The sequence below is a fragment of the Myripristis murdjan genome, chromosome 10 (assembly GCF_902150065.1).
Source record: "Myripristis murdjan chromosome 10, fMyrMur1.1, whole genome shotgun sequence".
In the NCBI taxonomy this organism is placed as follows: Eukaryota; Metazoa; Chordata; class Actinopteri; order Holocentriformes; family Holocentridae; genus Myripristis; species Myripristis murdjan.
The window spans coordinates 12,602,790-12,674,878 of record NC_043989.1 but is presented as its reverse complement, the minus strand read 5'-3'; the positions used below and the strand labels follow the sequence as shown (position 1 = coordinate 12,674,878).

The window sequence follows — 72,089 nt, the reverse complement described above, 5'->3', positions numbered from 1 at the left end:
CCACAACTGATTTGATAATAAAACTCCAGCCCATTTCACAGTTTAGCCAATTACGTCTTCAGTGAGTTCTATTATCGTGACAGTTATAGTTTTATGCCTGACAAGCGGCTCCCTGACACATGCACATCCATTGTGTTGTCCATAATATTGATATATTTTGAAAATACATGCATTTGAAGATACATACAGTTATTTGTATTTTACATGGATTAAACACAATTAAGCAAGGAAACAATCACACTTAAATAATTTCAATTATGACTTGTAAACATGTTCTCAGACCCTCTCCATTTTGTAAACTTTAATTTACAGTAAGCTCTTTGGACTAATTATGCAATGCAAAACCCATAAGAGGGCTCCAAGGTGACATGAAGTGGGAGTCAATTCTTCATCTGAGGGAAGTAATTAATCAGGATGTCAAATACAGAGAGCGTCCTTGCCTTCATTTTTCTCCTTAATTGGGGAATAATTTGGAATTTGGAGAGGCAGCAGATCACGAGTAATGAAGATTGACACCTGTTATTTCTCCCTGCCTCCACCACCCACCTCAGACTACTCTTTATTGATGGGTGTGCCCTTCTGTAAGGTTACATACACACACCTCTTCTGAGCTGGCTGCGCAGTCACAAAGGTCACGTCCCCATAGAGAGCAGGGATTGGTGGGCTGCTGGATGCCACCCTTCAGGGCAGACCCAGATGACAGAACAGGACTGCTCTCTCTGGCTTGACTGCTCACATCCAATGCAACAGCTGTCCTCCAGAATGATGACTTGATTTCCTCACAACCCCCCATCCTGCAAGACTCAACAACGGGATCGCCCTGCTGAAACTAATACCAGTGTACTACATATGTCAGAGGGTCAAGTATGTGTGTTTTCACCTTTGACCCAGCACACTGCGGCTGTGACTAGCCCACCCTGAAATTAAAGCTGTTCCCTGGACATGGAAGGAAGATTAATTGCCCTCCACAGTCTGGTTGCACTTAATCTCGCGTAGCCACACCTCGGCTATGTGAGATTAGGCTGCATTAAGCTACTAAGCGCTTGGTGTACACACAGACAGAGGCGTGTCTTTAGAGCAACTGTGCATGTACATAAACCAGAACCACACACAGCCACATGGGTGACTGTCCACACACAGGGATTGATCCATCTGAACTAATGCATTTACCCACACAACTAAACAAATTGCCTAATGTCAATCTACAATCCAGGGTAATGTAGTAGAGAAAGAAACCAGTGTTTCTTTGTGCTTCAACCTGATTGATCTCAGGTTGCCAGAGAGAATCAAAGGACAGTGGGGGGTTACTGGTCTGAAAGCATTACAAAGGAATCATTATTTGCATGTTGCAGATTGGGCAGCTTGAAAGGGTTAAGCATGAGTGGATTAAAACGGCAGTGCACATCCGTTTCTATACTTTAAGCCTCTTACTGCTCACTCTTAATACGTTTTTATATCTTTCCTATCTCTCACCGAGGTGAAATATCAGATTAGTTGCCAGGATTTGACTATATCTTATTACAGCCTTATCTAACTCTGAGGGGTTGGGAGTTCCCGGCCAGGCAGGGGGCTGCCAGAGTAATGGGCACTGGCCAAAGGCCCAGCACCCGGCAATGCCCTTTGTTTATAAAACATTGAAATGACCACCTGATTAAGGTTTTGTGGCATTGTGGTCACTGCGGTTAATCTCTAAAATAGATGATTTATTCATCATCCTCTGATTTGCTGGTGGATTACGCTTTCATGCTCCCTTGTTTACAAATGACAGGCAGAAATCATTCCTTTCCACTGGCAGTTTGGCATGAATTATTCTGGCTGTGTGTAGCAGAGGATGTGATTTGGATGCTGTGTGTGGTAGAGGCAGTTGAAGGTAAGTCCAAGCCTGCTTCCTTGTCTCTGGATGCCACTGTGGATAAAACACGGTGATCAGTTGACCCTGGCTCACTCCAGATACAATGTCTGTTGATTATACACTTTATTGTGACCACACATATAGAAAATGGCTGCATCAAAAAACAATACCTGTACGTTATCATAGACACACACACACACACACACACACACACACACACACACACACACACACAATGTATTATAATCCACAAATACTTTAACTGCTGTAAACATACATCAGCATGGGACCTAAATTCAATGTATACACTGTTCCTGGGCTAAGTCTCATATTGCAAGAATCAATTATTTTCTTGCAAAAGTTAATGAAACATAAGACATCACAGGAGTCAGATCAATACATGTGTCCTCATGGACGATTCTGTAAAGCCATGGAGCAGAGACTGTCCCTCTTTCACAGCTATCTCCTGCACTGTAGACAGGAGGTGAACCCATTTTAATTGTTACAGGGCATTGCTAATCGCTGTAATTATTTACACTGATTAACAAGAATTGCATAGCATACCTCTGCCACCTTAAAAGTCAGCTAACAAAATGCCATAACTCTGAGTCACCCATTCAAATTGATACAATGCCAAACAATGCACCTCTGGCTTATATACCTGCAATGCAGTGCACTCTCATATCAGCATAGAGAAGGCACCAGTAAATCCACAGGGTTATGATAGTGAAAGTCCTGCTTTATCCACCTAAAGATGATCCTGCTTTTGCAGGCCTGTGTAGTCCCGATATCAGTCAAGACCTGAGGAGAGAAAAGTAAATGAGTATGCCCCGTTTCTAAATCTTGAGGTCTGCAAGAGGTCATAATAGCTTACTCACAAATAGCGTAAGGTTGTTCCACCTTTACGATCACTTAGGGATCCAGCGCAGCAGGACCCAGGTTGCAGCGCTGACAGCAGCATCAACACATATTGATGGGCGAGTTTAACAGTGCAGCTGCAGAGAGGCTAGAAGAACAGTTGTTTCCATGCAGGTTAAATTGCCCATCAGCCAGACTTAACGAGGTGGGCCGTGGCAACAAAGACTGTGTGTGTGTTTGTGTGTGTCTCTGTGTGTGTTAGGGGTCAGGTAGGGGTTAAGGAGTCCATAACTTATGGGTGGTCAGAGGCTGCTTTGTTGCAGGATCTATGCATATAGAGCCCGGCAGCTACTGGAGTCATTAAAAGATTTTTTTTTTTTTTTTTTTTTTTTCAGACAGGCATTTCTTGCTCCCGTATCAAGGAGGAAATATTGTTGCTTCTTTTCATATCGAATAACAAATCTCTTCAAGTCAGTTTCACACTGCTGGTGCTGAGGTCTGAGTGAGTTTCACCCCCAGTGCTGCTATCCAGAGTTCAGTTCCACGGTGTGCTGATCCTGAACTACATCTTGGAAAATAGCCAATGCCCCAAAGAACAAGAAGAAAATTACTGAGAACAGATTCCAGAGATGTCTTCTGCTTACAGAACTGCTGAAATCATCCACATCTCTTGACTTAGTTCTCATAAATAGAAATGCATGGATAGCTTACACACATGAATGGGAGTGAAGGATACAGGTGCCAAATGAATGGTTTCCAGGGAAGCAGAGCATTTGAGTCTAGACCTGTTTTTTTTTCTCTCTCTCTCTCTCTCTCTCTCTCTCTCTCTCTCTCTCTCTCTCTCTCTCTCTCTCAATAAAATGCAGTTCAGTATCTATCTATCTATCTATCTATCTATCTATCCATCTATCTATCCATCTATCTTTTCCTGTATGTGACTGCAGCATGTGGCCAGCTATGAGGAAATTACCTATGAATGAAACAACTGTTGACACAAAAAGAATTATTTTTTTGCCCTTGCTCGACTGTATGGGCAGTGGATTATGAAATCCTGTGATCCATCCTCAGTCCTCGGGTCTCGGTAAACATTAGCTGACACATGGGGGAAAGGAATTCTCATAGCCTCAGGGTCAGATTGCCTCCTGCCCAAATAAGCGGTACCATCCCACTACTTACAGTAGTAAGACAGATAATGAAGCCAGGAGGTGCCGGGAAGAGGAATTACTTTAAATCCTAAGGTACTATGGATGTTAGCATGCCTTGGTTGCATGGCATAAAACAGCAAGGGATGAGGAAATGTGTGTGTGCTGAGAGGGAGGGAACTAATCTAGTCGAGTTTTTACACTCTATGACATTGTAACCTGGAAACCACATTGAGTGACTTATGCCAATAGGAGTCTAGCCGGTGAAAAGTGATCAGGCTAAGGGGAGGTGGTAGCTCAGTGGCCAGCAGTAGAAGACTGTGTTTGTACTGGACAGCTTCCAAGTACGAATGTGGGCAATTGCATAAATGTGAAAAAGGGTTTTGCTGAAAAAGAGCATAAAAGCTCAAACCTTTTCTGGAGAAGTAAAGGTTACAAAAATGAACCAAGCATCAGCTCACTGGATAGGCTAAAGGCTAAGACTGAACACACATGTATATTTTGGAAAGCTGAGGACCTCCAACTCTCGATGGAACAAAAACCAGTGTGTAATGCTAAAATACAATCTGCCTATCCCAGACCACTCTGTACCGGATGCGCAATTAGTGTATACTAAACAGCATGCTATGCCTTTCATATGCTATTTCCTTAATCCTCCACTGCACAGAGGGATATGAGTCTCCCAAGGAAAGCAATCTCCCTGTATCCCTGCTTTCTCTCTAACTCAGATATCTGCAAAGGAAACTGCCACCTTCCCGTAGCTCCGTACCCCACCTTTAATCGCCAAAGGCTTTGAAGACAGCTAATTTCCATACTAATTTCTTTCTTTTCTCCCTCCCCTCACCGTAATTCCAGGCCAGGCATGAGGCGAGAAGACATGTGTCGCTTGATCTAATGGTGGAGGACTAATTGCATTCTGGGATACATGCCTGGAATTCAGAATGTTCTGCAAAAAAGGGCATGTTGTGCAAGCAGACCACATACAACATGGGGACAATTAATAACCCTCCTTCAGGGAAGAGAATTTGGACTGTCCAGCCTCCCAGAAGACTGCGTTGCTTCCTTTATTGATATCTGTGTCCAGATAGAGACAGACCTGCCATCCCTAGGCAGTGTGAGTCCACTGGGGCTCCACTGTGACTGGATTGTTACGAGGCCAAGTTAGCCAGCCTGCTCCAATCATAGTAGCACAAACAAGCCCCTAACCACACTGAATGCTAAGCCAGATCAGTCTCGGGGGTGGTTTGTCAGGTTTTGCAGGGATAACATAGCAAGAGATTATTTTCTCTCTCTCTCTCTCTCCCTCTCTCTCTCTCTCTCTCTCTCTCTCTCTCTCTCTCTCTCTCTCTCTCTCTCTCTGCCCCCCTCCCTCCATTTTTTCTCAGTGTCTGTTATTGTGAACGCACATTTCTCTGAGGACACTGCCTTTTATACACATGCTGACACAAACAAACACACACAGACACATCAACACAAGGACGCCTGTGCAAACACTCATACTTGTGTGTGCGTGTACACACACGCAAACACACAAACACACAAGCACACACTCACACACAGGCACAAACCACCTATCTCCCATGGCCGCAGTCAGACACAGGAAGTCTCCATTCATATGGTTCAGTGGCAAAATGAAGATGAGGTGTTGATAAGCTAATGTTCAAATAACCAGAGCAACTAATTTGTGCCTGGCCTTATGGAGCCTGGCACAATGCAATTGAACATCGCTGGAGCCCAGTATTAAGGTGATGAAGTGTAACATTTAAAGCTGGCACAATCATAGGGCAAAGTCCCCATTACCATGAAGGCACTAGTGGCACATTATGAAAAGCAATAAACATGAGGCCCTCTGTGCTAGTGCATCTATCACACAGACAACATATGGGTGCCCGCAGGGGTGGCTGTGCTTTCCCCCCTGGGGTTTGCTAACTACACTGCCATGGTCATTGTAAAAGGAAATGTCATTTCTTCTCAAGACTCAATTTTTCACTAGCCTGAGGTTAAATCATTATATTTTAAAAATCTGAAATGGTGAGTTTTTCATAGTATCACTCAGGTTTTCTCAATGGTTGTTGATGAAAATGTGCATGACTGTTTTGGTAAGTGTATTTTGAGAGGAACAGAGAGAAACATGGTGAGAGACAGAGAGGATGGGTGGTTGTGCGTGTATGTGTATGTGTTTTTGTGTATGAGGGCCGGTTATCCTCTAACCTCTTTTCCTCCTGTTGCAGCACACAGCCCTGTCAGACTAGGAAGGATTTAGAGTATTACCGAAGCTAAATCAGCCGCTTAGAAAATATATATTTAGATATTAGATTAGATAGACAGATTAGAGAGGGAATATAAACCCCAACAATATGTTTTTCATTCTCAGTTCCCCAGTCATGAATACAATGATGTGCAAACACATTTACTTAAAACTGACATAATGTCAACAACTACCAACTGCTGCATATTATTGCAAAGCGTGCACCAACCCACAAGCACAATGAGAGTTAGTGACCAAGACATGCCTTTATTTGCTGCTTAACTCTGAGGGGGTGAAAGTGGCACACAGCCGTGCTAATTTGTCCTGACGAGAAAACAGCTGTAAATACCCCCGAGGGGGCAAGGAGATGAGCTTTGTGTTGGTGAGATGCTATCAGATGGCAACAAAGCCCCACCCAGGCCCTGTAGTACACTTTCAGGTGTTCTATCTACCATGTTGTGCCTATTAATCAGGGTTGACATTGAATAAACACAGCAACACAAAGCTAATTGACCATACACCAGGTAAACAGCGAGCTCCCTGTTCACAGATCTTGTCCACTGTCTATTCAGGACCCAGTGTTTGTGTGGCTTTCGTTATCTAATGGTCCTGGCAGGCTAACAAAGTCTACTGATTTTCTGATATGGTTTTGTGTCTGTGAATACACCTATTGTACTATATGCTAGGAAATTATGAAAAATGTTAAATATCCTGGTTTCAACAGTCAAGCATGCAAAGACATGGAGCTCCATTCAAAACTATAATCAATATACGAGACCTAGTCCAAATTGCTCTGAATCAAAGAATGTTTTTCAGTGGCTTGAGTTGCCTGGAGAATTTGTAGCTTCTATTCAATGTTCGATTTCCCAATTCAAGGATGTTTAAAAGAATGCTGCTTAGTGGTCAATCCTATTCAGGGGAAGAAATGAATTTTGTTAAAAGAAGCACTTTGTTGATTTAGCTGAGAAACTGCTGTGGGTGGCAAATACTATGAACTTTGTGTGGATACAAATACCCTTGGAAATGTACCCTCTCTCTCAAATGGGGGCCCTGCAGGCACAGATCTGAATAAGTCTCGTTTAAACCAAAAAATGTCTCAAATCAGGTTCATTCTTTAAAATGTTCTCTTGCAGACAAATACTTAAGCGGGAGGAAAATCACTGATAAAAATAGTAACCTAACCTTTTATCAGATGATTGGACTATAATGTAGGTAGGTATGCCCTGTAGAATTTTTTCCTGAATATAGTATTGCTAAATTAATTGCGATAATGGCTGTCAGAACTCTATTCTGTAGCCCTATCAAACAGATTAAGTCAGCTGTCTCTTTGTTTATTTATTTGCATTTGTTTAATTTCATTTTACATTTGCTGAGAATGAGAGAAAATGAGATGAGAAAATCATACAAGAAGCATTTAAATAATAGCATGTTATTGTCAGTTGTAATCCTCTAAAATTCTGTTATTCTCCTATGCCCTAAGAAGCTACTACTACGATTAGCCATTTACAGTTCAAATTGCTGTTTATCATACAGACATATTCACAGTTTCACAGTGAGAGCACTTTTGGCTGTAAACATGAGAGGACTGTATACAAAGTCTGTTAATTGCCATCTAACTGCATAAATAGCTTAATCAATTATGCACAAATGGAACACGCTTCTCTTAAACATGTTTCATTTCAGAAGCAAATGGGTCATTGGGTTACTAATTATTAATTGTTTAAACATCAACAAACTGCATATTAAATCATTGCAGCTTTTGATGATCAGGAAACCCACCAACCAGCATGCAACTTCAAACAGCCAGATTCAACAATTCCTCCATTCATTTGCATCTCCATCTAACAAGGGCCACATCCATTCTAATACAAAAACATCTACAACCACTTCCTGGTCATGTCAGGCAAAACACTTATTTCACTAAACCTGTGGGTGCAGATTCAAAGTACTCTTTGAGATTTGAAAAGAAAACATCTGAATCAAGCTGTGACTCTGTAAATGAAATTCAAAGGCTGCTCTTGTGCCAGCACAAGGAGATCAACATTGTAGCAACTCATGTGTCAGCGGCAGCCATGAGGAAAAGTCACATTTTTGTCCTATGCTAACACTCCACTGGATAATTGATGACAGCCTGTAGCACAGAACAAAAATAGTGTGACTCTAATAGTAACATGCAATCAAATACAAATACACCCTCTTAATTTCCACACACAGATTCACCAAGAGGAGAGGAGAGGCAGAGCAGATGGAATTAACTCTGAACAACACAAAGCCAAGGTGGACCCACTGTACTCTTTCTTCCTCTGTTCACCCATTAGAGTTCTCAGGCCACTGGTTTTGAGAAATCAGGATTAAAAAAAAAAAAAAAAAAAAAAAAAAAAAAACAGGGTTATATTACAACTAACAGAGCAGCACAACAACAAAATAGTTGGGATAGAGCAGGAAAAGAACATATTTTGGTGTAGAATTGTACTTGCAACTATGTTGGCGTGCCCACGGGACTCTCTAAGCCCTCAGATGGATGGTGAGGGTTGATACTAATTGATGTATCATGGACAGGCACAGTGTGGAATGGAGTGGAGGGCGTATCGTCATTGACGACAGGCCCATAGATTAAGCCTGTCAGTTCCCCTTCCTACTTGTGCCTCTGGCAAGGGGTGCTCAGGAGGAATCAATTTTTGGGGTGCTGTATGGATGAAGACCATAATAATAAGGTCATCTTCAGCTACAGCCAAAATAAGCGTGGCCATCTTGCCCATTCAGAATCAATGCACCGCTGTCTGTCTCTGCTGTCTTGTGCTTGCTCTTGTAAGTCTGTGTCTGTGCACGGGCCAAGTTCCAATGCCGGGCAGGACACAGGGGTGATAATGCCAGCATCTGTCAGAGGAGCTTAGATATTCCTTTCCAAGCAAGCAGCAGGGACAGACTACAGAAGTGTGCCATTCCTTGGCAGCAGAGGCAAAAAATGATATGAAATAAAATCAGTCATTCTCTGTGTACTTTCAACTGCACTGGTTCAAGCTTTCCACCACAAATGCTTCAGTATGCTCAAAACCCAAGCGAGGTTGTGAAACTCCTATGGCCTTAAATAGACTAGCTTTTCCCTCTGTCTTAAAGTGTAAGAATAAACCTCTGCATCTCCTGAAAGCACACACCGCACTGCATGCACTCCTGAAGGAAGAAATTCTCTGTATTGAGGATAAACTGAGCAATATCATGTTACTTGTCTCCAAAATATAAACCTGCGTTAATGGACCATAAACAATCTCTCTCTCTCTCTCTCTCTCTCTCTCTCTCTCTCTCTCTCTCTCTCTCTCTCTCTCTCCCTCACACACACACACACACACACACACACACACACACACACACACACACACAACATCTCTATGTAATCCACCGTCTTTAGTCTTTGACATTCTGCCACTGCTTCCATTTCTGCCTGTTTTTCATCAACAAAAACTGCAGTTGCAATGAAAATCTCCATTGAATTACAAAATCCAGATAAAAATCTGAACAATGACCTAAATCTAAAGGAAGCCTGCAACATCTGTGACTTTTTACACAGGCTTAATTTGTACATGTTAAAGTTAAAGTAATGGCAATGCCAATGCATTAATTACAAAATGTTCTTAAAGCAAGAATCACCTGAATTAATTATTTCAAACTCCACATAATGTAGGATGAATACATCTTTGCAATGCAAACTGCATTTGCCACCTGTTTATTCAGTGGCAGGTTTACTCGGAAGCATACTGCAATGAAAAATAAAGTTAAACTAGAGCGACAATGTGTACTTCAACAGATGCCACTGTGCTTAGATGATTGACAGTTTAATAGATCAGATCAAAACAGAAAGTATGTCTACAATCAATTTCGCCATTTCTTTTCCTGACCAAATAGTGGTTGTGAAAACAGAAATTGATGCTGTCCAGTAGACAACCATCTTTACAACCAACCACAGCAGAACAGTAAGGTTTTTGACATAGCGGTAAGATCAATAGTGCAACACACAAAGGAACATCAACAGCAGGAAGTATTGCGAGGCGGTGCATTGCTCATAAATGAAATATGCCACCGCTCTCTGGGATACAAAGAAATAGATTGTGGCTAAATCACTGCGCCATGGTTTATGGTACAGCCCTATAAAAAACAGAGGAGTCACACACTCAAGCTCCTGATGCAAAAAAATACATTAACTTATTAATACAGACATTTCACCCTGATAGAACTCGAGTGTGCAATAAGTTTATTGTCTGTGGTCAGCACCTCATTAATTGTTTATGGTTTACAATCCTGCCTCTTTTTTTCTCTTATATACAACCCTGCCACTTGAAAAAATACCACTGCCTTTTTTCACACAGGATTGGCTACAAGGCTAAGAACATCTAGAACATTTCTAACTCTCTTAGACCTTGTCTAGCTAAAACTCGTTCTGCAGCACTCTAACTTTGGCCAACATTTTATCCCAGGGTTATCTGGCATGGCTGTCAAGGATGCTCAGCCCTCACATTGTGGGGTTAAACCCCAAAGTCTAAAGTCAACCCTGTGTCAAAAGTAGATATCCCCTGAACAGCCCTGAAATTGTTTAGGGTGCTGGTTAAGTGCTGGAAGACTCTAAGAGCTGAAGGTGTTTAGGGACTTGAGACACCAAAAATGTTCAAGGCCCACTTAAAAAAAAAAAAAAAAAAAAAAAAAAAAATCACTACTGATTATTATAGATTATTATTGTTATTACAAGCACTCCCCATTGGCTGTACTTGCAAAACTATGATTATAAATAATAGATCTCTGTTAAGTGTGTCTACAGCATTTTTTGGTGTGAGGCAAACAGCTAACAACTTGAGATCCTAAATTCAGCCCTGTTGATGTGAGATGACTCATTGCCTTTAGTGCAACATTACTTTTGTTTATTGCTCCTTAACCCCTTTCAAAGGAGATACTATAAGATAAGATCAATTTTATTAATCCCTGAAGGGAAGTTTTGTTTTCGACAGGAAAAAACAAAGCAAAACAATAATGTTCACAACAGGAAAAGTCAACAATAGTACCATGAATACAAAATAAAAAAAATAAATAAAAGTTCCATCAAGAACAGTTCATGTGTCCATACTATCACCCTGAGAGGCAGGCTAATTTCCTTCAAGCTCATCCAAATTCTCTCTGCCTCATCACATTTAAAGTGTGTATTAAGTGGTTGTTGTCATTTGTTTAATTGACAGTGTTACCAAGCAGAACTTGTTTCTGTTCATCTTACAGTTGGACAGCCTGTGTAAGCCCATGTAACATTAACTCACATTGATAAAAATACAAAACATAGACCACTGTGAGCTGTGTTGTACATATGGCCATCAAAAAAGCCCGGAGGGGAAAAAAAGTACCCTGCCGGTCCCCTGCCACTGCCTAGGGTTGTTTAACTCCCTGACATTAAGAATTTATCACTCTATAAAGCTTAAACATTCTTCTGGCATTCTCCTTATGCAACTGCAACATGCCCTGAAAAGTGTTACAGGGGAGCAAACAAGATGCTTCTGTTGATACTGTTCTTGCTTTGCTTTCCAAGACTACCTTTCATTATACAAGAGAAAACAGCATCTTTTACCACTTCAAGAACAGCACATCCAAGGAATTAAACACTGATTCCCTGTTCAGAGATACTTTTTCTTTGGCAGCAGAGTCATTCTAACATTTCAGGGGAAATTATTTCTCTCAGGTTTGCAACTTGTAAAAGTTACTGCATGCATACATCTTGAATTATACAGTTTTATGGCATACGACATATCTGACCCCCTCCTGCTCCCAGCATTGTTCAAGCTGCTCTTTGTTGGTTCCTGAAGTGCTTATTTGAAATACAGTTCAACACAGTTCAGCCTTTGCTTGAATTGTGGATTAATGATGACTAGGCATGGCTTAATACTAATACAGCTCCTGGACAGCACAATAAAAATAATCATACAATTAATGTGATCTCATTGTAGACTTCGACTACAATATAAAGACAAAGACAAGGATTCATAGAAATGTATTTAATATGCATTTTTTTAGGGAATTTATTTATTTATGTGTTTCATTAGGGTGAAAGTGACTGGGTTGAACGGACAGATTGAAATAATAGAGCCAAACGGCAGCTTGACGCTAGGTGTCACCCTTGTGACTTTAAACCGACTTGCCCTCTACAGCATGTGATGGAAGCCGAGCGAACAAGTGAGAGGCAGACTGGATGAATGGTGCGTATGCGTGTGTGTTTGTGTGTATGCGCATGTGTGCATGCGTGCGCGTGCGTACGTGGGGGTGGGTGGAAGGTTTAGGGGGTGTTCAGTGAGGTAAACGACAGTCTACAAGGATATGTGGTGGGAGGTCGTGGAGGGTAAATTAATCCAAATTCACATTTATTATTCACCTTTCTTTTTAATTTGAATTACAAAGAAGTTGCCCACCTTTATAGGCTGAGGGATCTTTACGACACAAGTTTATTGTACACATCATATCATCATATACTGGAAGCAAGGGGCATCAAAAGTGATGCTGGCAGAAGTTATACGAGGATAAGGTCTTTCAAGGCAAAGGGAAAACAAATAATTTTCTGAAAATGTTGATTTATTTTCTTATAATGGTGCCTGCTTGCCTTATGATAAAGACCGACTGGATATCAATGTTTAGGATACCTCTACATCACTGAATATGGAATTGCGGCACATCATGCTGACAAACCTGACCATTCATTATTTTCCTAGAAGATTAATCGAACCAATTTTATCTATAATGAAACACATGCAATCATAAAGTGACAGAAAACATTTGCAGAAGTCTACTGGTGACATGTGCACTGGGAGTGTTTAATAGCCTGTTTGAGCTGATAGTTCTTCATTATTAGCTGACTGTTATCTAAATCAGCATGCTCTTTTAAATGCCTAACACAGCAACGGGTTAGGGTTTGAAACAAAGGCTTATTGGTTGGGACCATAAATAATAAATAATTTAAACCAATTACTCGCCCACATGTGGACATGACATTTTAAATAATACAAAATGATCTTGTTGATATTTTTGGGACACCCTAATGGGCACTGGTGAACAGGTAGCATGACTTGCCAAAATGTTTGTTCAACATTGGGAATGGCCTCGACATGATGCCTCGTGTTGATAAATTTTAAAAATGGTGTTGCCCACATGAGATTCGGCCATGACAGTCATGGCAGGCTGAAATACTGTAGTACTTACAGTTGTAATTGGCATAAATATCATCGGGCTTATACATTGCTCTATAGTAAAATAATCTACAATTAAAAAGCTGTATTTTGGTAGCCATGCTGCCGGTGACGCTCTCTCCTCTACGTTTTTCACATTTTGAGCCTCAAATAGATCCATGTTGGACCACCCACTCTCATTCTTCAAGACTTTATTCTGAGGAATGCGCCCCAGACCTGTTGTAAGATATAACCTTATAAAACCGTCTATACTGTAAACAACAACAACAACTGTATGACAACTTATCTTAGTTTTTCTTTTGTTTCGGTAGTTAATTAAAATATTCCTAATTTCTCTGTGGGACAACCTGGAGTCCCGCCAAGGACGCCCCGTAGGTTCCCAAGCCTCGTGTTGGGCCCCAGCACCCTATCAGACCCCTATACTTTAATACACAGCTACGTGTTTGAACTTGTACGTTATAATTGCCCATTGAGTCGTCCATCTGCAGGAGCACAGGTAGTTGGCCGTGTTTCATTGCCGTACTTTGCCCCACCCACCAGCAGATCCAACCCTCCTGTGTAACCCCTGATTGGCTGAGGGGATTGCGGGTCCTGAGACTGAGCGCTCGGCTCTGAGCGGTGCGTCTGCCAGTGTGCACCAGTGAAGCGAGAGGAGCGCTTGTTGGAGTCAACTAGACAGCCTACTGGCAACGAGTGGTGTTTTTTTTTTTTTTTTTCTGCCTCAACTAGGCTGGATATTCAGTGTCTGTAGTTTGCTGCAACCCAACATGAGATGCCTTTTGTCCATACAGTAGGCTCTTGCATCGTTTCTTCCCTCCGGCTGTTGGCTTCATTTTCCAACGGATTTTTTTTTCTTTTCCATGGACTATCAGGATGTGTGCAGCCCTTTTTCCAAGTGTGCGATACGTGGAAATTAATTAGTAAGTAAAAGCTTAAAGACTTGAGAAGAGGCGAAGACTAAATCTGCTTGTCTGGAAATAATGAAAAAAGGTAACCATGGACTTCAGTGATATGATGAGACATTTCTGCAATAGCCCCCCTGCTCTTTAGGCTGAGATAACCGGACTTAAGCTGTTGAATAATTTTTTTTCGACTGCAGATCCTTTAAGCGTTTTTTCACCAGACGTGCAGTTTGATAGCCCAAAGCTGCCAGCCTAAGAGGAAATTTTATCTCAACTAGCGTTATTCCACACAGTTGAACATATTTCTCCAAAATGCGGCTGGAATATTCTCCGGCATCAAAGCATTGGGGAGAATCTGACAAGGACCTTTGAACCCCATTATTTCATCTTCACGGAAGATAGCAATTTTGTTGGGACTTGCTCATCGGAATTCTCTTTTTTCCTTCTGCACTGCGAATGTTTTTTTCTTTTTTTCTTTTTCTTTTAGCCCACTTGAACATGGACAGTTCATACGAATCGTGTGTAACACCAGTTTGCTGCTTGATGAGAGCTGCTCGTATTTACATCGGTAAATCACTGTTGTGAGAAGATTCAGCATGTTTTCACATATCTGTCGTCCCCAATGTTTCCCTCGCTGCAGTAGACCGGAGGATGTGCTTTGCCTGAGAAGAGTACTATAAAGCACTTACTGTAGAATTCAGCACACCATGCTATAATTTGCAGGGGACCTATTCGTCACCAAAACATTTTTACCGGACATTTCAATGAGATGAGTAATTTGGAACATTTTTCCTGTTTGCTCTGACATGCATTCGTGTGCGTAATAATTCCAGATCTGTGTTAGGCAGAGGACAACTCAACAGGTACAATGCAATCTAAGGAGATGGAATTAATGCAATTTATTTTTGTGGTCCTCCTATTCTGGGTCGGGGCTGAGGCTGTTATCAACCTGAAATACGGAATAAACGAGGAGATGAAGCCGGGGTCAGTGATCGGAAACGTGACAAAGGACGCACAGAAGCAAGGATTTCAGATTGCACCGCAGCCGCCGTACTTGCGGGTTATTTCTAATTCAGAGCCACGATGGGTGGAACTCAGTCCAGCCGGAATCCTGACGACCCAAATGAAAATTGATCGGGATGTAGTTTGTCGACAGAACCCAAAGTGCATTATTTCCCTTGAAGTGATGTCAAACTCTATGGAGATCTGTGTCATCAAAGTTGAAATTGAGGATTTGAATGATAATGCGCCCAGATTTCCAACGAGCCACATTGACATTGAAATTTCAGAGAATGCTTCCCCTGGTACCAGGTTTCCCCTAGAGGGGGCAAGCGATCCGGACTCAGGGATCTTTGGAGTGCAGTCATATTCCATCACCCCAAATGAGCTTTTCGGGTTAGAAATAAAGACTAGAGGGGATGGGTCCAAAATTGCTGAGCTTGTGGTGCAAAAATCATTAGACAGAGAGACCCAGTCCCACTACACTTATGAAATCAGCGCAGAAGATGGAGGAGACCCTCCAAAGATAGGCGCGGTCCAGTTGAATATCAAAGTAATTGATTCGAATGACAACAATCCTGTTTTCGATGAGCCAGTGTATACTGTTAATGTTATGGAGAATTCCCCCATCAATACATTAGTCATAGACTTGAATGCAACGGATCCTGATGAGGGCACAAATGGAGAGGTTGTGTACTCGTTCAACAGTTACGTCACCGAGAAAACGAGGGATGCGTTCAAAATTGACCCCAGAACTGGCATAATTACCGTCAACGGCGTTTTGGATTATGAAACAACGCAAATATATGAGATCGATGTCCAGGCTAAAGATCTAGGTCCCAATTCTATCCCAGCTCACTGCAAAGTAACAGTGAATGTGATGGATACGAACGATAACCCTCCTATTATTAGTTTACTCTCACTGAACACAGAGATGGTTGAAGTTAGTGAAAACGCACAGCGTGGATATGTCATTGCACTAGTACGGGTATCCGATAAGGATTCTGGAGCAAATGGCAAAGTGCAGTGTAGGCTGCAGGGCAATGTGCCGTTCAGACTGCAAGAGTATGAGAGCTTTTCAACCATACTTGTTGATGGCAGGCTGGACAGAGAGCAAAGGGACACATATAACCTGACTATCCAAGCAGAGGACAGTGGCATCCCTCCTTTGCGCGCCACAAAATCTCTGGTAGTCAAAGTCACTGATGAAAATGACAACCCTCCCCATTTCCTCAAACCCCACTACCAAGAGATGGTGATGGAAAACAACCTGCCTGGCTCATGTCTGCTTGCAGTGTCAGCAGAAGATCCGGACTTGGGCATGAATGGCACAGTTTCATACTCCATAGTCCCCGGCGAGATTAAGCACATGGATGTAAACACATATGTCAGCATAAACCCATCAGGCCGCATTTACTCTATGAGATCATTCGACCACGAATACACCAGGACTTTTGATTTCAAGGTTTTGGCCAGAGACAACGGAAACCCCTCCTTATCAAGTAACGCAACCGTGCGTATTGTCGTGCTGGATGTCAACGATAATACACCTGTCATGACAAACCCCCCGCTGGTGAACGGCACGGCCGAGGTCTCCATCCCAAGAAATGCAGGTGTGGGTTACATGGTGACCCAAGTCAAAGCAGACGACTATGATGAGGGGGAGAACGGACGGCTGACCTACACAATCTCGGAGGGGGACAGAGCTTTTTTTGAGATCGACCAGGTGAATGGAGAGGTGCGCTCCACCAGAATGTTTGGGGAAAACGCCAAATCCACCTACGAGATAACAGTGGTGGCACGGGACCACGGCAAGCCCTCTTTGTCCGCCTCGGCCTATATCGTGGTGTACCTCTCCCCTGACCTGAACGCACAGGAGTCCATTGGACCTGTCAACCTGTCTCTCATTTTCATCATCGCCCTGGGCTCTATTGCCGCGATCTTGTTTGTCACCATGATTTTTGTTGCAGTCAAGTGCAAAAGGGATAACAAGGAGATCCGAACATACAACTGCAGGTACTGACAGTGTCACGTGTAAATGTGTGTGGCTACATCACTTGTCCTAAATTCAGATGTTCAGTGTGTGTGTGTGTGTGTGTGTGTGTGTGTGTGTGTGTGTGTGTGTTTGCTTATGTGCGCGCATGAGGCAGAAAGAGAGAGAGAATGGGGTAAACGGAGAGAGACAGAGAGAGAGAGAGAGAGCGTGTGTGTGTGTGTGTGTGTGTGTGTGTGTGTGTGTGTGTGTGTGTGTGTGTGTGTGTGTGTGTGTGTGTGTGTGTGTCCGTGCGTGTGCCTGCGATCGTGCCCGAAGTGCGAGCCTAGGCTGGTTGTCAGTGCATTGCTTTTGTCGCGCTGCCTGTTGAGGCCCGAGTGTGAGGAGGGCGACGAGGACTGCAGGTTTCTACAGATGAAAGAGAGGTAGATAATAAAACGGCTTTAAATTAGACTCCTTCTGTTGAGGCCCACTCTCTGTGTTATGGGAATTTGATTGATTGATTTAATCTTTCGATTGTAACCAATTGGCTCATAAATATGACGGTCCAACTGTCATGTTCAATTTGTGGGTGTGTTACCAGGCAATTAACGTCCCACTGGTTCAATATCACTCCTAGACATTTATTATTTAACGTCCACCATGGTTGATTGACTGTTGTCAGCTTTAATCTAGTGTGATTAAGGATAGATAGGTTATCAATTCTCGGATCTATTATTGTTTTTCTGTTACAACAACAGAAATAATAATAATAATAAAATAATAATAATTATTATAATAACAATAATAATAACAATAATATCCCTTATAACACACGTAACATGTCATCTTTTTCTACTTTTGATTATGTCAAAGCATATCACATCACTTTGATGCTACCAGTTACCTGGAAAAGAGCAGATTATTATTCTGCGCATTTTATATGTTAAAATTTCTGTTTTGTTCATCAATCTGAGCATCAGTTCTAGTTTTGATTTCCCTGTGCGACATTACCACTATAAATTTACATATAGATTGGATTTGTGAATTTAACCTGAAGCCATCATCATATTTTGCTCCTGACATAATTTTGTTGATTTGAAATTAAGTCAGGCCATTTCTAAAGTGTAGAACATCCCTAGACATAAAAAATAGACTTTGATTTCACAGAATATTTATTAATATTGATTAGAAATGAAATGCTGGTATTTCCATCATCATGTGATGGTTGGATGGATATGAGCACCACTTCTCTGCTTTTAAGGTGTTGCCTGTAGCACAACTTGAATGCTGAAATGAATGCCTGTTCCCTTTCCATTAGCTTTGGGGAATGAGTTGTATCACAAAACATATAGGCTACACTACTGTAGTTTCCTTACCTTTAGTATGTTTACACAACAATTGCACATCTTTTCTCAGCATATGAATTTGAATTTAACACTCCTTGTGCTTTTCCTGAAAGACTGATGCAGTTCGATATGATTAGAGTGATACAAAGGTACTGACACCTTGCTCCAAAGAAATATTTTCAGATTATATATATAACAGATATAATGATCAACAGCACCACATTCAAAACTGCTCACAATGGTTTACACTCCTGGCATGAGCCACTCTTCCTGCTGGGTGCTTTAATAAGCACTGGTGTGCTTTGCTTCTCAGTATCCACCTCAAATATGCGGAGTGCTTATCTCCAATTTATAACTTGTCATTTGTCAGTCTGTCTGGCTCTGACAATTTCCCATCCCAGATTACAATTTGGGCAGGGAACAGAGAGAAACAAATGTTAAAACATTATACATGACAGACAGATGTGTTTTTTTAACCTTTGTAACTTTCCATTCTTCTTCCTGTTGAACCAAGGAACATAACTCTTTTCAAGTTTTATTGTAAAATAAAAACAAAAAAGGCAAAGTACAATGCTGTATCATAGCCAGTTGAGATGTTAGAAAGAGACCAGTTCGCTCACAACTGCATCCTAGTGGGCAGTTGAGGCCAGTAGGGGTTAATATGTCATGTTGAGAAGCGAGACATTGTAGACATGGTAGTATTATGCATAAATATAGTTTTGTTGTGTGTTAGAAATAAAGACTAGAGGGGATGGGTCCAAAATTGCTGAGCTTGTGGTGCAAAAATCATTAGACAGAGAGACCCAGTCCCACTACACTACAAATCAGGGCAGAAGATGGAGACCCTCCAAAGATAGGCGCAGTCCAGCTGAATATCAAAGTAATTGACTGGAATGACAACAATCCTGTTTTCGACAAGCCAGTGTATACTGTTAATGTTATGGAGGGAGAATTCCCCCATCAATACATTAGTCACAGACTTCCCATGAGCAGTGTATGAACTGAAGTAAATTATAAGCTCCTATGCCGTAGGGTTTAAAACAGTCTTTTCAAGAGTTTGACACCATGTAAATTTTAGCATCACAGCATCAATGCAGCAGGCCTTGCTAAGATCTGATTCTTAACTATCGTGTACATGGTATCAGCTTCCCAGTGTAGATTTGCAAGGCTGCATGAAGAATGGATATTTCCCCTAGTCTTGGGATCCTTTGATAAAGTGTAGCTGTGTTTCTCATTTGGTCTGATTAGAGTCAAAATACTCAGCTAAAGTTTACAGCAGCCACAGAGAGCAGGGAAATGAATTTGAATCTGCAGTTCTTGCACTCCGTATTGCTAGTGGGCTCGCTTGATAATGAAAGAAAAAATGGAATTAGTGTGGGTTGTGTGCTTTGAATATGATTGCATACACCGGTAGTGCTTTTTTCCTTTGCTTTGCTTCTGTGGTTTTGGCATGTTTGCCTAGTGTCTGCCTGTTTTGTGACATGTCGACTGCCGAGCATGCAAATGCAAACAAACAAGGGATGACAGCTCCATTGCAAGCCGGGAGTGGGAAGTCACTTGAGTGTGGCGTTCCACTCCTGGATACAGCCAATGAGCCTTTGTCTGGCACCCATGGTCGAAACAGCGCCCTAGCTGGCATGGCGGGCAAGTTATTTGACCGTGTGGACAGGGGAGGGGAAGACAGAACACTGCTTTATTGAGTCTGTTCAGTTTCTTCTACTTGCGCAGGGTGGCGGAGTACTCATACGGCAACCAGAAGAAGTCCAGCAAGAAGAAGAAGCTCAGCAAGAACGACATCCGCCTGGTGCCACGTGACGTTGAGGAGACGGACAAGATGAACGTGGTGAGTTGCTCGTCTCTCACCTCCTCGCTCAACTACTTCGACTACCACCAGCAGAGCCTGCCACTGGGCTGCAGGCGCTCCGAGAGCACCTTCCTCAACGTGGAGAACCAGAACTCACGCAATGCAGCCCCCAACCATGGCTATCAGCACCCCTTCACTGGGCAGGGCCACCAGCAGCCTGACCTCATCATCAACGGCATGCCACTGCCAGAGGTGAGACTCAATCCACTGTGCTCTGTCCTAAAGCCTTGCCTGGGCTTCTTCGGGTGAGAGGGGTAGGAGACAAGGGGAGGACAGTGGGAGAACGGCACTTCCAAAACTCAGTGCCATGACTAGATGTTGAATATGACTCCCAAATTTAGTGGAAGCAGTCTGTTTCACTAGGTCTGCTTTATCATGGTGAATCCTAATCTGATGTTGCAACACAGTTTCAGGCTCAGCTTTGCTTTGCATTTCACAAAACCAAATATTATTGTCAGTTTAATAGTCCTTTTCCTATTGATTGAAAGCAAAGCTATTTGAAATGGCATATGTGGCTTTTTGTCAGTCTATTTAAGTGGAATCCTTCAAGGCATTTCAGGGTACCGAGACACTGGGGCTGACCTGTGACTGAGAGAGCTTTGCCAAGCAGAATTTGGAGGCCTGACAAAGTGGATTATTTGGCTTCCCTTACTCTACTTGTTTTTTGTGTGTGCTGAGCTACTGCAAAAGAACAGGAGCTTGAACACCTGCCAGATGCATTGACCCAGCTAATCAGCTCCACCACATGTCATTTCAGGTGCTAGCCGAAAGAATAATCATTGCTTAAATGCTTTATCTGTGCGCCGTCCATTTGGCTCCAGTGTTACTGCATGGCCGCTCTGCACAGCCAGCCATTGAATTACTCTGCATAGCCTGTTTATTCCATTGACATATCATGCATGGCTGCAGCAGAGCAGTGAAGGTCTGACTTGAAAGGCTATTCAAGCTGACAGAGTGTACACCAACCAGCTGATCTTTAGTTTATAGATTTTTGCCTGTATGAACTGGTCTATTGGATTGCTGGGCAACCTCTGTCCATGACCCTCCTCTCCTTACCCCACGGGAGGAAGGGGCATTTGTATTTGTGTGTGTGTGTAAGTGTGTGCGTGCTTTTGTCACCCTACTGAGTTCACTTCTACAGACAGCAGCAAATAAGCTCCACTTCCACACGCACACACACACACTTATAATTGATGACTCCAATCTCCGTTTGACATTCAGGGATGAAGGAGGTGGGGAGGTGAGGGGTGGGGGAAGGCGCTCTTAAAACCAAACAAGAAACACAAGATGGTTATTGATCCATTGACTCGATGATCCAGAGAAATCTGGGCACCGATGGATCCTGAGGGGTCAATGAGACCCACTTACAGGCAGGCTGATTTAGTGGGACTGTCTGAGCCTGAGCGTGTGAATGTGTGAATAACATAGGTGGAGAGAATGAGTAATGCTGTCAGGGTTTGTTTCATGGTCTTATCTAGTCAGTGAAGGCATAGGCGGGGGACGCAGCAGGTACATGCAGCGATTAGGGTTGCATTTGCCTGTATGTAGTGGTATGCAGGTCACCACCCTTCCCGTGGACAAAACAGTGGGATGTATTAGTAGTCTGGCAACACAAAGGAATTACCTGACATTGTAAAAGCTCCAGCAGCGGCCTGTTTCTGTGGCCCAAGCATTCAATAAAAGCACATTCAAGGCAGGATTAGCCCAGACTTTATTTGCTTCTGCTAATGAAAGAGAGGAGAGGCTGACAAATAGGGTGGTAGATTGATTTTGATGATTCCATATGCAAAGCTTGGAGGTGCCTTGATAGGGCTATATCAGGGCAGATGGAGAGACAAGGAGGGAATAAGTGAGCAAGGGTGAATGTGTCTTAGTGCCAGGTGTCTGAGCCCCGACCGCGTTTTCTCATTTTCTTAGAAGCAGTTGATTGGCTTGATAGAGGCTGGGGCTGCTTAACATGCAAGTTCCATCGCGCTCCGCCTTGCACATGACGTTGACAAACATCTCTTTGACCCGGCCTTTGCATATTTTCTGTGGACTGAGAAAGGGAGTGTGTGTAAGAGAAGGCAAGCGAGAGATAGCAGGAGAGAGAGCGTGCATTAACCTCCAACAGACGAAGCGTAGCGCAACGGCAGTAACCACAGTTTTCTTTTCTCTCCGTTGTGACATTTGTAAAAGACAGAAGCTTTATATCCAAATGTTTCTGTCGAATAAAGTGTTTTCAGTATAACAACAATGCCGTTTATAGCACAAACAAACAGCGCTTCTCTGAAATGACCGATAATTGCTCTGTTACGCTGAGCAAGCCTGGGCTTGAAACCACTTGACTCCACAAGTCCTCAACCCATATCCCATCGGTGTGGCTAGGACACACGAGTGGCTGCACTGTTGTGATTACCAAGCATGCTTTGTCCCAAAAATTAGTTTTCATCCTGAGGGCAACCTCATAATTATCTGTGATTCATTCATCCTTTACGAAAGAGCTTTCTGTTGTCACACAAGGGCACGATGTCTTTGTGTTTAAATATTTTCTAAACATGTTAAGTTTTATGAACTATCATCAGAATGTGGATATGAGGTCAAACTGGGTTCAGTAACAAAGGAAAAGAGAAGGGGTTTGTTTTTGTCAATAATTCATGGTGTTGATAGATGGATTTTATTTGCCTAATTGTTTGTTTATGTGGGGCAGTGAGCATCCTGGTTATGTCAGGGCAGCTGTAGACTACTTTTTCCTGTTTCAGACAAAGCATATTGGCACAGACAAACACACACACACACACACACACACACACACACACACACACGCGCGCGCGCACGCGTGCAAACAGGCACACAGACTGTGTGACTGCTGCAGACTTGGCCAAGATAACAGTGACAGGTCTCCCTAAAGGCCTCATACTTGCAGTCGCATTGTGTATATTGTATTCTCCCTTGTGAGCATGTGTACCAGTGTATTCCTCCCTGAAGATCCCTGTCCATTGTTTTGAAGAGCATCAGCTATGAGATGTTTGTTAGACCTGCCTGTGGTAGCACTAACACAAGCGCTCGCAGGAGAATAGAGCTGTCTTGCATGGCTTAATTATAGTGAATCACTTGGTGGGAGAGACAATTATACAGTAAAGGAATGGCCTTTGGCTACAATGTGTTTTTGAATCTGTAATGTGTACCAAGGTTCCTCACACCTGTGATTTCAGATAATGAATATAGCAGGAAAATAATCTTACATCATTGATTTATTTTACGTCGGCTTTATGCAGGGAAGAGATTGTGGATTTATTTCAGCAGGTTGTCCTCCGGTGCTAAATGAAATGGAAAAAAAGGACGAGCTTACACCACTTTGCGTAAAATGTTGCATATTTTGTGGTGAATACCCTGTTTTGTTAACTGCTGATCAATGTAATTGTCTTCCGGATACTTCCTCCCTGTTGCCATATATATGTTTATGCAAGTGTATTATGGCATGTGTCATATAGAGTACAAACGAATAATAAATGTCGGCACCTAGAGAAGCCTTTCTTTTTTTCATCCTTGCAGTAAATGTGATAAACAAAACTAAAACAAGATAGGTGACAAAGTATCTCAGTATACCAAGCTTGTTGTTTTTTCCCTGTTAGTAAGGAACAGTTTGATATTGATGTAGGAGAGACAAGAAGGAGTGGTTCTAGCAAGCCCGCACATCCCCCGCAATCACTTCACATCAGGACAATATGCACAGGGTGCATTCAGACGTGTCATATTGAGCATGCAAAGTAGATGTCATGCTGTCAGAGCATACTACACATCTGCTGAAACTGCCAATCACCCCCCACACACTTGCTCTCTCACACACACACACGAATGCTTCTTACGTTGTGTCACATTTGTATGAAATATGTACTGTGACATTAATATTTACATCTTTAAGACTAACTCAGAAATGAAAAATGAGCAACACATTTCAATACATTTTAAATATTATTCAACTGCTTTTTCAACTGCTGTTTTGACATTGCCGGTCTGCTTGTTAAAAAATTTGAATTGTTAAAAAATATTTATATATTATTTAACCTTTTTCACCCAGTAGTGTTAGATAAAAGATTAAACTTAGTTCGATTCAGTCTGCGCAAACAGGATACAGTGTTTCCACATGCCTCCTCACGCTTTGCCGAAAAAAAATCTTTTAAGCCCTGCTTTAATATGAATTTACAGATTTATAACCATTTAAACAAGGTAGTCTTTATATTTCTGTCAATTTCAGTAGAATAATCCATTTAATCATCCTAAATCCAATATGAGAAGCTAAAGGGCACAGCTGCTGTCTTGACAAGAAGCTGTACTGTATGCGAGGACTCCAACACGTCCAGGAGCTGTGATGAGGCAGAAAATACTTCAGTGCTGCCTTATTCACCTTATTCAGTGCTACTTTAGATAAGATGAATAAGGCAATATTGGAGAAGGAAGAGGAAGAAAGACTAATCATGGTTGAAAAAACAGATTGTGTAATGAGGGAACAGATCTATGACTGCTTAAACTTAAAAAAATCAGTGTTTTTTTGATCTATTGAAAGAGTAGGGGTGGTGTATGTTGCATGTTTGTCTCCTCCTTTCAAAGGATTTGAGAGGAAATTTTCTCATCTCCAACACCTTCAGAGGCGTGCTGATTGAGTGGCAGATGAACCTGTTAATTATTGGAAAAGGTTATGGTTATTTGTAAGGCAGAGACTTGAAAAACGCGAGGCTTTTTAAGTGTCTGTATTAATAAGTCCTGACTGCCAGAATTAAATGAACTTTGTGACAGTGGTATATTTAATATCCTTTTGTTACATTTCCTGTTCTGTCCCTCCCATGGTTAACCACTAAATTGGTCTATCTGCGGAGAGATTTAGTGATATTGCCCAACAACGTGCATTTGCGCTTGATGGACAACCAGTGGTAGTCTTACACTTGGTTGGGTTTTTATAGCCGTGACCCCAACCTTGCCACCCCCCACCGCCATCGCTAAGTGTCATTCCCGATGTTGGAGAGGTACAATAAAATGACATAACAACCCGAGGCAGCCAGTCAGAACCATCCTAGCCCTCTGGGATGCCACCCTCTTGTTGGGATCAGAGCATCCAGCCAAAGAGCCTAAGTGTCAAAACACATGAGTGACAGGGTCTGACGTACACATGTCACTGTAGTCTGTCCTTAACCACATATGATTGGGGAGCTGCATGCAGAGGAACCAATACTGTAGACAAATGGAAAGGCTCAGGAGAGAGAGAGAGAGAGGGAGAGAGAGAGGGGGAGAGAGAAAGAGAGAGAGAGAGAGAGAGAGAGAGAGAGAGAGATTCTATTTATAGAATTCCAATGATTTTCCACAACCTGTGTTGCAACTGCTGCCTGCCTGAAAAATGTTGTTTTTTTTTTTTTTTTCCCTCTCACTGAAATGTGGTCTTAGGATGAGGGCGACATTTTCTTATTACACACAGAGGCTATCAATTGTTCAAAATTCACGGAGAGGAATAATGTGATTTTCTTATTCTCGGCTCAGGATGCTTGCTTACCAAAACAAAATGATGAAAAAAAAAAAAAAAATTAAGGCAATGTTTAAAAAGCGCTTTGACACCGCACTAAGATATTTATTTATTTATTTATTCACCTAAAAGCTTAGGATATGCATGTGCCATTATTGCCTTTAATCGCTGGCAGTCCGCAGTGCAGACATCAGACGGCCGAACACCATGAGAACGTCAGCGCACTTTCACCTTGTATCCGAGAATAGAATTAGAAATAATTCTTCTTTTGTACTGAAGCTATAACAGATATTTTCTAAACCGTTTAATACATTACTCACACAAACACAAACACTATAAAAAAAAAATCTAAATCCTATGATATTTATCCTGTAATCACCTCTCCTGAGGTCGGTAGCAGTGAAAATGAAAATATATATTTTAACTTAATTTTATTTCTGCATCATGTGCCGTTTTTTTTTTTTTTTATCAGCTTGTAAAAGCATCTAAGAAAAGGATTATTTGTAAGCCAAAGTTAGTCACATAATGGCACAAGTGTTTCAACAATTTACTTTTTTCCTGGATATGTCAGTGTAATAAAGGTGTAATGACACTGGGTTTGGGGTAATGGGTCTCACAATAAATAAGATAATGCGAGGCCAACAGGCTAAATGGAGTGAGGGAAATGGACGTAGTGATGATGTTTATCGCTGGAGAAGGGGACATCATTACGCACCTTGTTAAGCCCTGCGAGCAATGCTGCTTGGACGTAATTATCCATTTAAATGAGTTTCCTGCAGCACTGTTGTTATATCTCAAATTAAACTCTGTGGCACAAATATGCTGCATTCAGTTTTCTTTCATGGCATTCCTTGGACTCAAAAGTCCCAACCTAGAGCAAGTTCACTTGTGGAAATTTACTGTCAAGCAAATAGATTTAGAGTATCTGTCTTCTGCAGCCTCCCTGTGCACTGTCAGCCTCAAGACAGTTACTCGGTAAACCATTAAAGATTCAGAGCTCGTATACAAACATGTTTTGTTGCCATGGTTAGAAAAAAAACAGCTGCACAGAGCGTTCTAGAAATGGCATCGGCTCTACAGACACACTAATGATGATGAATGTGAATATATATTAATTTCATCTTAATCTTTGGTGCAATGTTAAGTGTAGTATATTTGCCCTCATTAGCATCTTGCGGCTGTCAGTTGCCATGATAAAATTTCACCGTGTTCGCAGAATTTCACTACAGCCCCTTCTCATTTATGATGTTTTCAATGGATCAGCTGCAGCTTTTCACACTTTGTCTTGCACACTTTGTGTGTGAGGATGCCACAGTCTTTAGTGTGAAGCAAAACTAAGGTGGCATTTATAAGATTGCTAATAAAAGCAAACATTTCACAGGAAAACTTAAGTCAAAGGAAGGCTTCAGGAGACGAAGAAAATAACTTAACCTCACCTCTCATTAATCCATATTTTGCTGCTGGGTTTAAAAATGTCTGTAGTTATAATGGGATGGGTGAGGTTAGCCTACATCCTCAAAACACAAACCCCAAAATTTGTTATGGCCACAAAGAAAAGCTGCTTCCCCAGACGCTCAGCATAAACAGAGAAACTATTTGCTCTGTGGTATTCAGTGTATGTCAAGAGTAATGTGCCTGCTTCTATCCCTTTGGCTCAGGAATATTAAAGAGGAGTGCTTTGTGCATGCATTGGCATGTACTGTAGGATATGGTAATGTGAGCACTCCTTTAGTATATTTGTCCTTCTCAGCTGATGACAAGGGACTCACAATCTGTCTTTGGGGAAATTAACTTTTTTATGATGTCTTAAGAGGAACAAAAACAATGTTTTTCACTAAATAAAACAGCAGCGTCGAAAAGTGGCTGATGGTATGCCGCTAGTGGTCCAGCGGTGCTTACTGTTTCGTAATGGCAGGGGCTGCTTGAAAGTGGTACGCTGCTGTCAGACTATCACACCACATAGTTTTACAACACGCACTGCTGTTTTTTTCTGCCTTTACTAAATATTTTAACACAACATTGCACTGTCAATAAAGGAATGTGTAAATTTGTGACTCAAGGGATCGGCATATGCCGCTGAGACACTAGTGGCATACCGCAAGCCACTTTTCGATCTCGATGTCACTCAAATAAAAGACATTTTAAAAAATTTAAAAGAAAATTAGAACTTCATAGAAATCATCATTATTGGAGTAGATCAAAAAAAAAAAAAATCATCCAAACTTAAATAGAGAAAATGCATGAATTAAAATGTGTGGTTAACAACATGCCTTAAACCTTTCAAGTTAAGTTTTATTTTAAGTTAAATTCCTGGTTACTGCGAGTCCTGCTGATATGCTGATGAGCAGGTTCCCATGGCCTTCTTTTATGTGGTAATACTATGTAATTTGAATGACAAGGAAATGGGGGAAGGATGTAGTGAAACATAACAATACTCATTGTGAACAGACAATTTTTCCAAACAGCCAACTCTGACACCAGGGAAGAGTGACCTTTCCATGTGCCCTGTTTTTTGCCTAAAACAAAGAGGGAGCAGGAGGATGTTAGTTAGCATTTCCCCCATCAGATTAAATGTCAGCTTCTGCATGCATAATTGTAGAATGGAGAGGAGAAAGACTAGAACTGCACCAATTTGCTGGTGGACAGACAAATCCTTGGACTAGTTATCCACTGCAGTGCAGATGTGTCGTGGTACCCGTTCACTTTCTGTGTGGCCTGGTTGCACTTTATTGCCATTAATCTAATTGTAGATATATCTGGATCTCTACATTGCGCCTGCTTTCAATTTTAACATTGCATGAGACTTAATTCAGTGGAAAATAAAAGAATTACCCCTATATCACATGTCAGCTCATTTAAAGTGCAGAGAACGAGAATTAAAAGCAGTCAAGGCAGAAAAAAGAGAGTTAACGTCATTGTGTGACACACAAAAGTTTTGTTTGCTTCAGTGGAGGAGCAGACGTTCCTGTTTCTTCTCCTTTCATTTGTGCAAATACATACAGGGCCTTTGTTCTTGGACATAAACCTGGATTTGCATTAGGCGATGCATGTATAGGATATTTGATGAGCGCAGACGCTGTTGGCAGGCAAGCCACTATAGCAGCGATATCAGCCGCCTCAGAGGCATGCAGCAGTATGGCTAGAGGAACAGCCGGCTAGCGTAATTGTGCATTGTTCATCCATAGAACAGAGGCAGAGCATGTAATGAGCTGTAGCATTTTCTCCCAGCGAGCCTAATGGGCTATGACCGGGTATAGGGCTCTCGAAGGCCTTGCATTCCCTCTGCCCTGTGTCACCAGTGTCTTAGGCCCCATCCCTCTTTTTACATTCCCCTTTTTCCTTTGCTTCATCATCTTCAGCCACTCCCTCACCTCTGTCACTCTCCGTCCTCATCTCCCCACCCTCAGCCATTGTGCCCCTGTCTAAGGCGGTGGTGGGACCCCTAATGTGTTCAATGTGTGGCTCCTTTCCTTATTCATGATGTCTGTAGAGCTCCAAGCACTCACTCCAATTCAGCCAGACATCAACCAGAATAGCTCATTGATGTAGAAGGGTATCCAGTGTGACTACATTAAAAACCCAAACACATAGCATACCAATAAAAGTTCAGGGGGAGAATTTGCTGATGTTAGATGTAGGGGATTTGTTGTTAGAAGCCGGCTCATTTTCCCTCAAAGCCTGTTTTGCATTTTGATTATCTAGTTCCTGAAAGCAATTCAGGTGGGTCTGTTTCGCACAGGTTTGTTTTCCTGGGATTAGGGCTTTTCAGAAAAAGGCCCGGGTATATTATTTACGCCCATATCTAGTTTCCTGGGAGGTGGGAAACCATTTCTTCGCTTGAGTGATATCAGGTCAGGTTGTGGAAAGACAAGAATGTGTACCTGGGAATAGATTAACTACTCTGGGCTGAGCACGGAGGGTGAAAACAGCACTAATGATAATAGTTATGATTGCCTTGCCAGGGAATTGATAATGACTACACCCGCCTCTCTGTGGTCTCTCATGGCATCAGGAAAACAATGTTCAGGGTTTAGACAGTGTTTTGCACAGGAGCACAGTGGGACATCAGATTTGGCTTTCCGCTCATGTCCGTCACTTGACACAGTACAGTGCAAGTGGGTGAGTCAATAAATGAAAAGCATTCGACCTTTGTCAGGCTGCTCTGAGTGCACTACTTTCCCCAATAGTCCCTTTAGCTCCAGATTACTCTTCTCTACCTGTTCTCCATCTGACAGTTGCTCCTGGGTCAGTCTTAGGTGGAGCCAGTGGGTGAAGAAGGCAGCGTGTCTATACCTGCGGTTCTTAACCTGGGGATTGCAACATGATTCTGGCGGGTCGCAAGATTAATACGACAAAGGGGAAAGTGAGAACAGTTTTAGTGTGCAAAATTATAATGCTCGTTTTTTCAGATTTTACTATTTTGTTCTGTTTTCTTGTGAAATGGTGAGTAGTTTTACAACACGAGGCCTCCTCTGCCAGTTAAGCAAATGAAACAACCTGAATAGATGGTCGCTCTGTGGGTGGACTGTTCACGGTGGGCTGTGTATGCAGCCTGTGACAGCGGGTTGCGAGTAGGCATCGCCTTTTTTTTTTTTTAAGAGGTCATGAGCCAGGAAGGTTGAGAACCACTGGTCTATACTTGTTAAAAGGAAGATTGCATATAATCTGTGTGCTGTAATAGCAGGGGGTTGAATGCTCCTTTGGGGAGCATGGCAGCAGGCCACGATGGAGCTGTTTCTCGGGCACTCTGATCTCACCAAAGAGTTCAAGGATCGTTATATATCAAAGCAGGCTCACAAGGCTCTTAAGAGCAAGTGCACATACGCGCACATGATACACATGCATACAAACAGAGCAAGCATACATATATCAGCGTAATTGTAGCATTATTATGATTTGTCCATAATCTGTTTTTCCCTCTTTTTTTTTTTTTATATAAACTATATTAAATCCTTTGTTGGTGTAACACAAAAATGAACAGGTTAAACCATTTTTTCAGGTTTTATGAGTGATGTTGGTACATGCTGCGGATATTATCTTTTTGGCCTGGTAGTGGAAATGGGTAATGGATCTGTAAAAACTTATTTCTCTTAATTTGTTTGTTTGTTTGTTTATGTTGACTCTCTCATCTAACTGGAAATACATGTCCTCTTGGTAATTTCCTCAAAGAAATTATGTTTTCCAGAAAGAACAGAGAGAGCTCTGCCCAGCAGCTTCAATTTACATTATCAGGCCAAAATATTGTCCGTCCTAAATGTTAATGTGTTACTGCTCCTTTTTGTTTGTGTGCGATAGGACGCCAGACAAAATACCAAGTCGTGGGGGTGGACAGAAATGGGAGGGGTGCTCTGACTTTTCATTTGTTCGTTACCAAGTAATGATTATTTTAGCCTCTAAGCCCCAGATTTAGCCTTGTTTTGCTGTGGGAAGCAGCATCAGTGGGGACAGAGCAGCCTTGCCCTGGCTGAGAAGCTTGTCTGCAGCTAAGCTGGTTGGCAAAGAGAGTCAGGTGCAGAGCATGGAAGACATCATGAGGGTAGTCACAGGAGGTCAGCTGGGGAGACGGAGAGGAAAGGAATATTCAGTTCGGGTAGGACCGGATCAAGTCGGGCCACTGCATTACCTGGGTTTGTTTGCCCAGTGGCTGATGGAGAGCATTTTCTAATTATAGACCTTCTCCTTTTTGGTCTGGTCGTTCTGGTGCCAAGCCCATTGCCATCTTGCATGAGCAACTGCAGAAAGCTGACTTTTGGTTTAATTTGGAGGACTAGCTATAATCCAGACTAAGTCCCTTAAAGCTGAGGCCCCCTCCCTCCTCCCACCACTGCTGGATTACGGGAACGTCTTTAAAAGGATAAGGACCTGCTTATCAGTGCTTCCCTCAACACTTCTTAGGGACTTCAAATGTGGGGGAGGATGGCTCACAGTCACCCAATGTAGTCGGTTATTTGTGTGTTTGAGTCATAGAGATTAGACATCTGACAACTGAGATCAATGATAATCACAATTCACGGTTTTTAAACCCCCATAGTCACAAAGGCATATGGATCTTAGCATATGCCTCCACTGCCACCCTAGTGAATTTCATCACTAAGTAGAAGCTGACTGAATAAAGCGGCAAAATCGGATGTCCAGCTGCTCTTCGTGAGCTCAGCGCTTCTCGCCTTTTCAACTGCTGTCACACAGACGCTTAGTAATTGCATGTGACACCGCAGCCCTATTGTTTATAGCGAGAAAATATGGTTTTAAGACCAAATTGGAATTAATTTAAACACGTATGTGTCAAAGGTAAAATGATCAAAGTCACAGTCACAAAATTAACAAATTTGCCCAAGTTTATCTTTTTAATTCCTAGTTTACTGTATCCACTGATTAAACACACTGTTTTCTGGGTAAACAACTCTGTCTTTTTCAAGAAATGGGCCACATGAAAAATATGATAATGGATTTGTGTGTGTGTGTGTGTGTGTGTGTGTGTGTGTGTGTTTGTGTAACTGCTCAAATTATTGCTTTGTCCTTGCAGATCTGTGCACACATTTCTCCATCTTTGAATTTCTAGCGCCAGTGGTGCTGATATTTGCTCAGGTAATAATCACCGAGCCACATAACAATTAAGCAGCGAACGCACACTTCTGGTGATATGAGCGAATAAAGAGCTGTTTTTCAGCAACGGCAGAACACAGGAGTGTGTTTTATCCTACCAATTTGGGGCTGTTTGTATCTCTCAGTGCTAATGAAGTGTTGACGGTTGACGGGGGTGAGCGAGGGGGGTTGTGGTGTCAGAGTTGCAACAGGGAATAAAAACCAATCTAGCACACGTAAGCGCATGTGTTGTTTGAGATGCTATATTTGAGTGTGAGGCTGTTACTGATCTCATTGGGGTGTGATGGGGGTGAGGTGAGGGAGAGGAGCGCATTTCTCATGGGCACAAGCTGAGGACCTTGAGCTGTGGGCTCAGGAGCTGCCTGGGGAGTTTCAGCGAGAGCTAAGGTGCATGGGGGAAGCATAGAAATAGAAGTTCCTGAGTGTGAGCACTTGTTTACCTCGGTGTTAACATTTTTGACTCAGCTCATTAACCTGTGCATCTGGGTGGAGCAACACTCTTCTCACTCTCTCTCTTACTCTCTCTCTCTCTCTCTCCCTCTCTCTCTCTCTCTCTCTCTCTCTCTCTCCCTCAATTAATAACGATAACAAAGGCTGAGCATAAACATTAAGCTTAAGCTAATGAACATGTACAACAAGAGGGTGATAGGGCAGCCATTACACACATCAGAGGTGGAGAATCAATTTCAGTTGATACCAGTTCACCGATAGACCCTGTAGCACTTTCCTCAAATCTAATCATGAATCCATTCTAACAGCGTTAGCTCGGAGTCTACTTGCCATTATAATGGGTTTTCAATTTCTGTTATTTGGAAAGCGTTGCTTAAAAACGAACCAGTTGGAGAGGTAAAGTAGCGGCCATATGCCTTGGCATCTCCCATTTCTGAAAAATGGAAAGGGAGAGGAGTCCCCTCCTTCCATCCAAGCTCTCCCTCCCCTATTCTCTCCTTTTCTGTTCCCATTACCCATGCAGCTAGCATCCTCGCTAAATTGTTTTGCATGACCTTTGCTACAGTAGCTCTAATTATTACCATCACACAGGCCCTGTAAGGCACACAGCTAATTATACTGGATTTATCTGAAGGGACAGTGGTGCCATTCTTCATGGGCATGTCTTGGCTACCGTCAGTGCGGGTGATCTAAACTCAGAATAAGGTTAATTTGGGTAATACAGTAATAGTAATTAGAGTCACAATAATTACAAGCATAGTTGTAATAACGCTGATGAACAGGCAATTAGTAATTCAGATCCAAATTAGCCTGCTACACATATGCAATACCTTATGTAAATGAGATGAACGGCACTGTCAAAAAAGAGTGAGAGTGAGAAGTGTTGTGCAATATGCATAATGACGTTATTACAGAGCCAGATTGTTGCTGTTTCTCGTCCGATGCTGTGAATTGATGTTTAACAATGGTAGTTGAAAGACATATTTTCAAAGGTACTGAGGGATTACCCATTAATGTAGGTACCAGGACCTCTAGTTATTGCATCTCATAAAGAGTGGTTACTAGAAGAAGCAATATTTTTCAAAGCTCCAACATGAATGAAGAGGGGCAGTTGGAGCCGTCTTTTGGCTGGCGGGCAACTCATGTAATGAGCCTAAGAGGGCTCCAATTATTCCACTTGCGATCAAAAAGGAGAAGGAGATTACTTCAGTTGCCTCTTTTTTCTTTGACATTTTACACAGTAACATCTTTTGATAGGGGCTGGGGGAGAGAGGAAAAAACGATTGCTAGTGAGCGCTTGATAGTCTTGAACAGGCGCCAGCGGTAGTCTTTTCTGTCTCGCAGGGACAAAGCTATGCATTTTCAGCTCACATATTTTTTTTTCTGTTGTTTGGATGTGTTTGTAATAAAACTACTTTTCCCAGTGCATGGTACATTAGCTCTCTCTCAGACTCTGTCACCTGCACAAGACAAAAAGGAAGCTTTCATATGACCGCAGGCTTTGGCTACAGCAGACTTGATGGCTGAATGTTGCCATATTTTTTCCAGGGAGCTACTGTAAATTGTGGGGAGGTGTGAGATGTACTCACTCACTCAAATAGCCCACGTATCCACTGTCAGGCTGTGTGCTTTCATTTTTCAGACCTGCAGTTGTGTTTTTCCTCTGCTTAACAGCGTAAGTCATGTTCCGCAGAATACAATAGGGAGTTGAATTATTCGATTGTGTACACAATTTTTTCTCCCTCCCTTTTTATTTATTAAATTCCCAGATTACAAGTAAAAACACATTAGATGCCTGGGGCTAACTAAAAGGATTTCTCTGCTATAGGATATCAAACTATATCAGCCTAGGAGTAATAAGCGATGAAAAAACAAAAGTCAAATAATATTATGTACCACTACGCTGTGACAAAGAGAACCCCTTCAATCTGCATCAAACTAGATAAACATCCACCCGTAAGATATGTTTTTGGTAGATAACAGCTCAGTGTGTGTGCCTCCTACATATGCACGCACACACACACACTGACACACACACACACACACACACACACCAAACACAAAGAGCAGCTCTGATAAGCACCAACAATTACAACAAGTTGTTTACAGTGGCACAACAAAAGCATTTAGGGTCTTCATTTCAAGGAAGTCACATTGTGCAAAGGTTTTTGCACATTGTCATATGCATTTCAATTGGGTGGGATTTGATGTCACAATGCAGACTTAATTAGGAGGAAACAAGATATGTGTATGTGCATGAATGTGTGTGTTTATGTGCATTTGGTCTGGGGTATAGCCTATACCCCCCCACCCCCTCCCCTTTCATCGCAGGGAGAGACCTACCGTCTGTTGCCGTTTTTCATCCCCGGTATATCCTCCCACACTGTCTCGCATACTGAATAAAAAAAAAGATGTTTGCCCCCAAAGACGGCCCTAATACAAATTAAATTAAATGAAGTCAGTGCCACTAATCCCTGTGTGTTTCAGCTGCTGGACCCCCACTCCATTCCTCCCCACCCCCCACAAATGAGTGGGTCAAGCCCACTGCATCTGGCTCTCCCTCCACTGGCCCTGTTCTCAAGCTGCTAGGCTCCCGCTCCCTGACGGAAACAACAGCAGGCCCTGCTCTCACTCTGTGTGTGTGTGTGTGTGTGTGTGTGTGTGTGTGTTTCACTGTAAATTTCTGCTGTGTATTATCCCCTTTGTGTCTCACCACAAACGCTCAATGTGCTTTGTGTCCTGTGTTTGTTTCGAGTGTATGCGTGCATGTATGTGTGTGCGCATCTGTTAAAGAAAGAATTTTTTTTTTTTTTTTTTTGGCACCAGCTTACAGGCCTGTCCTGTAGTTTTTTTGTTTTTGCTGACGCTTGTTTTTTTTTTTTTTTTTTTTTTTTTTTTTTTAATTGAAATAAAATGTATAGAGGGATGTACAGTACATGTTCACTTATGGTTGTCAGACTCTGTGACTCTATATTGCTGTAACCTATCAGGTTGCAACAATAAAAGCAAGAGTAGAGTTTGACTCTATCGTGTTGGATGTTGTTTTTGTTCTGCCTGTGCCCTGATGGCAGCCTGTCACACTCCTGTTAACAAGCTGGATTTACAGATGTGGTGGTGATGTGCAAGCAGCTAATACTCTGCTGTCATCCCCCACTGCTGACAGCTGCCTAGAAAGACCATCCCAAATATTAGCACCAGATGTGGCTCACATTGAGGCACCAGCAAACAGGATCAAAAAGCTAACTAGGCTTCCATTACTGGATCACTGATTGGAGTTAGCCTTGTTGTGACGCAAGCTGAAGATCGAGCATGCCCATCTGTTTATTAAAAAGCTCTTCTCTATGATGCAAAGCCGTGTGATACCCAACCCTGATTTGAGCACCAGCTCTAATTTGTGAGACAAAGTGCACTGACAGAGTTTCAACAGCTGGTGTGTGCAGATACTTTGTTTAGGAGTTTGTGGGTTAGTAGGGTGGGTGGATATGTGTTTGGTGTGTGTGTGTGTGCTAATGATACATGCATTTTATTGTGTGTATCGGGTTTGAGCACCTGCACACATGCCCTTTGCGAAGTCCATCACCTCTCCAATCGGCCGGCACACAGTGTAAACATGGTTTGTTTGAGCGAGTGGCCTGGGGTAGTTGGATTAATGAGCGCTGATGAAGTTCCACTTGTATCCTGGGTGCTGCTTCCCTATTTGCTAGAGTGGCTGTGATGTGGTAGTGTATCTGGAGGCGGTGACTCATTCCCTTTACCCAGTGTCAGATTAAGGCATGTCAATAAACAGACCCACTCAATCCATCTCCGAGTGAGTGCATCCGCTCACAGAGCCTCCCAGTCTGTAATGAGCTGCTGCAAATCTCCATCTAACAAAAATGTCTGGAAAGATGCCTTGTCACAGTGAGCGAGAAAGAGAGAGGTGGAGGGAGAGGGAGGGAGAGAGAGAGAGGGAGAGAGACAGAGAGAGAGAGAGAGAAAGAGAGAGAGAGAGAGAGAGAGAAAGAGAGAGAGACAGAGAACGAGAGACAAAGAGAAACGGAGGGAAAGAGAGAGAGAGAGAGAGAGAGAGAGAGAGAGAGAGAGAGAGAGACTGTGGGAGGACTACAGCAAAACTGATGTGACTGGCTGCCACCTACAAGCTGCTAAGAGAAAATGTACCTCAGAGGGAAGCGGTGCCTCACCATGTTGTAGCTTACAAGTTGATCAATTCCTCTCACAGATTCAGTCCTTGTCGTGACAGACTTGTAGTACCGTGTGCATTCAGTTAATAAAAGATTCAGAGCACTGTGTATAATCAGGCACTGTACTTGTGTAAGCATTGTAGAGGTATACGGTTACATAAGTCGTGTTTCTGAATGTTTATTTTTAAGGACCAGCCCAGGGTAGGCTGGCTAAACCTTTGGGAATTCCTTGTACACTAAATTAGAGTGTCCTCCTTCTCCTTCAACATGGTGCATGAGAGATATAGTCTGCAGATGAGAGGAGGAAAAAAAACTTGCTGGCAATTCCTCTTCTTCTAAAAAAACAAAACAAACAAACAAACAAACAAAAAAAAAAACAACATAAATTGCAGCTAATAACTTCTGTTTGTAATGCTTATTCCCAGAAAGACTGGAATCCCAGTAAATCTACCTGGATTAGATGTTACCCACAGTGTCTGACTGAGAGTTCCGGACGATGTTCAAAGAATCACCACCTACCTTTTTCATGTGGCGCCATACACACATTAACGGATTTTGGGATGAGAGGAGTGTGAAACCTTTTCGGTCTGACATCCAAATTAAGGAAAATCCCTCAGGACTTGCCTAAGGGGGGAGTTCTTGCTATTTGAGTTTGATTAGGCTCCACGGGCTTTAAGAAAAGTAAGCCGATTTCTTTTTTGGAAACAGCACAGATAGTAAAGTCTTTTTTTTCTCCCTTCCCCCTTAACTATGTAAAACCACAAATCTTAATCTCATGGAAATATTCAAGCTTTTCTGCTCAAGAGACAGGCAGATGGAAAAAAGTCTGGAGACACACACACACACACACACACACGCACACACACACATGCCTGAGCACATACAGGTTCAGACACAGGTGTTAAATGTAACAACATTCAGCCTAATGTGAATGGTGTGAAACAGGAGATGCATGTTCACCGATGCACCAGTAATTCACTGTTCTGAGTGATACTGCGGCTCTATCTGAAGTATGTGAAACCACCGGCATGACACCTCCTGAATTTTTGTAAAACTGCTTTGATATCTTATAGCACAAATATGCACTTTGCATGGGAAGTGAGAGAAATGCATTTTCTCCCAGGGAAAGGATTACATGGAGGAGACATGAGAAGAAACAGGCAAATCATTTGATACTGATGCCATGCAGCAGAAAATAAAGCTGTGTAAGTTGTGGTAGATGTGTAGATGTCCATATATATTTTCTTCAACTCTTAAGACCTGGGTTTAATTCCCAACTTGTGCCAGAAGTTCTGTAAAAGTTTTTCTTATATAACATCAACAGAATCTTACCCTAATCTTAACTGTACCCTTAAGCAAGGCTGTGTACTTGCTAAAACATAACCGTGAGCTAATAAACGGGTTAAAATGGCGTATGATATTTGTGGTTGGAGGAGTGTAATAGTCAAATAATTGTGCCTTTAACACATAATCTACTTCTCAGAGTGCTCATTTCACAAAAAAAATTCCACCAACGCAGGTAGGCACTCAGCTCAGCTTTTAACTACCAGTTTGAGCACAGGCATGTTGGTCTGCACTAAGACAATAGCGCGGACTTAAGCCTCTCTAGCGTCAGCCGACTGCTGGAATGCAGACATCTGCAAGGGGGGCCTATTATTTAAAATCTTTTCATCATGCTGAAAGGGAGGGAAATAGCTTTGACGTTGAGGAGTTCATGAATAATTAATGCTGTTGCTATCAATGTATGTATAATTAATCACATCTCTACTCACTGGACTGGTATGGAGCCTACAGGCCTGAGTGGCATGGAGACTGGCCCAGGCTATTGTCTCTGTTTCAAAATAAAATACGGGGGCACGATCTGCAGTTTCCCATGTGGGTTTGTTATGCAGGTGGATCAAGGCAGGAGTGTTACTATCCAGGCCTGGGAGCACAGGGGGAGCACGGGGTGATTGTTTTTGGACAGAATGGGTAAATACTGTTCCCATTTCACACGGGAAGGCAGAATGAACGGGTGGGAAACACCACCAGGAAGTGGTATTGTGTTTACGTATCTGTTTCATTGTGTTTCTGACAGCCAGCAACATAGCTCGCTCAAACAATACCATCAACACTTAGCACATGTGGTCAAGGTCACAAGTGACCTAATAATAATGACATTTAATTCATCCTGCTCGTGTTTTTTTTCCTGCATAAAATGGTGCAGCATCTGCAGCCAGATAGAGTACATAAATGTACAATACACAGCAAAGCAAGGGCGCTTTAAAAAGCTATTTCAACGTTCCCTCTCCAAAATCACTTACTTTCATAACATGATTGATTCCCAAATGGGCAACTAGGTTTGGGGTGAATAGATGGGTGATGAAGCGAAATGATGCAGAGAAAGTGGCAGGTTATTTGTCACGTGTTCCCCTTTGTCACGATTGATTGTGTATAATTTGAGTTTGCAGGGGAGCCAGTTGATATTAAATGGTAACAACTCTCTGTATTCATCATGGCAGGCCCCCTTTAGCAGGCAGAAATAGAAAATGTAATCTCATCCACAACCATGGCTGTGCCTCAGGCACTCTTTCACCCTTTTTACCGCTGATCCTCCCCGAGGGGCCCTGCCTTCTCTAAAGGAAGAGGGAAATCTATAATCTAGCAGATGGCAGAGGATCTATGGGAAATTCTATAATCAGGAATAAGGTGGTGATGATGGTAGTTGTGGTAGAGGGCAGAGGGTGTGGTGTTGTGGGGGGGCTAGTGACAGTGCGATGATCTGGCAGCTTTACAGGTGCCGAGGAGTGTTTCGTCCCTCTGGCGCGGTAAACACAAAATCAGCCCACTCCTAGCAGGTGCATTGGTGGTCTGTGTCGTCGTCATGGGTGCCACACAGAGTGAATCTGAGCTGCTTAGAGGTGTTGCTGGGTGCAGACCTAGAGCTGAGGTGGTGGGGGCGCAAGCACAGCCATGAAAATCGGGGATTGTCAGGCCAGCGCTTTATGGAGAAGCGGAAAGGGAGAGATTGTGTGGACATGTGCGCGCAAGAATGAGAGTGTGTGAGAAGCTCAAAGTAAAGCATTTCTTTTCACAGTTGCAATGTATAGGCGGCAATTGAGGGATGGGAAAGTTAACTGCCATCCTGTCTCACTGGATGCACTTACATTTACACAACACACACACACACACACACACGTGCATACACACACCCAGCATTTCCTCTGCAGCTTCACTGCAGCATTACACAGGGAGGAATATATATGCATCTGTAAACAGACAGCTTCAGACACTGACCTTTCCTCAGCCACTAGAGAATTTGTTCCTGTTTCCTCTGCTCTTTTTTTCTGCTTTTCCTTCCCATCACTACTCTTTCAGCTCTATCACGCCAAATCTAGCAGGACAATAAAGCTTGTTTTATTTTCTATTTACAATTGGCTTACCCTGAACATCCCCTGGTCCACTCTCAGTTTGTCCTTTTCCCGAGGAATAGGATATCAATAACAAGGAACATTATGTACAATACTTCCTTCCTTGAGCTGGGGGAGTCAGTGAGTAAGATTCCACCACAGTGAATGAAGATTGAGATACAAACTGAAACTGTTAAAATGAAAAAAAACAAAAAACAAAACAAAACAAAACAAACAAAAAAAAAACACCAAATGGCTCTCTGGTAGTTGGTTGTCTGACTGTTTTTACTGTGTATTGTAAGTCCAAAACAGCTCTGTGGCTGTTTGCACTCACATCCCCCATAAATTTTCCTTCTTTTAAAAGTTACACGTAATTCCATCTAAATCATCCCATACGTTCCGTATTGACTCACAGTTTAACTTGTGCTAGTTTATTTTCTGTGAAATGAAATAAACTGTAAATGTAAAAAGAGGGGGAAAAGAGCATTTTATTCTAACCACAAGGCAGCCTGATAGTGGATCATGTGTTTCAGGATGACAACCCTCTGGTTTCATGTCAGTACTTTTTTCATAATGTAAATGGCTGTCTCCACGTTCGCTACTCTGGGCAGATGGGAAGACACAGAACAAAACACTGGCAGTATTCTGGAGCGAGCCAGGCAGATGAATGATGACAATCAGGACGCTGCCATTTTTTGCACCCATTATTTAAAAAATAATATGCTCTTAGCACATGTTGCTTCAATCTGTCCATATTTGTTCTGGTTTGCTTCCCTTTTAAAATCTCATTTAAATTGTATAGTTTGCTGTTTCAGCCTCAGTAATACATATATTAGAACAGCTGTGTGACATTTTTCTCTCTCTCTTTCTCTCCCATCTCGGTGACATCTGCTGAACTTGTCTGGTGCTTACTGGTGTAACAACTGGTGTCTTCACAACTCCTGCACCCCCCACCCCCCTCACCCGCACACCTCCTCTTCTCTCTGGTGCTCCCTATGCCCCCACACAATGAATACACTTGCATCCAGACTACGGAACCAATTGTCACGCTGGGAGGAAGGCAAATCAAATCTCACGGCCGCAACTAGGCGAGGAGATTGCTTTTCCTCTCAGTGGCAGAGAACTGAGCCCATTGTCCCCGTGCCCCAGGTTTACTGGAGAGAAAGAAGCAGGGGTGAAAAGGGGAAAGCTGCTGGGCTGCAGCTGGACCACAAGTCTCCAGGAGGTCAAGTCTCACCCATCTCTCCCCATCTTCACCCCTTCACTCCCTTCTTTTCCTTCTCCACTAGTCATGACAATACCTATCAGTCACCCAGTGACACAGGGGAGTGCATTCCTCCCTGCAGTCCTCCAGATGAAACGGAACAATAATGATGGGGATAGAGTGGCTCTGGCCGCCAAACTGGGGCCACTCAGATCACAACAACACATTGTCCAACCTGATTAAGTAGCTATTTGTGGTGTCCTTGCTGTAGTTAAGCAGTCCTCATCCTCTTGCCTGAAACTTGACCTCCCAGCAAGAAATATTGACATGTCCTCCAATTTGAGGTCGGTCAGAAAAGTGGGGGCAGACATTACATTTCTTTACAGGAAGCAGGGCTAATGCATCCGATTATCCCTCAGAATAGGGATTCTTGAATGACTCATAAAAGCCCAAGGTTATGCCCTCCCATGTTTTGTTTTTTTCTTTGTTTATTTCTATGAGCTATTCGATAAAAGAGGAAATGTGGTTATCTGTTTGAATTCTACTGATTAAGAGTCCCTGGGAGCAACTGCGGCACAGGCCATTGAAGATGAGCTTCATGGAAAAGCGGGTCAGTCAAAACGTCAAAAACCTTGAATGGTTGAATACGATGAAGAATCTCTTTTTTGATTGGTAACTACTGTATATACACTTGTAAGTGCGCTTCATATTAAGACCTTCAGGTAGTATTGCATTATGGAAAATACAGTTCTAGGTCAGTACTATAACAGGATAAGAGTGGCACTCCTCCTGAGTCCATGCTCACAGACAGCATACCATCCAAACCAATTACAGCCTGGAGCCAGGGTGAGATTCACAAGGAAATTTGTATCCTGTCTCATATATCAAGTTTTCCCCTTGTTACTCATGCCATGTAGGTTCATTAGTCCTTTACTGGATGCACAGCTAGATGGAGGGGCAGCATAATGAGTATTCACTGGGACCAAAGTGAAGCATAGGTGGCATACTCAACCAAAAGTACATTATGTCACAGTAATATGTAGGTTTGCATATTATAGAGCTGTAGTTCTAGTCAGAAAATAATATCACACCCTTTTTGGTCAAGCATGCCACATATTAATTTCTCAATTAATTAATTAATCATTATGTTCCTTTTCTTTCTTTTTGTAAAATATTAAACCCTTTAATAATACGCCCTGGTAAGAGTCGTAGAACATTGCTGGTGCCAGTTACTTTGATATTAATGGAGTCAAGCTGGACAAGAACAAAGGATTATACGAACCAATGGAAGTGAACAAACATGGTGTGCTCCAAATTAAGGGCTAATAATGAAATGTTAATTAAAATGCCTTTTATGAATTATCTCCTCGATAGTAATGACTTAAAGTTTAATTAGAGGTGAACAGTGAAAAAAGACAGAGAATAATGCAAACCTTCTGTGCAAACACATTGCATCACCATTTAGCAAACCTCAATCATAGGCGTGCCCTGGCATTGTTGCTAATCATTATATAATTTGCCAGCAAAGATAATTAGGAGCAGTGGAGGTGAGACGACAGACAATGCCTTATTTTCTGTTGAATGAACGTATTTTGACAGGCCAAGTGGACTTAAGCGCATTTGAGAATATTGGGCGATAATTATCCCTCTGACATACATTGTCAAGTCCCTCCAGTTTCACAGAAGAAAAGAGCCACATCAGCTGCAGAGCTGTATGATAATGCTGCATGATGTGTATGTATTGTCTTTGAAACCATCAGAAAATGGCATGGATACCAAGCATCTAAACAAACAAAGACATGAATTTGGTAGCATTAACAAGCTTTTACATTTTTCATAGACCACAGACAGGTCACAGAAGCTATTTGCCTGAGATAAACACCACACACTGGCTGCTGATCTGCCTGCACCACTTTTTTTTTTGTTCTTATTCAACTGAGATCCAAGAAGGCTGGGGCTAATGTTTGACATTTCCATGGCTCTCTCACCCTCTCTTTGTTGGTATTGTGGTTTGAATTCCCCACAGGTTGTAAACAGGAGAGAATCTGAAAAAGTTCAACCCCATTAAAATCCAATAAGGAGATGTGTGCACTGAGTTTTAATCTAAGTGTGTTTGGTTGCCACGTATGACAGCTGTGCAGGGCTGAGTCGAATATGTAGCTCACTTGATAATCGGTAACTGTGCTCCGGTGCCTGCATTAACCTTTCTTATCATAAGGGTGACTTTTTTCATCAGGGCTTTGATAGTGGTACTGTAGACTTCCCTCGGAAGTCAGCCATTGACTTGCAGCTTTTATCTGGATACAGTATCAGCACTGAGGAATTTAAAGTGAAGGGTCTGCTTTTTTCTGCAGAAACACCTGCATCTTATCAAACTTTGTTCGAAAGGGTCATATCCTGGCTTTTCGCAGGGCTGGAAAAGTACTTTGAGAGGCTTTGATACCCTTTGGCCCTCTGACATCTTATCTAGTGTGAGTAGATGCTTGGCAGGCACAGGGGGCTACCTGTTCAATGTACACTGACTCCTCTGTCAGTGGGCTCTTCCTCCTCAAAAAAAAAAAAAAAACTCTGCTTACTAAATAAATGGTGAAAAAAAAAATGAATGCCTTTGAACTGTGTTCTGTAATATGGGTCAGAGATCCATCATATGCATATTCTGAAAGCCTTTTCATCTGCAATTGCGAAGTTAAGATTCCCCTGGTACATTCTTAATTTCATCTCCTTCTCTTGCATTTATTTATTTAATATTTTCCACATTAATGTCTCCTCAAAAATGGTGAAAGTGAAGAGTTCGGAGAAGAAAAAAGGGAAACTTTTCTCCCTCTCTCTGCGTGATGTTCTGTCCTCCCTAATGACTCCATTTTAAAGACTGTGGGCTGACCGGCAGTGAAGGAGAAGGCTGCTAGAGGGAGGGAGCAAGGGATAGAGAGAGGGGAGGGTGAAGAGGAGAAGAGAGGCTGCGCTCACTGCAGCACTCTCCTCAGCTCTCAACTCCCAGTCAGCTTCTCTGTGTGTGTGCTTTGAAAGAGAATAGCATTCAGCCCTTTGAAAGCTGAGGCTGCTCACCGGGGCCTTTGTGTAAAATAACATTTCTATTGAAAGCCAATTACTGGCAACATTATTTTGGTTCCTCCCATTATTAAAAGTACCTCTCTGTATTGCCTGACCCCCCCCATCCCCACCCCACCCCCACCCCCCACCCAAACCCCCGCATTCCTCTGTTACAGACGGAGAATTATTCCATTGACTCCAGTTATGTGAACAGCAGAGCCCACCTCATTAAAAGGTATGTCTTGATTAAGAACTCTTACAGGCACCTCTTACTCTTTATTATCTGTAATTGTTTTGTCTAATGAAGGCACAACTACAGTTGTAGCATTTACTTCATGTATTTACTTGATGCTTTTTTTTCCATTCAGCGTAATTGGGATGGGAGGATCTAATTTAAGAATAAATTATATATCTTGATTATGCATTTTCAAGGCACTTATTTATATGAGGCAGAAACACATACTTATGTTATTCGATTATATACATTAGTGGTATGCCAAACCACTGATTTTCATAAGTGTATATAAAGCCTTATCAGTTTTACATAATTCAATTCATTAGCAACATCAAAAATTCCTGGTTTAAATGGCATTAATTCATGGGTTAAAATTACTACTTAATTCCCACTGCTTAGGTACTATAATTAAATGATGTACAGAATTTTTTTCAGTGTCTTTTTTTTTGCAATGTAACTTATAATGAATGGTCTTTGGCTGTGCTTTCTTTTCTTTTGTGAAGAACAAACATTTTCATTGTGAAGACAGGGACAAAGGGTTTTTCAGTCCACCTGAAGGATATCAGATCAGGTTGCGGGAATGCAGGGGTTAGGGGTGTGGGGTCATATAATAATACCCTGCAGCTCTAGAGGTTTCTGTGACCATACTGACTTCAATACTATAAAGCAGCTATAGAACATCTCAGGCTCTCTTTTGTTTCAGGCCATTACGCCAATTTCCCTCCAAAAAATATTTCCTGCGTTAATGTAAACAAAGAGCGTTCAAGTGTGGGCTTCTGCAGCACACCACAAAGAAATCCCCTTAGGAGCCAGTGAGCCTATGGTCTAGGACAGGTGCAATTACAGTGATAACATCAGAGAGCCAGCATTACCTCCACTGCAGTCCTCTCTCCCAGGCTGGAGAATGCTAGGCTTGGGCTGGGGAATGCAGCTACCTTGTATTGTCCTTCACTTCTTCTATCTTCCTCTTTCTTTTTCCTTCCCAATTTTATTTTCTCCTTTTGCTTTCTGCCTCTTTCTCATCTCCTCTCCTGTCCTCTGCTCTCCTCTCCTCACCTTCTGCAGGACCCCAAATTCATTCATTATTCTCTTCCTGCAAGAGCACATGTACATACTGTATATCTGCCCCTATTTAGTGTTGTTTGTAAAGCAGAATTTGTTCCAGTGGGATGGAAATCAAATGAGAGGAAATCACGCTGTTACTGTGCAGCTGTTGATTGTGCCCCACACCCCACCCTCTTTATTGACTGTGAGCCCCAAACAAGACAGATGCTCAGTTTGTATGCTTCCAGCATTTCCCACATCCATCTTCTTTCCAGGAATTCCTGATTACTGCAGTATTTGTTTGATTGTAGTGAGTGGGTGTCTCCTGTTTGTTCAATGTGATGTCCTTGAAGTGCAGTGCATCTATCCAAAATGCCCCTGCCTGAAACAACCCACAGCTACCACGCTATCTCTGAGGTTTAAAACTGGCCACTTAATCCAAAAAAAGCCCTCAACACTGTCAGACTCCGTCTCCTTATTTCATGGTTGCTGAAAACACAGAGGCAGGAGTGAGGCATTGTTCCGTGCAGAAATAATAAACAGCAAAATTATGTAAGGATTAACGAAGATTTATCTCAGAATTAATTACTCATCATCTGTTCTGAATATGCGGGAATGGACCACACAAAAGGACAGAATATGCATGAAGGACAAGAAAAGAGGGACAAGAAAAGAGGCAGAAGGGGAGATTGATGGCTCATCACAGGCAATCAGAGACAAGGGAAGAAAGACAACATGTGAAGGAAGGTGATGTGACACTTAATCAACATTTCTGCTTTCCCCTCCTGGCCCCCATGTAGCACATCAACATTCAAGGACCTGGAGGGGAACAGTCTGAAGGACAGCGGCCACGAGGAGAGCGACCAGACCGACAGTGAACACGACGTCCAGAGAGGTCACTATGTGGACACAGCTGTCAATGATGTGCTGAATATGACCGTCCCCCCCAATGTCTGCCAGCTGCCTGACCAAGGTAGGAATATGTGTTTTGTCTGTGTGTGTGTGTGTGTGTGTGTGTGTGTGTGTGTCTGTGTGCGTGTGTTTTGCATGTTTGTAGAACCGCAACTTCCTTTGAGAATAGGTTTTGCCAATTTGAAGATTAGACCGGTGTCAATAAGCATGTGTCTATGTTTATGCCACCAGAGCATCTTTTAATGTGCATTACACCCATTGCAGGCTGCAGATGTGCACGTCTGAATTACATCACAGTGTGTATGTCTTTGATGTCTTGCTAAGGCAGCTAATGTGGGGGACTCTGACTGCAAAGGCTAGCCTTTGATACAGGCTTAGGTAACACTATTGACTGATAGTAGCCATGTCTGCTCTTGAGGGGTGGCTGGCCTCAGATGTGCATGAATGACAGCAATTAGGCTCACAAAGGTAGAAGGTAGAAATCTACATATCTCCATGTGCCCTCATCCATTATTCAACTGGATCATTTAGCAGGGAATTAATGTTGATGTTTCGTTTCTGACTCGACGTTTAAAAAGACATCCACTTGGTTGGCAGAAGTCCGTGTAAGGGTCATGTTCGTTCTTAACTACTGCCAGTCAATGTTCCAGAGCAAGACAGAGGAGACACTAGGTCAGTAAGGGAGAGAGAGAGGGAGAGAGACACGGATAAAGCTGTCTGGAACAGGCCTGTATGTTACTATATGCACCTGAGGGTATTTACTGAGCTCAAAGGAAACACAGCATGCACAGGTGCACAGGCTCAGTCGAGCACAAGAGTCAGTGTGTGTGAAAATTGGAGACATTTTAGGATGACTCACATTAACAATTTTAGTCTGAGGGAAGAGGAAACCCTGGACATTTTACCTCAGAAATGCTCTATTGAGGACAATGCTTAATCTTAATTTTGCCATTTACATTTTGACCCATTTTATATGAATTTGTGTCAGATTTTGTGCTGTGATTTTCCTTGCCCATGTCTCTCTTCACTCACTTCATGTCTAGATGTCTTTTTGTAAATGCTGCCCTACTAAAGCTTTCTCACTTTTCTACTTTCTTGCTCCTCAGTTCATATAGGGAAGAAATTTTAATGAGCAAGAGGCGAGGAAAGGGAATCATACTTTATGAAAATGCATAAAAAAGTAATTTATGTGGGTGTAATTTTTTAAATTATTTATCTATCTATTTTTATCAGTGGGTCATAAAGTGTGAGGGTGTGGTTGAAAAAGCCTGAACACATGTTGTCGGTGCATTATCTGGCCCCTGAGACTCCTCTGGCATATTTAATAACCCCGATGTTCAACCTCAAGAATTTTGTCAGTTGATGAAATGGTTTGATTTAGGAATACTGACATTATACGACCTGTAATTTATGTTCATCTCCATAAAGAATGAAAGCTTTTTGTAATTATATGAGTAGATCTTCCTCCATGTCTGATGCCTGTGTAGTGCATGCTTTGTGACGACTGTGTAGGGAAATAAAGATAGACAGAGATGGGGGTCAGGAAATGGGGTACCACTGGAATCATCTTGGGCTGGGTGCCGCATCAGACATAATGAACAATGATAAGCAAATTCGCTGACTATTGGTTGCCAGCTGTAATTATTTCACAACCCGCAAAATTCCTATGCTTCTAAAAAATGCATGCTGACAGGTCTTCCAGAGCTGGGATCTCATTATTGGAGACAATTAGAAATGATGTACATGAAGAATATTACAAGTGGGGAGAGCTCTCGGAGGCAGTTCTTTTTTCATTAACGCCACCAATGATTGTATCTGTTTCAGCAAAATGGATGCATACCTCCTGAATGTGTAATGCAATACACATTAGTGGTAAACAGGACAAGAGGCTATTTCACAGTGCTGTCCGTTCTTTTGACCAGAACGAAAAGATAATGACAAAGTATCTGTTTGGAATTGCAATTGGGTGGTTGTTATTGGCGTTTTGTATTTCAGTCTTCTCCAGACCTAGTTATAGCCATGCAATAGGCCATTTTCCCTCCTCAAAAAAGCAGTGAGGACTTAACAAAATGGCTTCACTGGAATCTGTCTTCTCTTTGTCTTGAAACACAGTCAGTAGCAGTGGTGAGGCCAGAGAGTAATGAGAACTGTTCATAATTATTAAATGAATTGACCAAAGATCCTTACACATGCAGAAATATAATGACATAGCAAATGAAATTGTCCCTCCATTACTATCTCAACGGTCTAATTACATAGTTAAAGTGCATGATGGGCTGGCTAAGCTGGACAGATTCAGCATGACACACAATTGAATCTGGCTCTTCCGTTGGATGAGGTTTTTACATCATCAAGTTTTTTTTTTCTTTTTTTCCCAAGAGGACATTAGCTTCCTTATTTCCCCATTACATATTCCACTGTGCTAATTGACTGGAGTACAAAGGCAGAAATGGAACAGTTGAGGTTCGTATAATATGAGAACCACAGTGGTTACAGTCATGTGAAGACGCGGTTTTAGCTTTGAGCTCATCTGTCTTAATTGACATAAATGGACACTATCCGATAGCTCTGTTGAGTGAATGCAGGGAATTGTCAGAAAACAAATAGGCATGTTCACTAAACGGGCCGCTGTGTCTGCTGGGAATAACTCTGTTGTGTAGTGTGCCTCTCCTGCCAGCTAAAGCAGAAAACAAGTTGAGAGACTGCAATTGCCAAAGGACAACAACCAACACAAGCTGAGGATAGAAGCAGCCTTGTTTTTGTGTGTTTTTATTGTTCTCTTTTCTTGTGCTGATAAGTGCTGAGAAAAAGAGGGAGCAGGGGGAGGAAGGAGGAAGGGTTAAACTCCCGGGCTTTTACAGTGCAAATGTTTACCATTCCCAGTGCCGTATAAAGGTGCTGTTTGCCCAGGAGACAGGCAGTTACCTTCATACAAAGACCCACCGACCCCGCCACCATTTTGTGAGCCTTCATGTGCGGATCCATGTATGTGACGAGATTCAATTGCTAACAAGTGCCGTTCCAAATCACAATGGGCATGTTCCTCCTCTGTTTCCACTGAGGAGCTTGATGTTTGGCTTTTGTCCATTTCCTGCGCTGCTATATTCTTTCTTCTTCAATGATGTGTTTCAACAACACTGCTCAATATTCCTGCACCCGCCACTTCCAAGGTAACTTTCAGCGAAGTGCTTGTGAAGAGACATTTTACAGACTTAAATGTGGGTGAATGCTGCTTTATTGAAACCCTTCCAAGAATCTAAAGAGGAGACTGTGCTTTGTTTTTTTGAAAACCTGACCTGAAATATCCTCACTCAGTGGATTAGATTAGTGAAGTATCTGAAGAAGAAATTACATTAAATCTTTTAAAATCTATAAAGGAAGGTCTATTTTAACGTGTAATAGCTCTCTCATATCTGCCAGTGTACTGAATATGGGTAATATCACTTTAACTATAAACTGAAAGATGAGCTATATAAAATGAATTCTCCTTTATCTTTATAGGCATGTCTGTGAAGTTAGAGGGATTTGGTTGAAATGCACGACATACAGGCTTTTGGCTCTGGAGAACCATTAATGTCAAGGGAATAGACTCTGAGGGGGTCTGGTGACAAAGAGAGCTAAATCTGCTATTTTTCCCCCACTTCCTTTGATTGTCATAGCTCACACTTAATTCCTCCCGGATATGGATGAGCCACGGTTTTCAAGGCTTAAGATTCATGTATTGTTAAATCACTGGAGTAATCTTTGCAGTGAGAAGGAGAGTATAATCTTGATGTCTTTTTTTTAGAGCGTCCATTTTGTGGGTTTAGAGGTTTGTGGTCTTCACTGTGGCATTATTTCCGGGTCAGTGCATGTTAACTAAAAAAAAAAAAAAAAAAAAAAAAGCTCTGCCATGTAGCTTATTAGGCACAAAGGGATCCAAGACTGCTCAATTAGCCTGGGCAGAGAACAGGCCTCTTTTATTTCTGACATATCCCATGGCCTCCACCCCTGGAGGGTATCTCTCATCTATCTGTTAGCTCCCTATGGGTGTGTGCCTGAAGCTCGAGCCCAGTAAAGGAGGGCCCCTCCGTGGGCCACAGACTTCTCCATATTCCCTTCTTCCATTGGTGGATCCGCAGGGTTTTGCTGTTCCTAATTGATTTCAAGCCCCCCTTTTCTCTCTCTGCCCTCTCTTTCTGTCTCTCCCTTCTTCTTTTTCTTTCTCTTTTTCTCTTTTGTCTCCATCTACCGACTGCAAACATCTCCAACCCACATCTCTCAGCTTTGTGCCAGTCAAGCAGTTCCCTTCCCCCTGTTGAATTAAAGAAAGAGTAAAGGCACCTTACATGTTTCTGCTGCAAACTTGCCCTAAATTCAACACGGGAACATCTCTAGTTTGCAGTTCTCTGATCTACTAATGAAAATGCTGACAGGTGTCAGAATCAGGACAGCAACAGGAACAGCACTGTGCTGACAACGAGATGGGGCGAGAGGGAATGTGTGTGAGGGAGAAAGATGGAGAGATGAGCTGAGAGTCTAGTAAGCAGTCTTAGGGAGGGAAAATAAAAAGAGAAAGAGAGGAAACAATCTCTCTGACAGGTAGGAGTGCTTTTTTCCCTTCCCCTCTCTGCAAGATAACTCCATGTGTGTACCAGAGGATTTGACTGATACTCAAACAACATCTGATTGAATTAAACATCAAAACTCTCCGTGTGTTGCTGGCTGGCAACAAAGCATGTTGCCTTATGATATTTTACAATTAGATTAACATACAAACACTATACTGGGACCATCCATTTTGATTTGGATTTGCCTAATCTAATGTGGAAACTGTGGAGGTAAAATGGCTGACAATGACAAAGAGCTCAGTGCAATACAAGCATTAAGGAAGATACAGTGCACACACTATATGCTCAAACACACCAGAGGATTCATGCAAGCAGGACGAAATCTGTAATGAACAACAGAGAAAAAGATTTTCCCTCTTGGATGTGGAGCAGACCAGAAGAAATATGAAGTCATTTCAAGTAGCGTCCATCAGCACTCATCCTGTTATATCACACTTTGGAGCTCTCAATTAAATATTGTGACTCACCGAGACCTTTGTCAGGGCTAGCCCTATTGAAATTACAGCTATTATAATAAACCAGAGTTCACCTATTATATTCGCTTTGCCCTTGGTAAAGTAGAAAACACATCCTCACTAAAGATTTTGAGTTTTTCTTTTTGAAAATTTTTTGAGCCCAGCTTCTCTTCAGGCAAACCATATAGTTTTATATCTGTGCTGTAATGTTTGAAAAACTGTCTTTGGCCTCTTGGTAGTGTTTGTTTGCAGTGCTGGCATAAATAAATTGACTATTTCTTTCAAAACCCGGTGCAAACCCTTCCTTTTAGCTCTGTAGTTAATTCCATGAGGGAATAAGTTAAGAGCTGTTTGGAAGGACTTACATAAGCTTGACAGAAATGTTTCGGTTCTGTGTTAAGTTTTACAAGCATTGCCTCTGGCCTCTTTTCCTGAACCGTATGCACACACAGATGCATGCATTTGCATGTCTACATGCACTAACAGACTCATTGACACAGACACAGACAAATACACACGCAAAAGGTCTTCATCTCCAGCCCATGAGTCACAACATAACGTTATAAATGCTATAATGGCATCCCCTGAACCCTCATTCTGCCAAAGCTCTCCTCAATACACCCAGTGTATTTAATCAGCTCAAGAGGGGACTGCTTATCTCTCTGCACTTGTCATGGATAGCGTATTGAACATATCAGAGAGAGAAATGGGAATGGTTCATTATTTTCTAGGGCTCACAATGAGCCTGATGTATCTCATTGCAGGCCCTCCACTGACAGCTCATTTTCTAGGCAATCCTGGCATTCAGTTCACAACGCGCCAGGGTAAGAGAGAAAGAAGGGGGGGGCAGAGAGAGAAAATAGGGCTCCGGATCTCCATTGCTTATTCATGACGCTGTGGCATGCTAGGTGTGTTAATAATCTCCTCAGAAACCAAGTGAATCACAATTGTTTGTCGAACACCTAGCCAAGCTGGGCCCCAATCGACAGCAGATGGGAAAACAGGGGGATCAGGATCATCCCGGACAGAGGGAGGGAGATTAAGAACAGGTAATGTGCTGAAGTTGATGGGGACCAAGAGTGTGTTCGCAGGAGGGGAGAGGAGTGAGCACCTGAATTTTAAATCTGTCTGAGTGTGTGTACACAGTATGTGGAATGCGTGTCTCTGTGTGTGCGCGTGTGTTTAAAGGTTAATGAGTGAAGGAGGTGGGGGACAGTGAGAGAGATAAAGAGATGGCGCAACAGAGAAATTCTGTGGGTGTAGGGAAACAGAGTGAAATCCAAGAAGCAGAGCTATTGCAGCGTCTCCACTCTAACAACCTATTGTGGCTCCGATTGATTCTATTCTGCGTCTGGGAACCCAAAGCTGCAGACATTTTTCCTAGCCTGGCTGGTGTGTTTCAGTCCTTTGAGGTCACAATGTAGACACAGCTCTTTCTCAATTCCAATACAATCCAGCTGTAATAAGACCACAGGTTAAAACAGAGGTTAGCTGGCAGGGGAGACTACAGCCCCATCTGCACTCAGATCACACACACTAAATGACAGCCAGGGGATCCTGATCCTGGCCCTCTGGTGACAACCTGACTTCCTCACCAGAAACCCAAGCCCATGTTGCATCTTCACACCACTATGGCCGAGCACAGCTTCAGGACCCATGACCCTGGTCGTTACCACGGATCTGGCGAGTGTAGTGTACTTAGGATCAAAAATTAATTGATCCTATGTACACTAACCAGGATGGATGAATTGATGAAGGCACGTTTACACATTAGACTAGCTCAACTAAGTCTCAGTGTGTGGCTGTAAGTGGGCAGGATAGTTGCAGAGTGACTGCCAAAGCAAGGCTTGTATTACAGGGATCCCAGGGTATCAGACACCAGGCGGCCTGTGCTCCCTCTAGGCAGGGGCAGAGTCTGGCAGCTGGCCCATAGCCCAGATAGCTATAATCAGCTCCATTAGCTGTAGCACTGACTCCCATTTAGGAGCCCTCATAGTGGAACCATGGCTATACTGTAGGGATTAAGGATGCTGTGAAATTTCAGAAAGTACAAATAGTCTACAGTGGCACATGCTAAAAATTACACCTGCAAACACATGCATTACACACACAAAAGCACATTCGCAGCCACACGCCAGACAAACGTGTGGTGAATGGTGGGAGATTTTCCAGGCATTATGTGTCTTGGCAAGAGGCATTTGTTTTATCTTCTCCCTCTGCAAAAGGAAAGATTAAGAATATACTCTGCTCTGTTTAAGGGGAAAATCAGCTGTCTTCTGACAAGTACATTGTAGCCCGCAGTTTTCTGTCCAGAATACAAAGAGACATTTATCACTGCAGCTGGGGCAAGAGAGGAAGAGAGAGAGGGGGGGGGTTCTCCTGCGCTGCAGCAATGTGCATTTCTTTTTTAACCCCTATCACTTCCTTTCTGTGGGAAAAGCTGTACACCTCTTTCCCATTTAATCCACATGAGATTTCCGCTGCTCCCTTTTTCTTTAATTCGAATGCCTCTGCCACTGTTTTTGTTACCTTCATCCTGGTTTTTATCTTGTCTCTCATCGCCTCATTTCTCCTGACAACATTACAACTTAGATGGAAAACGTAGCAATAAAGCCGTCCTCCTCAGTTGTGGCAACAAAAGGTTACTACCTCAGGCATATGGCATTTCCATATTTTGCTGCCCTCATGTATATTCAGCGAGAATTATTTATTCTGTAACATTTGATCGGATGAAATGCAGAGATTTGCTTGCAGGAATGTGCACAAATCAGGTCTAAAAAACATAAAACGGCAGACATTTTTCGTTAGACTTTTACTGAGGAGCGAGGGTTAAAGAAGAAGTCATCCAAACCGTCACTTTCACATTACGGTATTTACTTCACCAATGGTGTCAGTGTCCACTCGCTGTCCCCTACATGACCTTGCCAGATGAGCTCACCGTGTTATAATTCACCATTTTGACTGGATCCCAATAGAGGGAGGCGCTCTGTGGCTGCTTGCGACCCAAATTATGAACTATTGATGAGAGATGAAAGTCACAGCAACACTGGAGGTTTGTGGGCCGAGGTTGCCTGCAGTGCATTCCAGGAATAATTGCTCTTTTCTTTTTGTTGTTTTTTCCCCATCTACAGTTGATTGTGTTTTTCTCAAAAAGTGACAGAATTCAATCAGTTTCTGCAGTTGTGATTTCTCAGACCCCACTGTCCCCTACCTCCTTAAAGGGGAGGATAAAAGGTAATGGGAGAGGTCGGCTGTTAAGTTTAATGGCAGACAGGAAAGCTTGAGAATGGCTTTTTTTAATGATGTGCCTGTTCTCATGCACTCCCCATTAAAGATGAGCCCAGACTGCATGCAGAGAAAAGGGAGAGCACTGTGGCCAGACACTGCCTTGCCCTCAACACTCATAAACTACAATGATAGTCTCATTCTCCTTTGTGCCTTTCCCATAGCAGCCTTGTGTTTCTCCACCTACAGTTCACATTAGCTTCAGAAAATATCTGAAACACCCATCCTGATCAGAATTTTAGCAGGAATTGTCATTACTTGGTGCAGCATAAACCTATGATATGGTACAGTGTCACATGTTGGATGATCACAGCTTCTTCTAACATATTTATGTGTCTTCTTTTACACACACCCCAGTCCCTTACTCCATAAAACCTGACATTCTCTGTGTTTTATACAACCAGACTGTGACCTTAGTCCCACAGTTCTGCACCTTACATAGTTTTAACTAGTGTGGATTTGCAACTGTGTCACCGAGTGTCAGCTCGGTGTTTGTCTTTACCACGGGGCAGGTTGATTCTCAACTGTCTCCAGAGAAAAGGAACTCGGGGATCGAGAGGAGCGGGGGAATTGGATCTTTGACACCTGTCACTTCCACTCTGCTGCACCTTGCTCCCCTGCCACACATAAGGGCTTTTCATGTCACAGCTCAGCATGGTATCACAAGTGGGCACAGGGCCTGGGAAATCCAATTACTGCCACTGTGTCAAACCCCTGCCATCATCCTTATGTATGCCATAGTCATGTTCCTCAAATCAGAAAAGATGTGCCTATTAGTTCCTTCTCTTTTCTTCAGTCCGGTCTCCCACCTCCACTCCAATCTGTGTGTCTTAGATACAAGCTGCGGTGCTTCCCTTGGACTAGCTCACTGCTGACACTCTCCTATAGTGTAGCAGTGGCTGGTGGGTGGCTGAAAGAATGCTACGGACATTGGCTCTGACTGCTTGATATTAAGTTCTATCACAGTCCAGGCCTCACCGCGGTGAATAATGGAGACCCTTGAAGACAACCGGCATGCCTCCTAAATGCCAAACAAAATGGCCTTTGTGACTGGGAAACAAAAAGTAAGAAAGCCTTTTCTCTCACGTCTCCCCAGCCCACTAGGTGTAAATCTAATGCACAGCAAGAGCCACACGTGTTTTCCGTATTTCTTTCATTTGCTGCTCCCTGAGTGACAGTGTCAGTCAGATTTAGGGGGGGAATCAGGGAGGTTCTCTTATCAAACGCTAATGGAATGCTGGGCTCTCCCTAGGAGGGCCAACCCCTCTTATGTGTGTGTGTGCATGCTGAGCTAAACCTGAGCCTCATATATACCAGCAGACTCACCAGGCTGCATTGTCCTACTTCCAGACGTTGTTAAAATTGTAGGGAAAAGGGACAAGTGGAAAAACGTGGAAAAAAAAAGAGAGAGAGAGAGAAATGGAGAGAGCAGAAAGGACGCTGGTGCTTTTGCGACAAGATAAAATGGAATATAAAACACATAGTCCTGGCTGACACAAAGTGAACATGACTGAATGAGAAGGCACATTACATTAATTATGTAAGGGTACTCTTTTGAGGCAGTGCTGAAGCTCGCAGAGGGAGAGGAAATCCTAAGATGTTAGTATGCTGCCCCGGTGTGCCTCACCCAGTTGTTTGGACCAAGACACATTGATTTGTTGAGCTCAGGCTATGGGATACTCAGGCAGGTTTTCCTTTGATAGGCATTGAAGTATTGTGTTTATTTCCACTGACTACAACAAATAGTGCTCGGATTGGAAAGAAACAATGTGAGAAATGGCTCTTTATGGTAAAACATGTGTGAGGATATAGTGGTTTCTCACTGTAGGCTGTGGCGGATTGCATAGGTCGTTCAAAAACATGTTCAATCACAAATCCATTTCTTCAAACATGATTGGTCATGTTTTGTGAGATTGTGGGTTGGAAAACATGGACTGGCAAAATGAAAGTCAGCGTTGGTGAAGCAACTTTATTCATATAGATTGTGAAGAACAAGCCACATGTTTACTCAACACATTTGTTTCTTAATTGCGTAGAATTCCTTTTCAAGAAGGAAAAGCTCCATGCAAGCACTGCATGCTACAAAAGCATTGTTCCCCCCCCCTCCCATCATTCATTGTTGTATTCCCTGGCATTTGCATTTGCATTTGTTCTTCTCCCCATAGAATTCCTAAAAACCATACAGTTCTCTAACTGGGATTTAGTGCAGCGGATCACAAATAGACCTAGATTCAGTCTAAGAATATCTAATTGCTTCTGGTTTAGAGGTGATTATCTATCTATGCACACATTTCTCACAGATCATAATGTCAACAGCCATATTATAGGGCTTGCATCCCTGAGCCCACTCTCTTCTCCTCTCCTTCCCCCAACCCCCCTATAGCTTTCCTCTGCCCCCCAACCCCTTTCACAGATGTAATTTACCGTCTGTTTCTGTCCCCCTTGCTTCACTCAGACTCAAGGGTTTCGGCGCAAATTAGCTTGCTAGCTCGGTCAAGCTTAAACACAGAAATGCTGCATTTGTTCCAGTGTATTTAAAAATGTCCTCTGCAAATGCATTGTACAGGAAACGAGCCAAGCAGACAAAGGGAAGCTGGCATGGCGGCGTAGGCAAGCCTGCAACTGGGACGCTGGTGGCCTGTTGTTCTGAGCTTCGGGACTGCATTGTGTTGTTGTTGCGGGTCTGGATGCCAGGACCCAGGTTAATTTGAGGCCCATCTTTAGAAGGGCAATTGGTGGGTGAGCATGGCCAAGAGGAAATTTTTAGTGTCTAAATAGTTAACTGCATCACTTAACACATCACTTTTTAGTATAAATACCTCCTAGGTCAAATATGAAGCTGCAGAGTAAAAACAGTTGGTGCTGTATTTTATTCGACTATTTAGTCACCAATTTAATCTGGTTGAATAATTGTTTTAAAGCCTAAGATAGCTGTTTAAATGTTATTGATGTTTTACTACGCCAGTCATTAAGCAGGATCTAAGTCATCATGTCTTCTAGCCAGCCCATTAGAACCATTAAAACCATTAAAGCAAGACATAGCGTTAAGAATATCCTGTATTATATTCCTGTCAAGAATAAGTAGTTTGAAAATTTACAGAGATTTTCAGGCTGGGAGGGTTATTTTACAGAATCCCAGGCTGAGGATTTCAATGTGAGTAAAGTTTAGCAGGGGTTGAGAATTGGCATAGCATTCACTTGTGAAGGAGTAAACTCCTTCACAAATGAATGCTATAAAATGGTGGATTAAATTCACCTTGATAAGTAGCAGTTTCTGTTGTTTATACAAGACATCCCTTTCTGCTATTTTACCGCTGAAATTCCTCTTTAGCGTCTTCAGAAATTCTGAAAACTGGACCCACTGCGGTTTGAAAATCTCTCCACTTGCACAGACACTGAGAAGCTCCGTTATTTCCACGTCGGTCCAGTTCTACATTTTTGTTAATCCTCTGGGAATCCACAATGTTATGTTGTATAGTGTTTTGTAGCTGTGCACCTGGGGTCTTTACCAAAGCTGATCAGTCCATCTCTGTTTTTACAAAGCACAGCCAGTGTGGAATCATCCCAAACTTTTCAACAACAGTTCAACAAAGGAGTGTCATACTTGAAAGCGTCCTGCCGTTGTGTGAGTTTGTGCCAGTAATGTCAGGGCATGTTCACACACAATGTCATTATGGAAAATTACTGGTAATGTTATTACTACTTGAGCCATAAAAGTGGCGTAACTGACTTTGCCAGCATTGTGACACCGGCTGCAATTCACGCATGACCTTTATGCCAGCAAATTATCAAAGCAGGCTTATTGTGTGGAAGAGGTTTTAGTGTTTCTCAAAGTGATTCAATTCAATGTCTTATTAAAATACCGTTTTTCCCTCCATCATGTCCATCGAAATAGTTTGGAAATCTTTAGTAGATTTGGCTTACCAGTTTGTGTGCACAAAATTTCCAGCTAATAATGTTAACATAGATTGTTAAACAATTCCACCCCGCTGCCCTCTCATCAGATAACACTGCCATTCTCCTCTTGGCTGATATGCTGTTGGTGTCATTTTTGAATCCCTCCCTGAATTATATCCCACTCAGAGATGTTTCAACTAGACATACATAGAATTTTGTTAGCAAGATGCTCTCATAATGTCATTTCACTGTGACTTATGTTCTTTTTTCTGTCCGTCTTTAAAAATTATCTCTCAAAAGGGCCCTATGAATGATGAAGTCTCTTTCACTGACCCATCACTGACTAGATTTTTTTTTTTTGTCTGTTTTGCTTTTTGTTTGTTTGTTTTTCCTCTTTCTTGTATTAGTGTTGCTGACAACAGAATTATCTGTTTTTGCTGTAATGACATAGTTACAGTGGACATTATTATATTCATATTTTGGCAGGAAACAATATAACTAATTGGTCCTAAGGGTCGCAACATGGCACTAATATTAAAACTTCATCAAATTCTCTGTAGCTAGTGGCTGTGTCTGATTGCTTTTACATTATGAAACTGTCATCTGTGTTTAACAAGAAGTCTTTTTCTCTCTACTAAATTTCTCACATATTGATCAGTGTGGCTGAACAACTGTGCTCAGTTCAGGCAGACCAGACCTGCCAAAGGAGGACTTTGCAGTAGCTTTCTGGCATTTGCTGGCCATATACAGCGCATGTGCCATGCTAGTATTGTTCCCTCTCCAGGGAACGGCTCTCTATCCTTTTTTCTCAGTTTAGTCCAGTCCAGCCTCACTAAGCCTGGCTTAACTTTTCATACGCGTCTGCCCAGGTTAAATCCAGCTCAGAGGAGCTGTTGAGGAAGCTTATGGGCTCATGCAATGTATGAAAGCCACTGCATGAATTATTACATTGGCTAGTGTAAGAAACCCAGAGATCACACCAGATCAGTTATTATCACTTTGAAACTTGCCCTTCCAAGCCTCCCATATCTCCATATGTCACAGTATAGTCCGAGGGTAATGCCCCTAGAGTCCGCTGTGGCATTTATAGAACTGTTACCCAGGAAGCGAGACCTCTAGCTGCCACTGATGATAGGAGTAGAGCCACGGTAAGGCATGGTGTGGAGAGATTCCTCTTAGCAAAATAGAATTTGCTGCCAGGGCACTGAAACCAGCCCACCTACGTATGTCATCATGACAACCAGCTTGCTTCGTTTCCACTACATCAAGCAGTCCATTGGCTAGTGGTCCTGGCTTTGAACAAAACAGCGCACTGCAATGACAAAGTGATTTATAAAACAGCATAGCAATTGCTTTTTTTCTCCCGCCGCAGTTACACAGCTGTTAAACAGATGCTGTTTGTACCAATTTAGAAGCTAGTGCATTGTTTGTCAACACCAGTTTGGAAATTCATTCTTTATACCAGGACCTGCTACAGAATGAACACGCTGGGGTGGATGGGCTAATAGCAAGGAAGGGGAGGAGTAGAAGACAGAAAGCAGAGGAGCGGAAGCAAAATTATGCTGAATTTGGCATGAATTACTTAGCTTTTAAAGCAGTTAATAAAAGAAATGTGTATAAACGCTAGGCACAGTGCATTGTTCACCCTAGATATACAGTAAGTTAACACGCCATTTTGTGTAAACTGTTGGGAAGACACGGGCAGGCGTGGTGGAAGTGACAAGCTGTCAGACACACTCACCAGTGCTCGATGGACTAGAGAGTGAATCCCCTCTTGATAAATTGACTGGTACTAATGCTCAGAAATAGAACTGGGGCCACATGAACCCCTGGCTTCACCATCCATACGACAGTCCTAACAAGGCTGCCCAGCGAGTCTAATTTCCTCAATAATTAATATCTGACTGGAGGAAGAGGAGGAAGTCTGGAGGGTCAGATAGGCAGAAAAGAGAGGAAGAGATTTTTGGGTGAAGGATTTATTTAATTAAGCCGATGTACGTGAGACAGCAGTACTGATGAGATGAAAGAAGAGGACAGAAGGAGGAGAGGCATAGAGGAAAGGCTTGTGAGGAGAGCTGCAAAGGATGGATGGAGGGATCGTGTATGTCTGTGTATGTGTGCGTGTTTGGGGAGGAGTGGGATGCTTGATGTGACTGAACCAGATGCTGTGGGGAGAGGGAGAGGACTTGGCGCTGTGCAGAGAATGATGGCTTGCGTGGCGCAGTAAGGGTGCCCCTCCACTGTTTGTAAAAACAAGACCATCACACTCCATCTTGCCGCTCCCGCAGGAGCCAGGCCTCCGGGCTGATTTATGGCCCACAGACTGAATTGGCTGGCTGGGATGACAGCAGCGCTTGGACTCTCCCTGGTGAGCAGTATAGGAGGCTGCTTGGCCAAGCCTCAGCCTCAGCTGGCCATAACTGTCCTCTACTGTAGTTAGGGCAGACTAGCTCCATCCCCAGTGTTTGGATCAGCCATGGTCAAGTCATTTAGTTCTTGACCAGACCTCAGAAATCTGAAAGGTTATCCCAATCCTTGCACCAAGCAATGACACAAACACATTCTGCAGGTTACTCATTTTTTCTTTTTTATGTGATTCCTCCATCAGCTTCTGCATCACAGGTTCCATCAAGAGTCTGTTGTGACAATTTAGATTTAATCAATCTTTTACCATGTGGCTGCTAGGATGGAAAATTAATATGGAGACCAATTAGAAAAAAAAAGCCATTACACTGTTAAAGATATAGCGTGCCAGCTAGTGAAGAGCTATGTAGTGGCAAAGACAGATGTATTGTACATCATCCAGACATCACAAGGAGTCTTGGCTACAGGTCTGTCCTCAAAATGGGGTCAGCAGGTCTGCAGCCTTATTCATGTAACTCTCATTTTGCACCACTCTTCAACACCAAACATGCAACAAAGGCAAAAGACAAAACAAAATGCCAGCGTTGCTGTCTGCTCTTTCAATAACCGGAAAGATTAATTGTCTTTTCACACAGGCCAGATTTGATTGCATTGCCTCAGGTATTGGATGTAGGGCACAATATCAACAGCAGTAAAGGAAGATGAGGAAAACAAGAGAAAGCAAAGGGAAACTGTGAATGTGGCCACAAGCAAGCCTTTTCAGGTTTAAATTTCTTGAAATGGTTCCCTTTTTAAACAACTGCATGACAATGATCTCTGCATGATACTGTGTGGCTTGCTGTTTAGGAGTATCTCTTTTCATATGACAGTCGAAATCAGGACATTTATTGTTACTGCTGTAACAAAACTGTCAGAATACAGAAAAAAAAAATACAAAAATGCAGTTTAGGCCAAAAGTGGCAGACATTCTCTATAATATGGCTTATCATGCCACACTGCTGCTCCAAATTCTTTTTAGGTCTCATCATGCTATAAACCCAAACTGACTGAATTGTGTCACACTGCAAGTCCCCATAGCCCTATGGCTGCAATTAAACTATCCAAGAGAAAATGAGAGTGTGTCACCTGAATCTGGGTTCACATCAGCTCAACCCCGTCTCTGGCCCGCTAATCTGGCCCTGTTTTTTGTGGCTGCTTACACTCATTTTATAGGATTACATCATTGTGTTCAACCTGGAGGCTTTGTGCACTACTTTGGAGGGAAAACTGCCTCTGTTTTCCAAGTTAGGGTTCAATGGCTGCCAAACAGGACGCAAAACATTTGGCGAAAGCTCAGAGACTTTTTAGGGGAGTTGCCTCTTCCAGTGAACACAGCCCTTCCCTTTTGTGTCAGGGGATTATATGCTTGTTTTTTTCACTGATTTTCCCTCTTTTGCTACATTAGCAACAAACAAATAGCACCTCCAGGTGTATGACTTGGAGGGATCATTATAAACTGTGCACAAGGGTAAATTGAGCAATGAGCTTGTCAGGTCCTGGGAACCCCATGCTGAAGACTTGTCTGCTGTGACATGAAGTTCAGACGCCTTCATCTGATTGAGGGAGTGAAGCTCAGTTCAGTCGGCTGCTGGCAGACTGCAGCAGAGGAAGCTGAAATGGCAGGGAACATGTGGGCTTTCTCCCCCTGCTGATGCAAAGTGATGTTATTCCAGGTAACTACAAACAGCAAAACATGGCCAGTGCTGTCAGGAGAGTTTGTTTTTTTGCATTTGAAGTGGCAATATTTATATTCGCCAATGCCATGTGCATCAGTACATACATATTTAAAGTGCTCCCCAATGCCTTTGGTAGTCTTTGGACCTTAATTCAGAATAAAAGCACAGCATTTCCGATTTGTCAGCAGAACTGCAGTACTTGAAACCTCTTTTTTTTTTGTCTCCCCAACCATCACACTTTATTTCTGTTTCAAATGTGGAACACTGAAAACGCGGGCAGCCTCTGCCTCCCGATGGAGCTCCCTCAGTAATTAATAGGTATTAAATCCTAGATAGGAAATGTTCCCACTGACATCCTGCTCTGTGCTGTACTTTAAGTCTGTTCCTGGAACTGATTGGCAAGCTTATTTTCCTGATGACTTTGAATAGACATTCACAGCAGGAGGTGCCTGGTCTGTGTTCTTCTCTGTGCTTGTTGCCTCCAGATCTCAGCACTGCTGTAAAAGACATTTAATTCATCTTTTAGCATTACATTTTGTTCTTTCTTTGGAAAGGGAAGAAACTGTATTTTGTCAAAGGTCAATGCCCTGTCACTTAATTTAAAATTTCCATTTTTCATGGGTCTTTGAGAGTGACATCTGCTTTTTGTGGAGCTCTAAGGAGAGGCAGGATGTGTGAGTGTTAATGGCACTTGGCTTTCATAACAATGTCATTTACAACCCAGTTGCTCTCCCACAGACCCCTAAAGGAAAGGGGGGAAAGGGTATTCACTGCATATGCATGCACTGCTAAATAGGGAGCATACGACTTGTGTATATTTCTTTGTGCCTCAAAGCTTTTCGGTCTTTAGAAAAAGGCTCCAGGCTGTAGAAAAAAAGCTAATCTATTCAGAGGAAGTTGCATTCATCAAGAAGATGCTAGTAAATCTTTAATCTTTAGAGAAGGAGATGTGCTTTGTCAAACATGAAGTTTTCAGTAGGAATTACAGAATACTAGGTATGGAGAGAAAATCTTTTTCAAACACATGTACCAAAAATAGTTAATTAATATGTAATTGTAACCTTTATTTTTATATGATAGATAGATAGATATGGATAGTAAAATATATTATCACATATTATATCACTGGAACATTGACTGTCTCAAGCAGCTCTATTGGTAGCAGTGTATCAGATAAGACACATCATGCAGGCATATTCATACGAACAGGCAAGTTGAAGATATTGTTCATGAGGATGCACGCAGGATTAGGAAAAAGAACATGGGATTTGAAAGGGCATTAAACAATACCTGCGTTGTGGAGAGTGAGCACTAATCTAGTGTGCAGGCATGTTGTTTTTCATTGCCCTGCATTTTGTTCCCAGTACTTAGGTAAGATTTTCAGTGGTGATTACATTATTACATTGTGATTGGATCGCTTTATATTGAATTTTAAACCTCTCTTTATATAAATCCTCCCTGCTTGATGCCTCTTGTCTGCTGAGTTTTCAGCGGTTTGTTCAGTTCAGTCAGCATTCACACACATTTTCGCGCATGTGCAGATGTGCAACTTGAAATACATACAGTATTTTCAGTTTGCTCATTTCACTTTGCTCGTTTTATGATTTCAGGATTTTTAGAATTTTAGGTGTGCAAAACAAGAAAAAAATTGTTTCTACTGCACTGTGGGAAACGGTCTAGTTCACACCAAGTTATCATTGTGATACTAAGTTTAGCTGATGAGAAGCTTTTTTAAAGATGTTTCTAAGACTTGTGTGTGTTCACCTGGGTCTTTCAATTTGGGCTACTTAGGCCATTACAGTCAATTTGGAATTGTGTTTATTCTTCTGTTTTAATTGTAGCATTTTCCTTTGTGGGCAGGAGGGTGTCTGAATCTGAACTGGGTGGAGAGAATTCCATGTCTATGTGCATATGCGTGTGTGTATGTGTGTATGAGTTTGTGTGTGTGTGTGTGTGTGTGTGTGTGTGTGTGTGTGTGTATGGAGACGCACCAAAGTGCAAAGTAGGCTAATCCTCCTCTGCCATCCTCTCGCCATGAAGCATTCATGGTGGACACTTGTCGCAGGTGGTCAGAGCCTGTTTGGCCTTGGTATTCTAGAGTTTCTGGCTGTAGTTGAGATCCTTAATCCAGCACCAGGGTTACCATTGTTGGGTTCAAATAACCCATGACACCCTTTAGTGACTGAGTCAGTCATTTAGTCACCGAGTCATTTGTCAGTCTCACCAGATTACACTTTATGAAAGACAGCTCTGACATGTCTGTCCCTGAAAAGCCTTTCTTCAAATCTTTAAATATCGATTCCCAGACCCTAAGCAGAGATGCCCCTCAGAGTGCAGGAAAAAGGGGAGAAAAACAGATAATTACTGATTTTAATTAGGTGATCTGTCAAGCCGCGATTGCCAGATGTAAGCGTATGCACTTGGGTCGATGGCAATCCTTCTCACAATCCCTTCTTGTCACCTTGGGCCTCTGGAAGGGAGGATGGCTCTTGCCAGCAGAGAAACAGTCAGTAGGGAAGTAAGAAATGTGTCACTGCACATCTGTGTGTCAGGTGCTTTTGGGACCAGTGGAAAGAGCGCTACAATAGTGTGGACTGGTGCGTTTCTTTGGAAGAGAAATTATGTCTCTGAGTTGAACCATTTTGAGAGGTGCATATTTTCAGTAAGGCTATTGAAGGAAATGTACCTTGGAATCATATTCAACAAATTGTATTTCAAAGCAACAGAAGATCCCTTGTCGGCATGTAAACTATTTTCATTTCAAGGCTGGAGTCCCCCACGCATTCTTCTTTATGAGAGTCTAAAGCAGTGTATGCTACCTTGTGAGTGAATATGCAGACTAGCTCTCTTTGAGGTCATTTGTTAACATAAGGGCATCTTGGACATCCCTGTTAGGTTATCAGAGCAGATGGCTAATAATGAAATATGTATGGATTCAAAAGACTTCAAGCACCATGTATTGCCCTTTGGGCAGCTAAAGTGTATATGTGAATTAAAGATGGTTTTCTTTTGGATAACAAAGATGAGAAAGAAAATGACAGCTCTTCAGCTTGAGCGAGAGCGCATAGTTCTTTTTTTCTCGCTGTTCTTGTTTTTTTTTTTTTTTTTTTTTTTGCTATAATGTTGCAAAAAATGTCTTGAAAGCCCTTCCCCTCCAACACAACAAAGCCTGAAAGAGTGCAGTTATACAGACTCAGACAAATCTTTTTTTCACTCCAGCGTTAAACATCATTACATATTTATAACTCGGCGCCAGATGACAGAGACAGAGAGAGAGATGAACCAGGCAACAATACCGCAACTCGTCTGGTGTCTCTCTCAGTGAGATATCTGATTGCACTGTTTAAACCTGCCTTTCATCAAGTGTTGCTACAGAAAACCCAATTATGCATGAGCTGCAAATGGACTTTTGATTTAACAATACATCATTTAATTGGCATATTAAAAGTGCCTCAAACATCCAGCTTTTGTTGTCAGCGAGTAGTGTTAAGACAGCAGAACCGGAGTCTTGTGTAGAGACAGGAATGCCATGCATAAAAGTGAAAGCAAATCATCCACAGCAATTTAAACTTGAGTTTTTCAAACTGATACAAACTTTGCAGCATTGTTTTTGGCTGTTTTATTTTATTTTTGTTTTTATTATTTTATTTTTTTGACAACAGCTTTGACATTCTAAAATAAAATGAAAGCTTTGGGAGAAATGTGATGATGAAATCTGTCAAAGCAAATGCAAATGAATATAAAAAGTGGAAAATAAGATGGTTTAAATGACAAATCTAATTGTCCCTTCCTCTCTACCTCCCTTCCCGACTGTGTTTTCCAGACCCCAGTGAAGGCTTCCACTGCCAGGATGAGTGTCGTATCCTCGGCCATTCTGACCGTTGCTGGATGCCTCGTGTCCCGATCCCGGCTCGTGCCAAATCACCTGAGCACGGCCGCAATGTCATCGCTTTGTCTATCGAGGCCACCACAGTGGATGTGCCCCACTATGAGGATGGCACCACCAAAAGGACTTTTGCCACCTTTGGCAAGGATGGCCCTGAGGATGTGGAGCGGGGAGAGATTAAAGGAAAGCGGACTCAGGAGTCTCAGGTGTGCAGCCCCAAGGCCAACGGGGGCGCTGTCCGTGAAGCTGGCAATGGGCGTGAGGCAGCCAGCCCCATCACTTCCCCTGTGCACCTGAAGAGCCCGGTGTCCAAGCCGTCATCTGCCTACAACACACTGAAATGCCGTGACGCAGAACGCATTGCTAACCACAGCCTGCTGCGGCAGCCTGAGGGGAAGGACAGTGAGCCGGCCGTCAGGGAGATCAACACGCTTCTCCACGATGGCCGAGACAAGGAATCCCCCAGCAGCAAGCGCTTGAAGGACATTGTGCTCTAGCGAGCTTCTCTATGACACATACCCACATGCATACACACATACAGTGTAAACTCACATATATATACCCCGCAATAGCTGTGTGTACGCAGGAGAAAGTCAGGCCACGGAAGTAGAGAGACACACCCATTTGCAGTATACAATATCAACCAGCCCGAGCTGAAGAGAAGGAACTGTAGTATGCTGCAGCTAGTTGTGTGCTCAAGTCGAGGTAGTGGATGTGGCATTGTTGTAGTCGCAGTACTTTTTCCTTGTTCGCTTTTTGTTCAGTTTCCTTTTTATCAGTCTGCAACGAGTGGACAGGCAGGTTACTGTTGACTGCATGGACGTAGCCAGTGGAGCTCTCCAGCTCCACGCGGCAAGCAGGACACAACTTGTTCGGGACACCTAAGGTGCCAATTCTGAAGTACAGTTATGCCTTTTGAACTACTTTTGTATCACAAACTGATATTTGCCTTCTTTGGTTTTGCAGTTTGTTCTAGCTGCCAAAATCGCTCTTTGTTCCTTTGTATAGTGAGCTCCGTCAGTGTAATAAATGGCAACAGACATGCACAGGATTCATCTCAACAATATCCTCAATTTGCTCCTTCAAACAGTTTTCAGTGCACACAGGAGAAGGAAAGGGAGGCCTTTCAAACAATCCAGTCTCATTTCCCCCTCTCCCTGTCTAATAAGAGAAACCTTCTCTGCATATCCCTGAGGACATCCTAGTGTCATCAGACTGTGAGGTCTTTACAGTATTTATGTTTTATCACAGATGGAGCTAAATGAACTCTCGCTATCTGCCCAGCCACTCTGAACACTGGAAGTGGGACAGACAGATCCTTGTGTTCCAATTGAGCTGTATGAAAAAAAAAAAAAAGACTTACTGCTTTTGAAATCTCCTGTGCCCAACTTTGATTGTAGCCAGTGGAACACAAATTAGAACTTTGTGCTCTGGTCTTGTACTTTTTTCTGACTTTTGACTATGGGGCTAGGATAGAAGGGATCGTCACTCATGTCTTGCTATGTGAAACTCTGTATAGGGTTTACTATTATCATTTTTAATAACCTGTTGTTATGTGACAATCCCTTTAATGTTTTGTTTCAACAGTAAAAAAAAAAAAAAAGAAAAAAAAGAATAAACATTGGTGTTCAACTGAAGCTACAGTAGCGTTTGTTACACAAACACAAAAATAAAAAAAACATATATGCCAAAATATATTTTATAAATAATTTAAAAATGTATAATGAGAATATTTAATGCTGTGTAGTTATTTTATCAGTAAGTTATACTTGAAATTAACTTGCTTTTGTTAATTTGTTTTTGGCTTTTTTTATTGAACCTGATTCTATTTTATTTTATTTTTTCAAAATGAACTTGGTTTATTTTTTTGTTTACTGTGTGACCCCTGGCAACTGTTGACTTGCAGTCTACCTTGTTGTAAAGAGTTTCTTATTGGTCAGTTCTTGTGCCATCAAGTTTCTGTGTGGGCTAATAGAAAATGTAAAAAGACAAAAAAAAGACAAAAAAAAAGCAATTTCAGCACCAACATTAGTGTGTCAGTTCAATGAGCTTAGAGTGAGATAGCAAAAGAAACCAAAAAAAAAAAAAAGACGCAAACAAAACCTTAAAGATTGCAGGATGTTGCTTAATCTTAGTATCTAAGAAGGAGAAAGAGGGTTCCCGTTGTTCTTCAAGCTGGTGACAGGGTTCCACCTACTCTATCAGTCTAATGAGTCAGGTCCCCTATCGGGCCTAATCTTATTTAACCAGACTAGTCTTTTTCAAATTCAACGGAGAATATGCAGACACGCCGACAAGCTTTGCTCAGCAGTACTGTCACCCTGTGCCATCTGCTTTCAGTTGATCTCAAGGATAAGTTTGAGACCAGAGTGGCACAAGCAGGGCTCTCTCCCTCCCCTATAGGCACTACACAACAGACTGGGTGGAATTATGTTTGAATAAACAAAGGTTTTGGAAGAACCGTATTGCACATCAGCAATGTGGTTTTATGTTGCTTTGCAGTAAACTATGTACAATGTGGAAAATTACGAATGAAAAAGGACAAATTGCATACAACAAACTAGATCTTGTAGCTGAATGTTTTTGCTGGTCTCACCCATGGCTTCTGGCAACATGAAAATCGGAATAATCACTGAATGTATACAGCAGCTTATAATTAAACTATTAAATGTTCTCCACGTTGTTTGCTTGTCTTTTCTCCACACAATCCAGTCTTGATATCTGACTTTAATCTGTCTTGAAATTATCATCAAACATCTCATAATGAATAAGCTGAGGAGTGAAAGTGAGTGTGTGTGCTGTGCATTATTGCAAATTCTAATGAGTGAATTTTCCATTTGGAAATATCTTTTGTCTTGCCATATTTCATTAAAATCTATGATGTGATGTGAATATCTGCTCTGCTGGAAAACTGCATCACAATGCTGACAACTATTACATCTGTCATTAAATGGAAATTAACAGTTTGAGTACAGACTGGTTCCAAGTCTGCATTAATATTCCATGCGTCCACTGTTGCTCTTTCCCATTATTTCCAAAGCAGACCTTTGGGAATACTCCAGCCAAAGTGTCTTATGTCCAATGGCAATGCTCTTTTCATTTGCTAGAGTGGGTCACACATGCCATTTTGAGGCATTTAACATTCCCAAACGTCTCTCAAAACACTACAATACAGACATTGATCAGGACCATGCAGCCAGTTATTGAGACTCACTTACATTAGGTTGATAGGTAATGTGCTTTCACAGCCAACAGCATGATGTCATTATGACACTATATTCCTCTTGAAATATTGATTTATTAGTAGACTTTGATGGGTGGAACTCTAAAAGCTATGAAATCAGTTGAAAGGCAGAGCAGAGCTTCACTTTACACATATGGTCTCTGCCAGTGTGCTGCAATTTCCTTGACATTTTCACTCAATAAAGGCCTCACTTTTCACCTCCCTCATATATAGCAGATCTTTCCCTTGAGTAAGTTTGCATGGATTGATGCAGGAAATTGAGGAGTAGATGTAGAACAGGAGACATTCCAGTGTTGCATAAAGAGAAAAAGCAAAACCAGCAGGAATGACCTTCAGCTGCCACACAGCTGCCCTCTGTGATAAGAAAAGGAGACTGGCTTCATTTCTATAATTAATTTGCCATTCTCTCTATACCCTCTGGTGGAACCAACATGAAAGTTGGTCTGCAAACCCTCTCACTAACACATCCATTAGTCTATAAGTAGTATTGTGTTTCTTCCAGCTAAGTTCTCTCCTCACGGGCAATAGTGCTATAGTAGCCCTGCCCCAATATGAATAACTCATGCTCTTACAGTAGTGTTTAGACCCTTGGGTCTCCATAACAAACTCACCACCAACCTAGGGCTAAAGTACAGCCTACAATTTAAGGTCAAAATACGAATTTAAAATGAGGAGACCTACCTCATTATCATTAACATTACAAACTGTCTAAGTAGTACATTACTGGCAAAATTCTTTCAGAACCTCATGAAAAATTTTTGTTTTCCATATCAGGAGGGTCCCCCTGAGTCAACCCTTATTTGCAATGCAGGAGCTGTATTTGTAATTCCCCAAAATGGTGCTAGTCTACGCATATTTAATTACTGCTGATTCACGTTGGTCAGGGTGAATTTCCCCCATTATGGTGAGATTTATATCAAAGGTTACTGGGACACACATCCCATTAACGTCCTATTAATGTTTCAATTATCATTTTGCAAAATGTTGAGAGGGGAAATCAGAGAACAATTAAAATGATTTATTTCTGATACAGACATGCATTGAAAAGAGCAGAGGGAGGCCTCCAGCCTTATATTCCTTCAATACAAAATAGTTTATCGCCTGTTCTTTTGAGTGACTCCCCCTCCTCATTCAGGCTCACTGATCTCTGTCGCTGCTGCGACCTCATTCTATCAAAAGGGCTTGCAGCTGCTCTTGCCTCATTGTGTCCAACTATTCCTATTCATTGTAACCTGGAGGTTCACCATGGAATTTAGGTGACAGCTAACAAAATTTTTGACACAGTGAAGTAACGTATCAAATGTTCTACTTCCTCACTACCATGAAGCTGACTTGAAATGTCATGAGGTAGGTCACAAAAAAGTCATAAAAATGGATAGGTTAAAAATTCTGTTGTAATGGCCTTTATGTGTGAAAACCTGTGTTTGTAGCTACAGACCAGTGAAGGTATTAGGCTCATTCAGATTTATCACCTTTTTAATGTGGCTGGAAGGTCCAAGCACTGTGTGGTCAACAGTGGCACCATATGATATTTGAGGTGGTCCATTTCAGTGACTGGGCCCATAAATATCTAAAGCTAATGATTTTCTGTCCCTGATCCTCCTCTAATTGCCAAACTCATTCCATTTCAGGCATGCGAAGGAGAGGCTGACTGCAGGCACTTCCCACATCTTTTCTCT

The 72,089-nt window shown here is 42.3% G+C and overlaps 1 protein-coding gene across 2 annotated transcripts; it reads left to right on the top strand.

The window, feature by feature from the left end:
- The first annotated feature begins 13,957 nt into the window (after window positions 1–13,957).
- Window positions 13,958–69,839, top strand: pcdh19 (protocadherin 19). 2 transcript variants are annotated; one of them, XM_030062487.1, is made up of 5 exons: window positions 13,958–17,222; window positions 20,256–20,583; window positions 44,940–44,998; window positions 46,843–47,015; window positions 67,104–69,839. In XM_030062487.1, exons 1-5 carry the CDS (start codon window positions 15,076–15,078, stop codon window positions 67,661–67,663), a joined length of 3,267 nt encoding a protein of 1,088 aa, XP_029918347.1. In that variant the 5' UTR covers window positions 13,958–15,075; the 3' UTR covers window positions 67,664–69,839. The 2 variants fall into 2 exon arrangements, with proteins under 2 accessions (XP_029918347.1, XP_029918346.1); XM_030062486.1 differs by having other exon boundaries at window positions 20,238–20,583.
- The last annotated feature ends 2,250 nt before the right edge of the window (window positions 69,840–72,089 follow it).

Excerpts from the sequence above, each read along its gene's own strand:
- pcdh19 (XM_030062486.1), top strand. The coding sequence starts at position 15,076 with ATGCAATCTAAGGAGATGGAATTAATGCAATTTATTTTTGTGGTCCTC. Across the intron at positions 20,584-44,939 it reads ACGGCATGCCACTGCCAGAG|ACGGAGAATTATTCCATTGA; the intron begins GTGAGACTCAAT and ends CCTCTGTTACAG. Across the intron at positions 47,016-67,103 it reads CTGCCAGCTGCCTGACCAAG|ACCCCAGTGAAGGCTTCCAC; the intron begins GTAGGAATATGT and ends TGTGTTTTCCAG.